This window comes from Erinaceus europaeus, chromosome 16 (genome assembly GCF_950295315.1).
Source record: "Erinaceus europaeus chromosome 16, mEriEur2.1, whole genome shotgun sequence".
NCBI lineage: Eukaryota > Metazoa > Chordata > Mammalia > Eulipotyphla > Erinaceidae > Erinaceus > Erinaceus europaeus.
In genome coordinates, this window is record NC_080177.1 from 70706656 (window position 1) to 70778744 (window position 72089).

Genomic DNA, 72089 nt, shown 5'->3' on the forward strand with positions numbered 1-72089 from the left:
AGAAAGTTTATGGTTTTGGTTGTGTTTACAGTAAGAGAAAAATATGTTCACCTGCTCTTATTCTTCAATGCATGAGAAAGTGTCAGCATAACTCTAACATGTAGCATTTGCATAGATGTGGACCTGGGTTTTGTGGTGGTGGTGGTCTGGTGTCGGGCTGCACTGCGGAGAAGAGAGTGGACGTCCAGCGCAAAGGGGTACACAAATCTTTATTATAGGATGGGGGGGTTGGTTCAGACCATGTGGAGCCAGCCGGCAATGGCCGTCCCCACTACCTGACCACGGGTCCCCACTACCTGACCACGGGGAGAGAGAAGGGGGCGAGGTCTGAAAGAGGGGGAGCTGAGAGCCCAGAGGGGGGGGGTGAGGGGGCTTTTTATTGAGCGACAACCAGGGGTGATGTGTGGGGCCAGGATCGGTTGAAGGGGGCACTGCTAGGATTTTGCAGGGCGTAGTAAAACCTGGGGGCGGAGACTGCATCAGAATAACTCCTCAGCAACAGGGTTTGACCCCCAGAACAAATATGCCAGAGCAGATTGATGACCTGGTCTTTCTCTCACTCTCAAAAGATAAACAGAAACTTTTGAATGTGATTTTAGTGGAGTTGAGTGGTGGCACACCCAGTTGAAGACACATGCTGATATGCACAGTGACCCAGATTCAAGCTCCTATTCCCCACTCAAAGGAGGGAAATTTCACAACTGGTAAAGCCTTGCTGGAGTCTTCTCTCTTTCTCTCTTTCTCTCTCCCTCTCTCCTCTCAATTTTTCTCTATCTTATCAAATAAAAGGAGCGGGGAGAGAGAAAAAACATTAGTTGCCAGGAGTGGTGGGTTCATCATGCAGGCACTAAGTCCCATCAATAACACAGTGTAAACAAGTAGGTAAATGAATTGAATAAACGTGATTTTAGTTTAGTCAACTGGGCTCTTTTGTACGATATATGAAAGCCTAGAGCATGAGGATAACTACTATTTGTTTGCACACACCATTCTACACTGAATTTTACAATGACCAGTTGGTAAGGTAATGAATATAATTGCTCTCTACACGGAGCTCTGGTGGTAGGAACTGACCCCTCTTATCCTATGGTCTTGTCAGTGTTTCCATTTCATAAATAAATAATTTTTTAAAAAATCTTTCTTGCTTTTTGTCCTTGTATACAAAAATAGGTTTGAGTGAATTAGGAAATGACTGGGGGGGAGGCAAAAAGTTAGAACTACTGGAATAGTCACAGAATGTGATGAAGAAGGAAAAAAAGAGGGGAAGAAAGAAAGAGCTCTAGCACCCTGGAAAGACTTTAGATGCTGGGGGCAGGGGCGGAGGGAGATTTAGTATTCTCTTTTGTATGCTACACCCAGCACCACAGTCTAGGAAAACTCATACAGTCTTCTAGAATAAAGCAACAACAGCAGATACCTAGCAGTTTGAGTTGCTCTGGTTTGACTTCTCTTCCAGTCAATGAAAGCAGAAAAATAATGATATGAGGAGACTTAGCCTGAAAGTTTCTGCAAAGTCTGACACCACCAATAGAAGCAGTTCAGCATGGAGAACTATCGCAAAGCATCTACAAATACATAAATAAATACAACTTTGTTTCATTCTGGACCCCTGTATGACTAGAGTTTGCAGACACCAACACTGCTCATATAACTGAGAGTGAAATGATCCTGATTCCAATAAAGTTAAACAGTATATCCCAAACTGGATCAGTCTTTATTTCTTTGGGTTACACATTTAGGTCTACAAAGAAAGGGGCTATAGGATACTTCTCCACGGGGAATTATGGTTGCTTTTAAATCCCTTTTTGGCAATTCAGTATGTCACTCTAAACTCCCTTACATAAATCATAATGAATACTCTCTGTCCTGGTTGTCTACTTCTGGGATTTATTCATAATTTATTGAACCTGGGGTCACAGGCCTGATTGAGGTTAATGCCACAAATTGGTCTAGTTCTCCCAACAAGAATTCTGCTGACAGTAACCTTAATTAAATGTTTTTTAGATTAATCAAATGGATTTAGCTAGCCTTGGTATCTTTCAGACAGATTAATCACAATGGCTGGCAGAGCAGAATACTCAAGAGAAAAATTCTAGAAACTAAAACCATACAGGGCTGTTGGAGAACCCCTGGTTTCTTTTTTCTTTTCTTTTCTTTTTTTTTTTCCTCCAGGGTTATCGCTAGGGCTCGATGCCTGCACTACAAATCCACTGCTCCTGGTGGCCATCTTTTTTCCATTTTTGTTGTTGCTATTATTGTTGTTGTTGCTGGATAGGACAGAGAGAAATTAAGGGAGGTGGGGAATACAGAGAGGGGGAGAGAAAAATAGACAGCTGCAGACCTGCTTCACCACTTGTAAATCACCTAGTTAAGCGCACAGAGGCCTTATCTGATATCCCTGAATTATGCCCATATTCTTGGGGTAAGGTCAAGATTTGTAAATTAAACACAGACTATAATACAATAACTAAAATTGGAGATAAAAAGTCTGATACAGAGTGGTCTACATACTAGAAGAGAGATCTTTCAACTATGTATGCTTTTAAGATCTTTATACCCCTAAGAAATGTATGTTTACTTAGGCCTTTAATGTATTTATACTTGACATAACTGCATGCACACACACCCAATAAATAGAGGAATAGGATGGCCCATGGGAAAGATTCTGTGCGACACATTTGGCAGAGACTGAGGGGACGTTCAGCATAACCTCATTGTGAGATGTATCCTGTGTGTCCACCACTCCGTGTCCCCTCTTTTCTCTCACTACTAGTGGTGTGATGAAGTTTCTTTTTCAACCCTGAGATGCAAATGAAATTCTGTTCCCTGACACCCAGAAAATCCCAGTGCAGTTTTTTGTACAGGACCACAGAGTGGATAATGTTGAGATGCGGTCCACTCTGAGTCTCTCTTGCTCACACACCACCTGCTGGGTATTTTAACATTACAAGATTATGAGCATTGAGCTTGAATCTTTTCCTCGGGGTGTGTTTGCCACAGAACAACCTTGAGGGATAAAGTAATGTCTCTGAGACAAGGGTCAAGATTCCTTATTAGTTGCTAAAAAAATGGGGGGGGGGAGGAAGAGCAGAGCAGTGAATACCACCCCTCAAGCTCAATGATGATGCAATGCTGTTGCATGCTCAGCGTCCTTCTGGTCCCTCATTTAATTCCGTGGGACCTAAGGGAAAGGACACAGAGGCACACCCACCAACTACTATATTGCTTACTGTGTCAAAAATATAAATAATAAAGTCCTTTGTCTATCACCTAGGAAGTTTGAGTGACACTGGTGTCATCAAGAAACAGCAAGTTTATTGGCATATAATAAGATGAGACCCAAAGTCTGAGAAATCACCCTCTTTGCCAACTTTTATTTTTACTGCCACCAACGTTAAGGGTGGGGTTTCGAGCCTGCAGGAGAAATCCGATGCTCCTGGTGGCCATTTTTCTTTCTTTTTGTTTTTCTGTTTTGTTGGTTAGGACAGAGAGAACTGGAGAGGGGAGGAGGAAATGGAGAGGGAGAGAGAGAGACACCTGCATAACTGCTTCACCACTCCTGAAGCATCCCCCTGCAGGTGGAGTGTGGTGGCCCGAATCTGAGGCCTCGAATATAGTATGTGCACTAAACTTGGTGCACCGTCACCCAGCCCCCTTCTGCCACCTTTGTAAACAATACACTTAGTTTGAGTTACTTCTGAGAAAGATATGTTTCTCAAACCTGGTCAAAATTTGACGTAATACATATGTAATTTATACCCCCATTGGGACATAGCTATCATTTATAATAAAATGTTTCAGTGACTGTCTAATAAACTTTAATGAAATAAAGACTCTTTCAGGGAAATTAGTGTTGACTACTAATCATATGAAGAAACTAATACCCAATATACCATCCAAAGGAGAATAATTATGGTTCATCCCTCTGATTACAATATAGATTTTAATCAGACTTTTACAAAAACCTTGTCTTTAATAAAATGTCTCCTCCATGGATAATTATTTGGGTTTTTTCCTGTATAGTTTTTTCTTGCAGTGATTTGGAATAAAATTTGACATCTGTTCATAGTTATCTAGCTAGAAATGACTGGTATGGGGGCCCAGGAGGTGGTACATCCAGTTAAAAGCACATATTACCAAGAACAAAGACTCAGATTTGAGCCCCCACTCCCCACCTATAGGAGATCTGCTTCACAAGCAGTGAGGCAGGTCTGCAGGTGCCGATTTTTCTTTTCCTATCTCTAGCTCCCCTCCCATCCTCACTCAATTTCTCTCCATCCTATCTAATTAAAAAAAAAAATTGGGGGAAAAAAGGAAAAATAGAATGGTGGGTTCACAGTGCTGGCACCAAACCCCAGCAATAACCCTGGTGGCAATTTAAAAAGTCTTTTTTTTTATTAAAGATATTTCGCCAGGGGCTTAATAGATTTAGAATTGACTGAGTTGATTCACCCATACCTGGTAAACTGATAAAATGAGGCCATTTAAAGGAAATGAAACCTAACATGAGTAAAATAACCTCACTTCCTTGTTCATTCCCACATTATTCACAAGATCTGTGATATCAAAACAACCTACAATTCAACAGTTGAAAAATAAAATCTTTCTATTTGTTACAACGTGGATGGACATGAAGAACAATAGTCAATGAAAAACCATGCACAGAAATACAAACATTGCAAGAAATCAGAAGGATCTTTAAGAAGTCAAACTTACAAACAGAAATTGAATTGGTATTTATCCATCAGTTCATCCATCCAGTTTTCTGCTGAAGTGGAAAATGATCTTTGCTTGTTACATGGGCATTGGCACTGATCTACCATTTGCATATTTTCTCATTCCATTCTCCTATACCTGAAGCTTTCAAGGCATGTGCAGGCATTTACACACACGCATGTTCACATACACACGCAGGCACACACACACACACACACACACACACACACACACACACACACGCACTCACACTACTATTTTCTTCATTGAAATTTGTGCTTCTGTTTCTTCTATCTTTTCACATTTTTGTTGCTTTCTCATACTATACCCAAAACATTTGTCACTTAGTCTGCTATGGAAGTTTTCATTCCCCCATACATTGGTCCCCTCTGAAATTTTGTTCACAATATAACTGCATCTAAATTTCTTTTTTTCCTTTTATTTATACTGATATATATATACATATATATATTTGTCAATATTCATTTTGTCACTGGGATACTGCTCCCAGTGGCCATGTTTTCTTAAAAAATATATAAGAAAAAGCAAAAAAAAAATTTTTAAAGGATAGAAACAGAGAGAAATAAGGTGAGAGAGGGTAGGAGAGAGAGAAAGAGAGGTGTCAGCAGCACTACTCATGAAGCTTTACCCCCGCAGGTGGGGACTGGGGGCTGAAACGCAGGTTCTAAAGAATGGTAACTTGTGCATTATACTGGCTGCACTGCTGCCCAATCCCTTGCACCTGTTCTGCCCTTTTGCATCTATTTTTCTGTCTTTTTTGGTCAGTGATTTACTCTTTTTTAATAATTTCAGGGGAAAGTCAGATTACTATGCATGTTGATCTTTTATTGTTACTGTAATAGTACCTTACTTGAGATCTTGTACAGAAGCCTACACACCCATGTGGTAGCCAGGACTAAGAGGAGAAAAAAAACATTCATGATTTGACATGTCATTCTATTATATCTCACTTTCCTGCCCCCTTCCCTTAGAAGTATCATCAGCCTGTGTCTACCTTATATTACTTTTTTTAAAAAACCTAGATAAAGTAATCTTCTTCTTTCCTTTCATTTTGTTTCAGAGACTTATTCAGTTCCAGCTCAGATGGTGCTGGGAACAGAAACTTGGACCTCAGAGCCTCAGACGTGAGAGTTTTTTGTTTGCTTGCTTGTTACTATTTCCCTGTTTTCCATTATTTTTTTACAATCATTTTTCAGTCTCCCCACCCCTCTTCTCTTTCCATTCCCAGCTATGTGTGAAAGTCTGATCTTCCCACTGTATCCTCCATATTTCACTAAGAAGCAAGGTTTTTGAGTGTGTCCTATCATTTCTCCTGCCATATTCTATGAGGAAGCCATTATACTAATCACACTTTTTCTGGCTTCTCTTGAAGTAGGATAAGCAACAATGTCTACCAGAGTGACTAAAGAAGCTTATGGGAATAGACCTTTAACTGGGAAAAACAAGAGGACGCCTCACCATTTATGTTATTTTACCTAGAAATTACATTGATGATTGATAAGGAACTGTTGGTGTCAGAATCCAATTTTAATTTCACTGTTGAAGAATTGAATATGGGAAATGCTTATTCCTGTTCTTAAGCTCTAGCCATTTGAATGATTCTTAAATCAGTTTGACACTGAGGGGCAAACAGTCACAGACTGTGCAGGAACCAGAGTGAATCACACAGTCAGAGACAGTCAGCAGTCATGTTCTGCTCAGAGTTTGAGTTCAGCTTCCCCTGCAGTTCCTGTCACCGTGTCACTCATAGCACAGTAGTACACAGCTGAATCCGACTCTTGGACCGAGACTTTCTTCAAGTGGAAGGAGGTGGTTTCTTTATCATATGTAGCTTCAAAACCTTTGTTTGTTCCTGTTGCTTTGTCTGCCTGGGCTTTCAGGAGTAACTGCAGACCTTCTCCAGGATACTGAATGTACCAGAAAAGTGCAGGGTATCCCGAGGCTGAATAAGTACAGTTCACAGTCAAGGAAGCTTTTTCTGAGACGGTCAGTTGGCCTCCCATCTGGGTCACTGAGTCACCATGTACTTGTCCTGTTGAAACATAAGAGTCACGCCATCGGGAACATAAAGATCTCAGATGAAATTTAGGTTCCAGATTCTGCTGCCAGAACAAAAGAATTCAAATTTTAAGAGGCATTTTACTTACCAAGCACTAAAAGTATCACAGCCACTAAGCCTGGAGAAGAGTTCATCTCTAGAGTGTCACCTAAACAATGCTCTCAATTCTTAAGATGAAAAAATGTTGGAGCTTCGGTGAATTGAACCAAGCCTACATGCCATACAGAAAATATATTTGTTAGGAAACTCCACCCCCTGGTGGACAGTGTCTGAAATGGAATGCATATCTCCAGATTTCTCCTAGTCAACAATAATTTAATTTTCAGGTGGTGCTTAGAAATCTGAATAATAGGACCACAGTGATAGTTCACCTGGGAGGTTGCCTGCTTTATCATACACATAACTCATCTTTGAGTCCAGACCCTACCATACCATGGGAAGCTTTGGTGTCTTCCCTTCTCTCTCTCTCTCTCTCTCTCTCTCTCTGTTTCTTCCTATCTGAAAAAAACTCAGCCCAGGGTGATGACATCTCTGCAAAAAAAAAAACAAGAAAAAGAAATCTGAATCCTCTAAACTCTACTGTGTTCTTAGTAGACTGCCTGATATAGAAATTATTTTTTAGAGCATGGTATTTTTGTAACTGAGACATTGAGCACTTCAATACAATCTTGTACATTCTCATGTTATTCGTTAAGAGGCAGCCTGTCATCCAATCGAATGTCTGAAAAAAAATGGAATTGATTGCTAAGAAAGTAATGAGAAGTCAAGTCATTCTTGTGTGATTCTGTGTTTTTTAGCTCTGTATGCCAATACTTAGAATCATGACTGAAATTTATTATATTCTCAATAAGTACTGTGTGATGACTAATTTATTTACAAGATAGGTGGAAAGAGAGAGAATCAGAGCCTCAGTCTGGTATATGCAATGCCAGGAACTGAGCTCTGGGCAAGTCTGATGTTCTTCCCAATGCACAGAAAATTGTGGGCTGCCTTCCTGGGCTGCCTTCTCTAAATATTTGTAACATGTGTTCAGCCAGGGCTGCCTTCTCTAAATACCTGTAACGTGTGCTCAGCCAGGTGCCTGATCATGGAGTAACTAACAGTTGATATACAATATTTCCTCAGTCCTACAACAGTAACAATTGTAAAGAACACATTTTTTTTTTTTAGATACAGACAATGAAGTTAAGAAGTTCAGTTAAAGAGACCACAGTCCTGCAGCTTCCTGTAATACAGTTAGAGCTGGGCTCAAATCTGAGTTGCACTCAGGCCAAAACAGTACACTACACAAATGATCTATTTCACCAGCCTGAAGTCTATCTCTTCAATAAAGTATTTTCCTTAGAGGGACTGGAAGATGGCTTATCTGGCAAGGCGTGTGCCTTGTCATGTGCACGGTGTAGGTTTGAGAACCAGTCACATATGAAAATGCCACTGCTCTGAGGAAAACTTCATCTTCCTCTCTGTCTCTCTCTGAAATAAAAAAAAGATAAATTGATCCAGAAGCTGTGAAATCAGATACTTGCAATGTCTTAGCAGTGGAAAAAATTCACATTATCTTTGTTTATTCTTTTCTTTTTTAAAAGTTAGTCACATTTTTGAAACTTTATTTTTTATTTTTTCCCTTTTGTTGCTCTTGTTATTTATCGTTGTTGTTGTTATTGCTGCCATTGTTGTAGGATACAACAGAGAGAAATCCAGAGAGGAAGGGAAGACAGAGAGGGGAAGAGAAAGATAGACACCTACAGACCTGCTTCACCGCCTGTGAAGAGACTCCCCTGCAGGTGGGGAGCCGGGGACTCAAACCGGGATCCTTATGCTAGTCCTTGTGCTTAGCGCCATGTACGCTTAACCCGCTGTGCCACGGCCCAGCTCTCATCTTTATTTATTCTAATATAGAGACTTTTTTTTTCAATTGTTCTAAGAACAAACTCTTCCCCAAATTCAGAATTCAATCAAGGATTGGTGATTGTATTTGTTTTACAGTGCTCTTACTGTCAAATATAAACACCTCTTGCCCTTTTTGGGCTTTCCCAATAATGATATTTTCAACATTTTAAAATTTGTTTTATTATTTATTTATTTTGAAGAGACAAAGAAAAATTGAAATGGAAGGGGAAATGGGGGTGAAAAAGAGAGAGAGAAAGAGAGAGCTATAACACTATTTCACTACTTGTGAAGGTTCTCTTCCCTCCCCACCCCCCAGTGATGACCAGGGGCTTGAACCCAGATTCTTGCACAGTATAATGTGTATGGTCAACCCAGCATACCACCACCTGACTCCGTATTTTCAACCTTTTTTTTTAAACTTTTTTAAAATATTTATTTATTTATTCCCTTTTGTTGACCTTGTTTTTATTGTTGTAGTTATTGTTGTCATCTTTGTTAGATAGGACAGAGAGAAATGGAGAGAGGAAGGGAAGACAGAGAGGGGGAGAGACAGATAGACACCTGCAGACCTGCTTCACCGCTTGTGAAGTGACTCCCCTTCAGGTGGGGAGCCGGGGGCTCGAACCGGGATCCTTATGCCAGTCCTTGCGCTTTGCGCCACCTGCGCCTAACCCGCTGCGCTACCGCCTGACTCCCATTTTCAACATTTTAAGACAGGTAATGCATAGAAGTTTCCAATTTGAAAATAAATAAATAAATAAATAATTTTATCAGGGCCAGATGGGGATGCACCTTGTTAAGTGCACACATCACAGTGCACAAAGACCCAGGTTCAAGGCCCTGGTCCCCACCTGCAAGAGGAAAGCTTCAGGAGTGGTGAAGCAGGGCTGCAGGTGTCTTTCTGTCTCTCTCCCTCTCTATCTCCTCCTCCCCTCTCAATTTCTGTCTGTCTCTAATCAGTAATAAGCAAATAAAATTCAAAGAGAGAGAGAGAATTTTATCATTCCCTCCAAGTTCAATATTTGAAGAGATGTATTTCAGGACTCCATAAAATGATTTGAGAGCAAACAGGGGAAGGGATCTTTGAGTAAAGGTGAGGGACAGGGGGTTAGAAATAGCCAAAATAGTCCTGACCCAGATTTCTAGTCCTATTTCCAACTCTGACAACATATCCCCAAACAATAACTTAGGTCACCTGCATGTTAGTTGTCAGTCTCAGGCAAAAGTTAGTAAGTCATGGACCCCTTGGAATACCTAAATATAGATCAAATAGACCTACTAGCATTTTCCAAAATGAAACCCCCAGATCTCATCTGTTATATTCTTGCCTTTAGTTTCCTGACTATTAAATAATTCGTTCTGCTTTATATCTTAACTCTTTTTCAGCCACCAGGTTCCAGGTGCTACCATGGTGCCAACCTGACTTCCTCAGACAGAGGACCTCAGTGTGCCCTGGACCCCTACCTCTCCAGAGCCTTACCCCACCAGGAAAGATAGGGACAAGCTGGGAGTATGGATCGACCTGACAATGCCCATGATCAACAGGGAAGCAATTACAGAAGCCAGGCCTTCCACCTTCTGCACCCCATAATGACCGTGGGTCCATGCTCCCAAAGAGATAAAGAATAGGGAAGCTGGGAGTCAGGCAATAGTACAGTGGGTTAAGCGCACGTGGCACAAAGCGCAAGAACCAGCATAAGGATCCTGGTTTGAGCCCCTCATTCCCCACCTGCAGGGGAGTCGCTTCACAGGAGGTGAAGCAGGTCTGCAGGTGTCTGTCTTTCTCTCCCCCTCTCTGTCTTCCCCTCTTCTCTCCATTTCTCCTATCCAACAACAACGACAACAACAATAAAACAAGAGCAAAAAAAGGGAATAAATAAGTAAATAATTAAAAAATCTTTAAAAAAAGAAGAATAGGAAAGTTTTCAAGGGAAGGGATGGGATACAGAACTCTGGTGGTAGAAACTATGTAGAATTGTACTCCCTTATCCTATGGTATTGTTGATATTTTTTATTTTATAAATAAATTAATAACAATAAAAAAGAAGTTGAAAGAGATTTTTAAAAAGAAAGAAAAGAAAAGAAATAGCCAAAATAAAGGAGAACTTTGGAGTCAATACATTGAAATAATGTGCAGCCCTCAAAAATTAAGAAAAATATAAATTCTAGCAATGCAAAAAAAAAAAAACCTCTTTTTCTATAACAATGCTGTTATCTTCAACTCTCTGTGGGGGAAATAAAGTCAAAGAGTTTTATCCTTCAAAAAAAAAAAAGAACTCCATACAATTTCAGAAGACATAACCTTAAGTATATATTCCATAAACATTCATCTGTCTCATTTCTTTTGCCAAAATTTAATCAAATATTTTTTCTCTCTAGGGTGAGAAAACCTAAAGGTGAAGGTGTAGATTTTCATGAAATGCTTGGACATTAAATTATCCTCTTAAAGGAACTGGGTAATGATGTACCTGGTTGAGTGCACATTGCCATGGGGCCAAGCATTCAGTACCCTTCTGTGGGGGAGAAGCTTCAGGAGCAGTAAGGCAGGTCAGCAAGTGTCCCTCTTTATCTCCTCATTTCTATCTCCCCTTTTTATTACAGTTTCTCTCTAACTCTATCCAACTAATAAATATTTTAAAAAGAATCACCTTCTTCCCAACTTTTCTAATAGTTAAATACATGTCAACTGATATTAAGCAACAGTGGATAGTAGAACCAAGATGTGAATGACTTAAAATTATAGCCTCTATTATAACACCACTAAGTTTACATGTTATATTTTCAGGATTGAAACCCACAAAGTTATAATTAAAAAAAAAAAACTTTCCCAGGGGCTTGGAAATAGCCTTCCCAGTAGCATATATGGCTCCAAGTTCTGATCCTGGATCCAATCTGTAGGGCATTTGGGAAACAGAGATGAGGTATCTCTCTTTTTTCATCCTCTCCTTCTTTCTCTCCAGATAAAAGCAGTAAAATTAAAAAGTTCTACCCAAGAGACTGCTCATCAGTGTTATACATGAGTGAGTTCCTGAGTTCATTTCTCGGAATCACACTAAAAACTAAATGTTCCGATCAGCAACAAGATGGTCCATTAGCAAAGTCTATTGCCCTTTTCAGCAACAATAGTAAAGTCACAGCACACGTGGAAAACTTTACATAGAAACAGTCCTTTTCCACAGCAAAAGGCAGATGCTCAAAATTAGACAGCAAGAGCCAGACACAAAAAAAGTGGAGAAAAAAATTTTCATGCAGCTGTACAGACGAAATTTGCATAAAGTCACAAACTAATGTTACTTAAATAAGATTTATTTTTTAATTATTTGCACCCTGTGTATCTCTTTTACAAACACAAATGTAAGAGAAGTTTCTAAGATCATCTGTCAACCAGCACTTATAATTAAAATACTAACAAAAAAGGCCAATTTCTAACTTTTCTTAAATAAATTCTAACTTTTAAAAATGTTTTTATTTCATTTATTTATTTGACAGAGACAGAGAAAAATCAAAAGGGGGGGCTGGCAGTGGCACACTTAGTTAAGCGCACATATCACAGTGCATAATGACCCGGGTTCAAGGCCCTGGTCCCCACCTACAAGAGGAAGGCTTAACAAACGGTGAAGCAGAGCTGCAGGTTTCTCTCAATCTCTTTCTCTCTTTATATTTCCTCCTCCCCTCTCAATTTCTGTGGTTATTCAATAACAAAAATAAATATTTTTTTAAAAAACTTAATTTTTTAAAAAATAGGAGAGAGAGAGAGACTTGCACCACTTATGAAGCTTTCCCCCTCCACTGCAGATGGCGACCAGGGTTTTGAACCAGAGTCTGCATATTGTAACATGTGCACTCACCCACAGGCATGACCACCTACCCCATCTAAAATCTAACTTTAGAGTGGGATGGGCTACTATAGGGCATCATAATCGCAAGCTCCTGACTAATGCCATGGTGTTGAGGCTTAGCCAACCTGGGCAGTGACCACAAGTTTGAATTTGAACCTGAATAGCAGTTGGGTTGGGAACAGACAATAGGAGGCTGTAGCTTTGGAGAAAATTGGGGCTTGAGGTAACTGTGAGAAACTGGCGTATTTTGTCCTGGAAGTGTACAAAATGGTGAAGTGAAGGGCTGAGCAGAGAAAGAATATAATTCACAATCTGTTCCTTCATAATGGCATTCTGAGAAACACCATTATTGATCATTTTGCGAATAAGCCAAGTTAGAGACAGGTAAATCCACATTGTGGAGAAGGACCTTTTCCGGGCTAGAGGTGTTAATAAGATGAAGTAAACATTAGCACAAAATTTGTCACTCAGAAAATAAAATAAGAGTACCATTAACTCAGCTAACAAGCTGAAATTAAACTAATTCATTAAAGTGTGAAACACGTGATACACAAAAGAGGAAAACCTCAGAGACCTAATGATCTTCCATATACAGAGTAATGCATAGAACAAATACAAGCTCAATAAAAATATACTGAAAAAAGTGATCTGAAAATCCAGCAAGTCATATATGATTTTATTTCAGTGTTTTTCTTCAGGTGTTTCTGAGTTTCCTTAGTCAATTTTTCTCAGTTGAATCCCCAAACAGCAAATTGCTTACTGTAACTGTTATTTGTCTTCAATAAGTCACTTCAGGCCAACATATTAGGGATTCAAGGGTTGGTCCATGATGCACCACGGAGACCATACATGTAACCATAAGCAAAGGCCCAGGTTCATGTCTCCAGTCCCTACCTGCGAGGGGAAGCTGGCCAGGAGTGAAGCAGTACTCTGTTGTCTCTTTGTCTCTCTTCCCATCTATCCCTCATTCCTTCTTAATTTAATCTGTCTCTATTAAAAAAAAAAAAAAAGGAAGAGAAGGACTGCCAGGAATAGTGGATTTATCATGCAGGCATTGAACCCAGCAATAATTCTGGTAGTTCAATAAATAAATATTTAAAAAACAATCAGGGATAAGATGTTTTTGACAGAAGATGAACCTCGTGAGAGATATTCTTAGTAAACACTCTCCCTTTAACCTAGCACCTGTGCAGCCACAGTCCTTGCTACTTCCTCTCTACCATGGCAATTCCTTGGCTACTCACTACAGCAGGTGTGTATGTCAAGCAGCGTTCTGGCATTTTGGTCCACCTCCCTCCCACATGCCTCTCATTGTGTGTCTCTCAGCGCACAGAAATACAATACTGAGTCCTCCAGCTGTGAAGCTGAGATGACAAGGTTGATGGACTTGCTTGCCTTCTGGAAGTCCACTGTGTAACGACCTTCAGTTGCATTTTCCTGGCTGTAAGAGTCCTGGCGAATGAGAAAAATCATCTCCTGACTACTAGGCTGCTTGTACCAGAACACACTGTAGCTATCAATGTTATTGCTGATATCATATGTGCAGTTCAGGACCACATCCTCCTTCTCCTGTGCTGAGGTTGTTGGTAGGGCTTGAGTGACCTTCTGAGCAACACTGATTCCTGGAAGAAAATATCATCAGATGGCCTTGGAATAAGTGGCATAGCACAAAGCAGTTCCATTTTCCTATCCATCCCTTCCAGAATACCCATAAGTAATACCTGTACTCATAGTCCTTAGTCCATGAAGGAAGATCATTCCCACTAAGACCATACGTACCTAGCCACATAGAAGCTAAGACCATCTTCAGAAGGACAGAGACAAGCATGTTTCAGTTCTTCCAATAGACAGAAACTATCTTCTTGACTGTCAGGACTCTCCACTATAAGGCAAGTCTGACAGGGTGAAGGTAGAATCAGAGTAGCCGTGCTGCTGCTGCCCTCAAACAGGAAACATATTTTGTGGTATAGCAGGTTGGTGTAGATTATGCCTGGTCGCTCTATGTGCTGCCAGTGCCTCTCCTAACCCAAACTTCTTTTTTTGCATAAACCAGTTTTTATTTTGAGAAGACTGAACATACACATGGCCATACTTTCATATGAAAAGGAAATCTGATGACTCTATATGCTGCTACATTCAGTTGTTGCATTTCTGATGAAACTGGGTGGGTAGTTTTTATTTAAAAATACTTATGGCTGGGAAGGTGAGTCAACAGTAGAGCATGGGACTTGGATGCATGAGACCCAGCATGGGACTTGGGTGCGTGAGACCCTGGTTTCGGCCCCTGACACCATATATACCAGAGCAGTGCTTGGGTCCTCTCTTTTATTAAATGAATATACAAATAACCAGATAGATAACTTAAAAAAAATGTTTAAATATTTATTTCCCCTTTTTGTTGCCCTTGTCGTTTTTTTTTTGTTGTAGTTAGTATTGTTGTCGTTGTTGCTGGATAGGACAGAGAGAAAATGGAGAGAAGAGGGGAAGACAGAGAGGGGAAGAGAAAGATAGACACCTGCAGACCTGCTTCACTGCCTGTGAAGCGACTCCCCTGCAGGTGGGGAGCCGGGGGCTGGAACCGGGATCCTTCACTGGTCCTTGTGCTTTGCGCCACGTGCTACCGCTGAACTCCCAAGATAGATAAATATTTTAAATACTGTGTGAAACGAATGGAAAAGAGATACAATACAGTGATTGATTATATATCCTCACACATATGTGTGCCAGTGTTTCCTACAAAGCTGAAATAAATAACCTAATTTAGAAGGCAAAGTGTTTAAACTAGTTACTGAGATCATTTTAACCAACGTGCTGATGTTGCAATTTGCTCTTCAGTCTCAGCGTTTATTCATTGTTGGAAATAAGCAACAGGAAAAAATTCAGCTCCCTTTGCTGAGGATTAAAATGAGGTCCTCAGAGGACCAGGCGAACCTGGGTAAGCACACATGTTACAATGTGCAACGATGCAGCTTCAAGCCCCTGGTCCCCACTTGTAAGGGGGAGCTTCATGAGTGGTGAAGCAGTGCTGCATGTGTCTCTCTGTCTCTCTCCTCCTCTATCTCTCCTTCCCTCTTAATTTCTGTCTAAATCCAATAAATAAATAAATAAATATATTTTTTAAAAGAATGAGATCTTCCAATACGAAGTAGAGTTTTATCACAGATGTCCCCTTCTCTTCTCTAATCAGTTTTGACATCATTTCTCTGCTCAGAAAGGGTAAGATAGATTCCAAATTTTGGCATTAAGTTACTAATCCTTTGAATTTACACTTTCCCCATCATCCCACTTAGAACCATAGATGAGTCACAAAAGGTCTCTGTACTCTCTATATGTTCAATATCTGTGGCCCAAGAGATACTGAAGTAGGCAGAGTGCTTAACTTAGAAGTTTAATCTCCAACACTGCATATGCCAGAGAGATGCTCTGGTTCTTTTTCCCTCTGATGTATGCAAATATATATTAAAAGTATATGACCACCTTAGTTTTTAGTAAATTTTCCAGAAAGTAGGAAACTAATACATCAAATGTGACAAATGTTTACAGATCAGATGTGTCTGAAGCTGAGCTATGTATGATCAACAGAAAACAATCACCTTGGTAAGCATTCTCCGTTTCTGGGTCACAAGCTGTTAACAGTGTGGATTTACCTAATTCTTCTATGAATCTGTCCCAATCACTCAAATAAGTAAAGACAGTTCCTCCTTATACACCATCTTGACCTCCTCCCCTGTGTCTTTCATTTATCATTTTATTTAGCATAATCGACTCCAATTTCATCAATATTGTTCTGAAAGATATGATTATCTATTTTAATGCTACTGTAGTATTTCATTGAGTTAAGTAGCCCACAGCTTTTTATCCAGTCCTCTGTGTAAGGGCATTTAGAATTATTCTATATTTTGGAATTGTAAATAGTAAAAATTGTAAATAGCTACTATTAATATGAACACTGTAGTGCACGTATCTTTTTGAATTAGTGAATTCATGCCCCGTGGATAAATGCCTAGGATTGACAATGCAGGATTATAAATTGTTTTCATTTTTATTTAAGAAAAATGTCTATTTCAATTTTCATGGAAATACCAGTTTCCATAGACGCTGCACCAGTTTATATTCCTAACAACAGTGTACCAAAGCTTATTTTTCTTTTTTATTCTCTTTTAATTTTACATTATTTATTATTAGATTGAGACATAGATAAATTGAGAGAGAAGGTAGAAAGGGAGAGATATGGAGAAACATCTGCATGCTACCAAAATAGCCCAGGGGTGTGGATCGACTTGTCAACACCCATGTCTAGAGGTGAAGCAATTAAAGAAACCGGACCTCTCATCTTCTGCACTCCATAAAGATCTTTGGTCCATACACCCAGAGGCATAAGCTTCTCTTTTATCCTGAATTTATTACTATTTAAAATTATTGAAGACTTTGAGAACAATAACTTGACGTAAAACCTTGTCTGAGATATAACTTCATAAATAAATTTGGCTACACAGCCCCTCCAAAAGAAAAGAGTAAGCCAAATATTGAAAATATTTTTGATAAAAATTGTAGATTTACCACTTTTATAATTTATGTATTTCCTACATTAGTATGTAGTGTTTTCTATTCATAAAAATAACGATTGATATTTTTGAAATACTATTTCTTTATAATAATAAAGATGTTGTTAGTAAGAAATAATTAATATGAAAGCCTTATGAGTAGCTAATGTCAAGTCATCTTTAAAGCCAAACTTTCAAAATAGTATAAAACTAAATCCCCTCAAGAAAGTCAATGAGAGAAATGTTTTAACCCTGGTTGGATCATATACCTTACTATGCATCTTCAGTCTCTAAATATTAGTTTCAATTATAGACAAATAATACAGTGAGTGCTAGAGTTGGAGAAGGAGGACATCCCTGTCACACATTTCAGTACAGGGTTCAGATGGCTGAGAAGCAATGTGTGCTTGCTGCACAAAAGTAGACAGCTGAGTCCCCAGGCTGGGTGGCTGCAATGCACAGGGAAAGATCTTTGGTCTCCTTATTCAGTAGAACAGTGAGTCGTCCTGCTTCATTTCTGTTACTATTTGAACGAATGTCTATAATGAGCTGGGGTCCTCTTCCAGGTTCTTGCTTATACCAAAGGAAATAATATGAGGCACTGTCTGAATAAGAACAGTTGATAACAGCATCATCCCCCTCCTGGATATTCAGGACAGAAGAGTGTTGCTTCACATTCTCTGCTAGACTCAACCCTAAAAAGGAAGAAACAACAAACAAACAAACAAAAAGTCAGATAAAGAAAAATGTTTGTCAGTCCACTTCACTCTATATTTTGTTTTTTTTATATAACTAGAGGAGATTTTAATAAAATCTGTCTCTTTCTTTTTTTCCTAAAGAATATCCTATCCGGATTGACCTGACAACACCCATGTCCAGCAAAGAAGCAATTCCAGAAGCTAGACCTCACCTTCTGTACTCCATAAAGATCTTTGGTCCATATTCCCAGAAGAATAAAGAATAGGGGGGGTGGGATATGGAACTCTGGTGGTGGGCAGTGTGTGCAACTGTACTCTTATCCCACAATCTTGTCAATCATTATTAAATCTCTAAAAATAAAAAAATAAAAATTTCCTATCCTATCATCTTCTAAGATACTATGGTCCCAAATTCCTTAACTTACAGTCCAATTGCAGCCACCAGAACACAGTCAACACTTCAATGGTTGTCTTCATTGTTCTTCCCATATAAGGCCAATCATGAATGTGCAACCTCCAGCCAGCAGAACTGTTTCTATATCAGTCAATCCATTCTTTTCCTAGCATCTTGGTGTTTTCTCACATTATATACCTAGCCAATAAGAAAAATACTTTTCTTTTTGTCATAGCACATAATCTTTTTGAATCTACTAAAATAAACCCTTCAATATCCTGCAACAACAGAAGTTCACTGCCATCTTGTGGTCACAGGTTTAACTCCTGAACTCTTCGTTAAGTATTCTAACCTACGCCTCTGAAGAAAACAAAGATAGCAAGAGTATCTTGCTATCTTGTGTTCTTATAAATGGGGTATTGAGATCTGAGATTAAATTGACAACAAGAATGTAAATATCAAGATGAACATCTCTGCACACTACTTGGTCATTGTAAATAAGTTAGAAAGTGACTAGTGCATTGGTATTTATTCAATTATAGATTAATTTACATGTTTAAGATCTTTAAAAAGAATCATGACTCACTCTCTTAATAATAAAAAAAGAACAATACCTTCCTTTTCAGACAATTCTATAATCCTCATTTTCATATTGTAAGTAAAAAATCTAATAAGATCACAAAAGTCAAAGATCAGAGTAAGTTGATGTATTACACCAAAGTAAAAGACTCTACTGAGATCATGTCAGACACCATTCATACTCCAGGTTTGGTTGTCAGAAGTGTCAGTCTAACCTTACAGCAGATGATGGTTTCTTTTAAAGGTAATTTGGAGAGTTTGCTCCTCCTTTCCCATGTTGTACATTGGTATTGGATTTATTCAAAATTCAAAGAATTATGAATTTTAATGGAACAGAGTGAAAATCTGAAAGAGCTATTTAGACATGAGCAATGTGGAAGTTGTTTCAGCAAAGCAAATTAACACACCCCAAAAAAACCTTAAGTAAAAAATCATTTGCATTTTGTGATGCTAAAGATTCTTCTAGATTACATAGCTCAAGTATAAACAAAGTACACAAGAGCCACAGAGTAGACTAAGTGCCCCCCGCAGCAGGGGGGGGGGCTGCAGCCCCAGCTGCAGTTGGTGTACAGGCTGCCGGTCCCCTGGGAGCACTGTGCCTCCACAGCACAGAGGTAGGTGGCTGCGTCCTCCAGCTGAGAGGCCTCAATGTGCAGGCTGCTAGACAGCTCCTTTGAATTCAGCCTGGCACTTAACCTTCCCGCCTGCTTCAACTCTGCAGCTGTGTAAAATAGACTGGTGAGGCCGCCTCCGGGATTCTGCCGGAACCACTGCACACTCCTTGCTGTTGTAGAAAAATTGCACCTCAGAGTAGGGCTGTCTCCTTCCTGAAGACTCAGGTGTGAAGGGCTCTGCTCCACCTTCATTCCTCTCACCCCTGCTTGGAAAGAGATGAAAAAAACAAAAATATATAGTATCTCTGGGGAATCACAGATGAAGTTTCTAAAGCTTTAAAATTCATGGGAATAGGGAACCCTCTCTCTGTCTCTCTCCCTCTCTAGAAGATTCCACTCCTTTCATCCTACTGTCACTCTGAAATATTCCACAGTCCCCTATCTGGGGCATCTGTAACTCACAGCAAGCCTGGGCCCACAGAAGCCCCAGGAGAGTGCCCCAGTGTCTCATGATGCTTGTCCTCCTGCTACAGTGCCTAGCCTTGCTCTGTAAAGTGCCAGCAAGTTCCACTGGCGTCACATCTGAACCCAGCTTTCAGTCACCTAGGCAAGAAGCTCCACCCACAGAGTCTCCATGAGACCACACTGTAGTATCTACAAAACTGTGGTGCAAACCATGTAGGAGGGGACCAGGTATTATTGTCAATTTATCAAATGATAAGGCTTTCTTGTTCCTTAGAATAACTTATTTAAGAGAAGTTTGTGTTTTACTATCTGAAGAACTGGGGATGATATTTCGGAGAAGAATCAGTATCTAAACTGGGTCAAGTAGAACCTTCAAATATTATGAAGCCCAGAAGGCAAGCCAAGGCCCAGTATTCTTGTTTCTCAAATGGAAATTTTGTAACACGGAATTTAAGGATTCAGGCACTTGAAAATTTCTGGAAGAGGAAAACTCCCTCATAAATTGTTCTGTGTTAAGCAGAGGTAAATATATTTTCTTGAAGTCAGGAATTTTAGAAACTCCAGTTCATGAAATTGGAATAGAAAATGATTCCCTTGTCCTTTTTCCTTTAGTTCTACCTATCAGTGAGATCATTCTGTATTGGTGCTTCTCTTTGAGGCTTATCTCACTCAACTTGATTTTTTTTTTTTGTTCTAACCAATGGAGATAACCTCATCATCTTCAGCAACTGCAAAGTATTCCGTTGTGTACATGTACTACAAATTTCTTAGCCATTCATCTGGTGTTGAGCATCTTGGTTTCTTCTAAGTTTGGGCAACCACAAACTGAGCTACTATGAACATAGATGAGTTTAGGTCTCTTTGGATAAGTGTCTTTGTTTTCCCTGGGTAGATCTCCAGGAGAGGAATTGCCTGTTAAATTTGGATTGAGTGTGGTGTAATGCACTAAAGCAAAGGACTCTGGAGAAGGAGGAAAAGGACTGGGATCAAGGGACATTGGGGGTCCTGCTGTGTGATGGGCGAGGGTGTCCTAGGTTGGGGGAGCAAGTGCCTACCAGGAACCTAAACATGAATCATGTAGCCATGTGTCATTGACTATGTTGTAAACCGTTACCTGCCCCATACAACAAAAACAATCAGAAAAGCCCCATCCTCCTAAATAAAAAAGAAAAATGATTCCAACTGGATTTTCAAAAGAAAAGAAGACCAGGTGATGTGTATAATAGCCATTCTGACTTGCTTTTCCTTTCTCCCCTACTCGTGTCTAAACCTACAAAGCTGATTCTCCCTAGGCCCCCTGTTGTTGACCAAATTAAATGTGGTATTTTTCCCTTACTCCCCTCTATTAGTATTTTGAGTTTTTCCATGTCTTCTTCCATTTCTTGCTTTTTTTATTTATTTAGTCTTAGGAGAGATATATGAGAAGGTAGAGCATCAATGGTAGTATAATGCTTTCTAGTTTCATGGATTTCAGGGATTTTAATCACAAAAGCTGAAAAAAATGGAAATGTACTCAGCTGGCCTCTCATGCTCATAGTGCCTATATTTGATATTTGGATCCCCATTCTGCTGCTCGGGAATCATCCTCATCATGGATTTGTAGATAGATAGGGTCCAGCTGTCTGAAATTTAAAGAGTAACAAAAACTGTAAAAATGTGAGCTTTCTACAAGTATTGCACTCACTCCAGCCCAAGCCCTGAGCCCCCAGCTCCCTTTCTTGTCCATACTGTGAGCTCACATGCAGTCTTCTCTCTTCTATGCTTCAACTCTCTAGGATTGTGGGGGGGGGGGGGAGCCTTATTTTCTTATGAGGTCTAGAGTGCCCCCTGGTGGGCTGAAATCATCCATAAACTCACTCAGACTAACAGGCCATACAGCCTCAGACCCCTGTCGTACCCACCCCCACTGTGTTTCCTGAAGGAAATGCAGGTGGTCAGAAAGTAAATCCCTCCATAGAGTGGTGATTTAAAGTAAACTAGTTCCTGCACAAAGCAAGGTTTTACCACAAGTGATCTACATGATCAGGTTTCAAGAATATAAAAGAAGTAACAAAACCCTTGCAGTTATTTTGTGTCTTCTTTAGCTGGTGCTTGTAAGCAGTGGGAAAGTATCTACAAAGGACTCAGGATTATTTGATGCCTAAGAGCTGTGTTGATTCCTCCCTATTAGAAGAATGCAAAAGAATTCTCTAGGCTTCTATTGTAGAAAGAGCAGCTTCTCCAAGTTGAATCAGGACAATATCATAAGTAGAATATTCTCCTTCAGGTCAAACTCTCCTCTATGAAAACTGAAAATCCAATTTAAAAAAAAAATCTGTGCTTCCAAGTTTAGTAATGATTTAAATAGATTGATCTTTTTCACCTGCAGAATTCAGATCAGAGGAATTCCTCTTTGTAAACGTGATATTTAACTGGTGGGAGCAATTGTTGCTTATTGTTTTTGTCATTATCAGAGCTTCCTCATTCCAGAACGATTTCTTACAGCACCAAAGCTTTCTCCAGTGCAGTGAAGGCTGGGCTTGAACTTGAGTGTTGTGCACAGCAAAGCAGTGGCACTATCCAAGTGAGCCATCTTGCATGTCCATAGCTTGTTTTTTAAGTTTATATAAAATGGTCATAACAATTTTTACTCCTCCCAGAAGTGTGTGACTAGCCACTTATTGTATGCTTACTTACATTCAGCATCCCTTTTTTAAATTTTTAATATTTATTTATTTATTCCCTTTTGTTGTCCTTGTTGTTTTATTGTTGTAGTTATTATTGACATCGTCGTCGTTGGATAGGACAGAGAAATGGAGAGAGGAGGGGAAGACAGAGAAGGGGAGAGAAAGACAGACACCTGCAGACCTGCTTTACCACCTGTGAAGCTACTCCCCTGCAGGTGGGGAGCCGGGGGCTCGAACTGGGATCTTTACGCCGGTCCCTGTGCTTTGCGCCACGTGAACTTCAGCATCGCATATTTTTTAATTTATTTTTTTATTTAAGAAAGGATAAATTAACAAAATCATAGGGTAGGAGGGGTACAACTCCACACAATTCCCACCACCCAATCTCCATATCCCATCCCCTCCCCTGATAGCTTTCCCATTCTCTATCCCTCTGGGAGCATGGATCCAGGGTCATTGTGGGTTGCAGAAGGTAGAAGGTCTGGCTTCTGTAATTGCTTCCCTGCTGAACATGGACGTTGACTGGTTGGTCCATACTCCCAGTCTGCCTCTCTCTTTCCCTAGTAGGGTGGGTCTCTGGGGAAGCGGAGCTCCAGGGCACATTGGTGGGGTCTTCAATCCAGGGAAGCCTGGCCGGCATCCTGATGGCATCTGGAACCTGCTGGATGAAAAGAGAGTTAACATACAAAGCCAAACAAATTGTTGAGCTATCATGGACCCAAAGGTTGGAATAGTGGAGAAGAAGTTGTTAGGGGGTACTCAATGCAAACTCTAGTGTACTTCTGCTTTCAGGTATATATTTTGCACTAGTTTATGGATAAGTGTCGGTGGGGGGTGGAGGTGGGTGGTTGGGATGGGACACAGTCTTTTGGTGGTAGGAATGGTGTTTATGTACACTCCTAGTAAAATGTAGTCATATAAATCACTAGTTAATTAATATGAGAGGGGGAAAATTAATTGTATGTCTTAAAGTTTTTAAAACACAGAGTCTTTTTAATATATAGGCTGTGTATTTGATATGCAGACTCTCTCAAAAGCTTAGACCAAGTAGATCAGAAGCAACTAGTGGCACAGCTATATACAAGATACTGGGTACTATACAGCAAACTCTTAACAAAAGGACTTTTCAAAGTTAACCCAATTACCAAACAATGTGATGATAACATTAACTATCCATTGTCTTTTTGAACCCTAAGACAGCAGGAACCTCACATCTCCACTAGAGAGCCTATATTTCCCACAGTCCTGGAACCTTAGGATAGGGCCCACTTTCCCGCATGCCTCTCCCAATCCATATCAAATAATATTGCATCTGCCGATCACAACCTAATCAACACAACGATTGCCACCTCAACATGCTTCAGCTCAGACTGTGTCCAGAGACTTCAGGTGTGGAATGACAACCCTTCAGCTTCATTACTCAGGTGAGACCTTTCCTTTCATAGTATTCTCTAATTCCATCCCAGGTGGCTCACTTTCTAACAAAGTCCCAAAACCTAGATATAGACCAGGTTCTGTGAGAGAGAGCATATGTTCACACTTATCCATAAACTAGTGCAAAATATGTACCTGAAAGCATCCCATTTTTAAGAAAGTCAATACATGGGGTTTTTTTTGGTACTCTGGTAGGTCAAAATGTTTCCACTGCTGTTTCACTTTTCTGTTGTTATAAACTTTTATTCCTCTGAGAAAATTTATTGTGCACAGCATAAGGTCGTAAGTGAATGAGTACTATTGAGGCATCAATCAAAGAAACAGGTTTGAGTGAAATGTCTTATAACAGTGTGATTAATGACAGTAATTATTTAAGCTAAATATCAAGTAATAACATTTTATTCAGATGTTCTGACTTAAAAGTTCAGAAATAACAATTCAGAAACACAGATTTAGTTAGATTTATTGGTTAAATATCAGTTAGGAGAACAGAAACAAGTCCAAATATTTTAACAGAAAATGATTTAATATCAGGAATGAGACAAAAGGGGGAGAAAGGCACGCTGAAAAAGCAAAGGAAGCAATGAAAAGAGTAAGGTCTGGGGCAGTGGTGGCTCACCCAATGGAGTGCACTTGTTACCATGCACAAGGACCTGAGTTCAAGTCCTTGTTCCCCACCTACAGGGGGGAAAGCTTTAATAATAATGAAGAGTTGCTACAGGTGGCTCTCTCTCTCTCTCTCTCTCTCTCTCTCTCTCTCTCTCCTATCAGGGTTATTGCTGAGGCTCAATGCCAACAGTATGAATCCACTGTTCCCAGTGGCCATTTTTTCCTTTTTTTTTTGTTTTTCTAATTTTTGTTGCTGTTATTAAGACAGAGAGAAATTGATAAAGGACAGGGAGATAGAGGGAGAAAAAGAAAAACACCTGTAGACCTACTTCACCACTCATGAAGTGGACCCTCTGTAGCTGGGGGGCAGGGGGCTCAGGCACTGGTAGTTGCTCTTGGTAGTATGTTTGCTTTTAAAATTTTTTAAATATTTTTATTATTTTTTAAAATTTATTTTAATGAGAAATAAATAGAGAGAAAGACACAGTGAGAGACCAGAGCATTTCTCAGCTCTAGCTTATGGTAGTGCTGGGGATTGAACCTGGGACTTAGGAGCCTCAAGTATGAAAGTCTTTTGCATAATCATTATGTTCTCTCCCCAGCCCCTTTTTTAATTTTTATGATTTTTATTTATAAAATGGAAACATTGACAAGACAATAGGATAAGAGGGGTATAATTCCACAAAATTCCCACCACTAGAACTCCGTATCCCATCCCCTCCATTGGAAGCTTCCCTATTCTTTATCCCTCTGGGACTATAAACCCAGGATCATTATTGGGGTACAGAAAGTGGGAAGTCTGGCTTCTGTAATTGCTTCCCCACTGAAGATGGGCATTGGCAGATTGATCCATACTCCCAGACTGTCTCTCATTCCCTAGTGGATCAGAGCTCTGGGGAGGCAGGGCTCCAAGACACATTGGTGGGATCTTCAGGGAGGTCTGGTTGGCATCATGGCAGCATCTGCAACTTAGTGGATGAGAAAGAATTATGATATAAAGCCATACAAATTGTTGACTAATCATGAACCTAAAGGTAGGAACATTGCAGATGAGATTTGGGGTCTCCGTTTTGGAAAAATAGTAGGTCTATTTTAGGTATATTCCAAGGGGCTCATAGCTTTGCTAGTTTTTGCCTGAACCTGCCATCTGATATGCAGATGGACCCCAGTTATTGTCTGTGGAGATGGTGTCATATTTGGGGGGAAAAGGACTAGAAATCTGTATCAGGGAAGAGAGTAGCACCCAAATATGGAACAAGTGTAAAATATTGTGAACTTAAACCCCCTCGATTTGATCTGGTGTTCATATTCAGCACAGAAACTTATGTGACCTCTGCATCCCTGTAGATCCAAGCTCACATTCTGTTGTCACAGTTAGGAGCCTTCCAGGCTGCACTAATTTCAGGACACATCTTCTTTGGGTGGTAGGTAGACTATGTTATCCAACTTCCCTTCAGAGAATGGAAAGCTCCCTACCATTGTTGATCTGCATTGTAGGGCCACATCATCCCTACAAGGGGCCCACAAAGGGGTCCATTATGTTGTTCCTGATGGAGATGACCAGTCATGGTGGTGAGACTCTCATGCTTGAGGCTCCAAAGTCCCAGTTTTCAATCCCCCACACACCATAAACCAGAGCTATGACCTTGGGTCCATACTCCCAGAGGGATAAAGAATAGGAAAGCTATCAGGGGAGAGGATGGGATATGGAGATTTGGTGGTGGGAACTGTGTGGCTTTGTACCCCTCTTGTCCTATGGTTTTGTTAATGTCTCCTTTTTAAAATAAATAAATAATCCCCCTCTCTATTGGTACTGGTCATCTCTATCAGGAACAACAAAATAGACCCCTTTGTGGACCCCCCCAAAAGACCTTGCCCTCAGCTTGGATCAACAATGGTAGAGAACGTTCGTTCCATCCTCTGAAGGGAGGCTGGATAGCATACTCTATGCTACACCTGAGGAAGATGGGTCGATATTGGGGCAGCTTGGAATGTTCCTACTCATGACCACAGAATGTGAGCTCAGATCTACAGGGATGCAGAGGTCACATAGGCTCCTAAGCTGAATATGGGCTGCAGACCACATCAAATCAATAGGGTTTATAATCAACAATATTGATACCCCTTTCCCATATTACTCTCTTCCTGATCCAGCTTTCTGTCCCTTTTCCAACTATGACATCACTTCCCCAGACAATAACCTGAATCTGCCTGCATATCAGATTTCAGGCTCAAGGGAAAAAAAACTAGTATAGCTACAGACCCTTTGGAATATAACTAAAACATGCCTACTATCTATCTACACAATGGAGGATCCCCCCCACCAACTCTTCATGGCACTATTCCAGCCTTTAGATCCATGATTGGTCAATAATTTGTTTGGCTTTGTATGTTAACTCTCTTTTTAGCCACCAGGTCCCAGATGCTAACATGATGCCAATCATGACTTCCCAGGACAAATGACCCCACCAATATGTCCTGGAGTTCCACTTCCCCAGAGCCCCACCCAACTAGGGAAAGAGAGAGGCAGGCTGGGAGTATGGATTGACCAGTCAGCGCCTATGTTCAGCAAGGAAACAATTACAAAAGCCAGACCTTCCACCTTCTGCATCCCACAATGACCCTGGGTCCATACTCCCAGAGGGTTAAAGAATAGGAAAGTTATCAGCAGAGGGGATGGGATACGGAGATCTGGTGGTGGGAATTGTGTGGAGTTATACCCCTCTTATCCTATGCTTTTGTTAATGTCTCCTTTTTAAATAAATAAATACTGGGAGGAGAAGACTTGAATACTCGAGAGTTTGTAGTCATGACAAGCCAGGGAGCACAGGGTGTGTAAATGACACATTTGTTGCCCAAAGGAGCAGGACTGGGGCAGCACAGTGACTGGGCTTTGCTGCAGGTTTGCGTGCAGGCTGCAGGTGCCTGGGGAGCACTGTGCTTCCCTGCACAGAAGTAGGTGCCTGAGTCTTCAAGCTCTGCAGCTGAAATGCTCAGAGAGCTGTCCTTTCTTGCTTCACCAAGTTTAGCAATCAGGTTCCCATTTGTGGTCGTAGCTGAATCTCCAGGCTTATACAAGGAAAACAGGAGGACTGGGCCTTTCCCAGCAACCTGTTTGTACCACAGCAACTGGGTCACTGTGCTGGAGGAATTGCAGTTCACGGAGATGCTGACTCCTTCTTTGATGGACACAGATGGAGGACTCTGACTCAACTGTTGACCACTCACCCCTGATTAGAAAGACAGGAGGTAGTCAAGATCATTGGTTATATAACCTTTCTCAGAACCATAACAAATATTATTCCCTAGTTTCTAGTCTTGCCTCTGTACAGTTTGTCCTCCCTGCCCCCAACTTCTCTTCCTGTTCTCCCTCTTTTCCATATTTCTGGATGAAACATCACCTTCTGCCCTCACAGAATTCCCACCCTCTTCAAATTCTCTGTGCAAGAATCAGAAACCCCTGAGACTCACATGCCAACTGGATCCATGAGATTATAAGTAAACCTTCCAGGAGCATCCCCATCACAATCCCTTCAATGAAGAATTGTTTCCTATGTGTATCCTTGCTTCACTGGACATCAAGCACACTGTAAATGCTTCTGTGAAGGTATCTGTTCTTTATATCACCTGACCTGATCCCTAATTGGAGGCTTGTCTCAGTATTTTGAACTTAACTTAAAGATTAACTGTGAACAGAGATACTGCCCTCTTATGGCAGTCATAATATAGCTTTAAGACTAATGCCATTTCTCAACACTATTCCTCTTACTCTCTTATTGAACTCTTACTGAGTACATGCCACCTCCTAGGGAAATGTAAATATCTAACTAAGACACAGGAACTCAGTCCATGGGTACCATATAAGCTTTCTGTTGAAAACTGGCAGAATAGATTTATGAATAAGCATAGTGTATTGAAGAATTTATTTCTCTATTTCTTCCAGAGAATCCAAAAAATGAAAGTAAAGCATTGTTTTAATGTAGCCTATGAGTTGGAGCAGCAGATAAAGAGTTGGGAGTCTAGAGCATGGAGGTTCAGAGTTCAAATCTCTCCTTCCCTTTCCTAAACGAATAAATACATCTTTAAAAAAGAACTTAAGAATCATGTTAGTTATGGACCCCAAAGTCATATAAACATTTGGGGCGTAATAGTATGTGGGATCTTTTGGGAAGTGAGAGTGAAATAGATAGGATGTCATTGGGTTAGCCAACTCAGGGAAGTTGCATTTTAAGGATGCAGAGAAAAATGCATACAAGGGGGCTAGGTGATAGGACACCTGGCTAAGTGCACATAGTACTAAGCACAAGTATCCAGATTTGAATCCTTGGCTTCCCCCACCCCTGCCACAGGGACACAGGGAGAATGCTTCATAAGTGATGAAGCAGGTCTGAAAGGCCCCCTTTCTCTCTCTCTCTCTCTCTCTCTCTCTCTCTCTCTCTCTCTCTCAATTTCCTTCTGTTCTATCCTATACAATAGAAAAAAAAAGCAGTAGATTCATAGTACTGGCACCAAGCTCTATAAACCTGGAAGCAAATAAAAAAGTGAAGAAAATACATGCATACAAAATTCAAATGCCCTGAAAATCTCAATTACCAATGCATGTGGTACCACTGAAGAACAAAGGAAGGGGTCAAGGTAAAGCAACTTTAAACAGATTGTATAAACCACACTTATACAGTAATACTCACCAATGATCCAACTTGACCTAGATATTTATTATTTCCCAACCATTTGAGGGGTTGAAAATAGTCTTTTATTTTCTGAAAAATTTGAAGAGGCAATATTCAGTTAAAACACACACACACACACACACACACACAAGTAGTCTGGGCTCCCAGGCTCAGTTGAGAGTGAAGAGAAATAAATGTGCAAATCCAGGAACTACTATTACCGTCTTTCACTCAGATCCCAGATTTATACCCCCACTAAGTGTGAATAAACACTGAGGATCATTTTTTTAAAAATATATCTCAACAGGAAAGGCTGAGATAGAAACAAAGGAGCAAAGAACCTAAATAGAGATATAGCAGGAGTGCCATCATAAGCCCTCTTGTGAAACTTCCCAGGACCTGGCCCTCACCATAAAGCAGCCAAGGTAGGGACTGCCCCAGTCTCAAAGAGAGGCTGAGGTGTCCTGCCCTACTCCTCAAGGAAGAATGATCCTGAAATGAGTGTGGCCTGCACTGTTCCCAGCTGTGCAGCTCAGACCAGCAGGGACTCAGAGGTTGCACAGGCTCTAGTGCTAAATATAAATATGTATATTTGGCCCTGGGTAAGGTGGATGGAGTTAATGTGTATCATTCATTCTATACACAGAATATTTTCAGGGATAGGAGCTACTCACTGCCCTAATCCAACTTTCTAGTTCTTTTCTCTGCTCTGACACCATTTTCTCAGACAATGATTTTATCCAACTTCATGCTAGCTATCAAACTCAAGAAAAAACTGTCATAGTCATGGGCCCCTAGCAACATGCCTAAAATGGACTTCCTAGTTTTTTTCTGCCCTAAGATCCCTAACCTCATCTACTCTGTTCCTACTTTTTGATTCCAGTTCATTAATCATTTTGTCTCACTTTATGTCCTGCCACCTTCCAGACACCAAGCTGCAGATGCTACCATGATTCCATCCTGACTTCTCCTGGCAGAAAACCTCACCGATGTGTCCTGGAACCTCACTTCTCTAGGGCTCTATCCCAGTAGGGAAAGATAGAAACAGGCTGGGGTTATAGATCGAACTGCCAACACCCTTGTCCAGCAGAGAAGTAATTACAGAAGTCAGAATTTCCACTTTCTGCATCCCAAAACTATTTTGATCCATACTCTCAGTGAGAGAGAAGCTATAGGAGGAAAAGGATAAGAGGACTCTGAACTCCAGCTCCATCAGGACCCACCAGGAGAGGAGGAAAAAAGGGAGGAGACCTTGGATGTAGTAACGGGATCATGAGTGGCCCGGAGGGGAAGACAGGACTGGACTTGGGAGAAAAAGCAGGCACACACATAATAAATATCCTTTCTTTCTTCACCCACACCGACTCCAGTCATCTTGATTAATAAATTCCCTTAACATTACCACATGTTTTCTCATGTAGCACCAGGAGATGGTAAGATAGTGTTTGGAAAGCACAAAAGGAAACAGCTTACACACTTTGGGAGGAGTTTTAGGAAAGTAACTGCACCTGAGAAGCTGATGCACAAGAGGAAAGGCGGGTGATTTCAGTAAACCAATGAGAGACTCTTCCCAGGTGTGGCAAAGATGGGGATTTAAAAGAAGGAAAGGCACATGGGTGAACCTTGCCTTTTTCTCTCTCCCCAAGGCACTCCTAGGTCTGACTCCATGAGCTTACTTTGCATGTAGTATTCTTTTGCATGACCTCTACCTCACACCTTTCTAATAAAGAATTTACTCTCTAGAGGGCTGGGTGGTGGTACACCTAGTTAAGTACACGTTACAATGCACAAGGACCTGGGTTCAAGCCCCTAGTCCCCACCTACAGGGAGAAAGCTTTGCAAGTGGTGAAGCAGTGCTGCAGGTCTCTCTCTCTCTCTCCACCTCTCTCTCTTTCTCTCTCTCTCATCTATCTATCTCTATCTCTGAGGCTCAGAGATCATTTCCTCAGCAGCACCATAAACCAGAGCTGAGCAATGTTCTGGTTTTTTTTTTTTTTTTAAAGTGTGGTTTGTAGATAGTCAACTATAGATAGAGAAATGTTGGCATCATTCTCCTGTGAGAGAAGAAAGGAATGAAAGTGGGGAGATAGCATCTTATCTTGCCCTCTATCTTCTAAAGCACCTCTACTGGTCTTCAGCCAGCTGTGAGCACAGCAAGCCGGAGCCCAGTTAGAGAGAGACAGTACCAGACAATGTGAGGGCTTTTATTTGCCCTCAATTCAAGCACCCACCCTATAGGTTTTCTCTTTTTTCTTTCTATATGCTGTTCGCTGATTCATCAATGTACCAAAAACTGATCTCAGTTTTCTATAGAAATCATAGAATATAATCCCCTCTCAGGATCAGGGAAAGATTGGGAGCAGGGACTCTGTATCATGTAGGTGAACATCTTTTTTTTCCTTTTTAAAGAGGAGACATTAACAAAAACCACAGGATAAGAGGGGTACAACTCCACACAATTCCCACCACCAGAATTCCGTATCCCATCCCCTTCCCTGATAGCTTTCCTATTCTTTATCCCTCTGGGAGTATGAACCCAAGGTCACTGTGGGTTGCAGAAGGTGGAAGGTCTGGCTTCTGTAATTGCTTCCCCACTGAACATGGGTGTTGTCTGGTTGATCCATACTCCCAGCCTGCCTTTCTCTGCCTAGTAGGGTGGGGCTCTGGGGAAGGTGAGCTCCAGGACACATTGGTGGGGTCATCTGTCCAGGGAAGTCTGGTCGGCATCATGCTAGCATCTGGAACCTGGTGGCTGAGAGATGTTAACATACAAAGCCAAACAAATCATTGAACAATCATGGACCTAAAGGCTGGAATAATGCAGATGAAGTGTTGGGGGGGGGGGTCCTCCACTTTTGAAGATAGCTAGTAGGCATATTTTAGTTATATTCCAACTAGTATAGCCTGTGTGGCTATACTAGTTTTTTTTTTCTCTGAGCCTGAAATCTTTTTCTAGGAAATGACATAGACTTTGTGCTGCAAACTGAGTGGTTGAGTTTCATCCTCCCTGCAAATTCACGTGCTGAAACCCTATCCTTCAATGTGATGGTACTCATGTGGGATCTTTGGGAGGTAACAGGTTAGATGAGTCATAAGGATGGGGCTTTCATGAGTGAATTAGTGCCTTTGTAGGGGTCATGAGCGAGCGCATTTTCTCTCTCTGGCCTTTTGCCATGTGAGGACACTGCAAGGATACGACTGTCTATGAACAGGGAAGCCTGCACTCACCTGAGAGCAAATCTACTAGAGCCTTGACTTTGAACTCTTAGTTCCCCAAACTGTGAGAAATAAATTTTTGTTGTTTATAAGCCTCTTGTGTCATGGTATTCTGTCCTTTTTTTCTACTAGTGATTTAATAATGATTGACAAGATTGTGGGATAAGGGGTACAATTCCATACAATTCCCACCACCAGAGTTCCATAGCCCATCCCCCTCCAATGGAGGTTTCCTTATTCTTTATCCTTCTGGAAGTATAGACCAACATTCTTTATGAGGTACAGAAGGTGGGAGTTCTGGCTTCTGTAATTGCTTCTCTGCTGGCCATGGGTACTGACAGGTCGATCATACCCCCAGCCTGTTTCTATCTTTCCCTAGTGGGGTAGGGCTCTGGGGAGGTGGGGTTCCGACTAATTGGTGAGGTTTCTGCCCAGGAAAGTTAGGCTGGCATCATAGTAGCATCTGCAACTTGGAGGCGGAAAAACGTTAAGATATAGAGCAGAACAAACTGTTTAAAAATAAGGAACCTAAAGGTAAGAATATAACAGAGGAGATTTGAGGTCTTCATGTTGCAAGAAGCTAGCAAGTTTATTTTAGGTATATTCCAAGGGGCCCATGACTTTACTAATTTTTTCCTGAGCCTGACAGCTAACATACAGGTGGCCAAAAAGAAGTTTGATCTAAGAAGATGGTATCTGAATTGGGAAAAGTACTAGAAAGCTGGATTAGGGCAGAGAGTAGCTCCAAAAGTATATAAATACCATTAACTGTACACCCCACTGATCTGACCTAGGGTCCACGTCTATTCAAATTTAGCACAGGAGTCTGTGTAACTTCTGCATCCCTGTCAATCTGGGCTTGCATTCCATAGTCATATCTAGGAACATTCTAGGGATTTTTGAAGGAAATCAAGTTCCCAAATAACTTAATATTCTGTTCTAGTTGCCCGGACTAAGACAACTTAAAAGTTCCACTAGGGAAGAGGCAATGACTCTCACGTCCCCCATATATGTAGGGCCTACACTGTCATACAAGTGTTCAATTAAATATTGCCAACGGACAAATCCTACGAGCCATGAAAAGAAGCAGTTTTCTGGGAAGGAGTGTAGAAAGGTGGGATGTTATGGCTATAGTAACTGGAGAGAATTTCTTGAGCAGTGGATTTGAATGAGATACTTATTCTGTGTGCTTTGATGTCTGGCATAGAGATTTAGAGGCATGTCTGCATGAGAGACCTCCAGATGTCTAAAATGCTATCAATAAAAGTGACTCAGCATTTATAACATTTTAAATTATGTATTTATAGTACAGTATTTTGTGTAATACAATTTTAAACAAAACAAAACTTTAAAAGGTGCAATAAAAATAAATATTAAAAAGGAATTATAAGTTCACCTGCATTTTAATGGATGGTTTTTATGTCTCTCCTGGGTTAAAACTCTTCTTTTTTTCTTTTTCTATTGTTCTTGCTTTTTTAAAAAAAATTATTATTTATTTATTTATTTTTATTTAAGAAAGGATAAATCAACAAAACCATAGGTTAGGAAGGGTACAACTCCACACAATTCCCACCACCCAATCTCCATATCCCACCCTCTCCCCTGATAGCTTTCCCATTCTCCATCCCTCTGGGAGCATGGATCCAGGGTCATTGTGGGTTGCAGAAGGTGGAAGGTCTGGCTTCTGTAATTGCTTCCCCGCTGAACATGGGCATTGACTGGTCAGTCCATACTCCCAGTCTGCCTCTCTCTTTCCCTAGTAGGGTGGGTCTCTGGGGAAGCGGGGCTCCAGGACACACTGGTGGAGTCTTCAGTCCAGGGAAGCCTGGCCGGCATCCTGATGGCATCTGGAACTTGGTGACTGAAAAGAGAGTTAACATACAAAGCCAAACAAATTGTTGAGCAATCATGGACCCAAAGCTTGGAATAGTGCATATGAAGAGTTGGGGGGTTACTCACTTCAAACTCTAGTGTACTTCTGCTTTCAGGTATATATTTTGCAGTAGTTTATGGATACATGTGAACATATGCTCTCTCTCACAGAAACTGGTGTATATCTAGGTTTTGGGACTTTGTTAGAAAGTGAACCACCTGAGATGGAATTAGAGTATACTATGAAAGGAAAGGTCTCACCCGAGTAATGAAGCTGAAGGGTTGTCATTCCACACGTGAAGTCTCTGGACACAGTTTGAGCTGAAGCATGTTGAGGTGGCAATCGTTGTGTTGATTAGGTTGCGATCAGCAGATGCAATATTATTTTATATGGATTGGGAGAGGCATACGGGAAAGTGGGCCCTATCCAAAGGTTTCAGAACTGAGGGAAGTAGAGGCTCTATAGTGGAGATGTGAGGTTCCTGCTGTCTTGGGGTTCAAAAAGACAATGGATAGTTAATGTTATCATCACATTATTTGGTAATTGGGTTAACTTTGAAAAGTCCTTTTGTTAGGGTTTGCTGTACAGTACCCAGTATCTTGTATATAGCTGTGCTATTGGTTGCTTCTGATCTACTTGGTCTAGGCTTTTGAGAGTCCGCATATCAAATACACAGCCTATATATTAAAAAGACTGAGTCTGTGTTTTAAAAACTTCAAGACATACAATTAATTTTCCCCCTCTCATATTAACTAGTGATTTATATGACTACATTTTATTAGGAGTGTACATAAACACCATTCCCACCACCAAAAGACTGTGACCCATCCCTCCCACCCACTCCCACCCCCCACTGGCCCAGGAAGCTGCATGTCTACCCCTCACCACAGGGTTTTTACTTTGGTGCCCTACTTACAATTTGGTCAGGTCTTGCTTTTAGTTTCCCTTTCAGATCTTCTTACTCAACTTCTGTTGGTGAATGGGATCATCCCATACTCATCTTTATCTTTCTGACTTAGCTCACTTAACGTAATTCCTTCTAGCTCTGTCCAAGATGGGTCAGAGAAGCTGGGTTCATTGTTCTTTATAGCTGCATAGTATTCCATTGTGTATATATACCACAGCTTTCTCAGCCACTCATTTGTTGTTGGGCACCTGGGTTGCTTCCAGGTTTTAGCTATTATGAATTGCTGCTATGAACATAGGAGTACATACCTCTTTTTGGTTGAGTGTTATGAAGTCCTTGGGGTATAATCCCAGGAGAGGAATTACTGGATCATATGGAAGGTCCATGTCTAGCCTTGTGAGAGTTTTCCAGACTGCTCTCCACAGGGGCTGGACCAATTTACATTCCCACCAGCAATGCAAAAGGGTTCCTCTGTCCCCACAGCCTCTCCAGCATTTGTTGCTGCTGTCCTTTTTGATGTATGCCATTCTTACAGGAGTGAGGTGGTATCTTAGTGTTGTCTTAATTTGCATTTCCCTGACAATCAGTGACCTAGAGCAGTTTTTCGTATGTTTGTTAGCCTTTTGGATCTCCTCTGAGGTGAATGTTTTGTTCATATCCTCTGCCCATTTTTGGATGGGGTCATTTGCTTTTTTGGTGCTAAGTTTGCTGAGCTCTGTATATATTTTGGTGATTAGTTTCTTGTCTGATGTATGGCATGTGAAGATCTTCTCCCATTCTGTGAGGGGTCTCTTTGTTTGTTTAATAGTTTCTTTGGATGTGCAGAAGCTTTTCAATCTGATGTAGTCCCATTGGTTTGTTTCTGCTTTAGTCTTACTTGCAATTGGGTTTGATTCATCAAAGATGTCCTTGAGGTGTAGGTGGGAAAGTGTTTTACCAATGTTTTCCTCTAAGTATTTGATTGTTTCTGGTCTGACATCCAGGTCTTTGATCCATTTGGAGTTTATTTTTGTTTCTGGTGAGATAAAGTGGTTCAATTTCATTCTTCTGCATGTTACAACCCAGTTTTCCCAGCACCATTTATTAAAGAGAGCCTCCTTCTTCCATTTAATCCTTTGGGCCCCCTTATCAAAGATTAGATGTCCATAGGTGTGGGCATTTATTTCTGGGCTTTCAATTCTGTTCCACTGGTCTGTGTGCCTATTTTTGTTCCAGTACTATGCTGTTTTGATTTTGATGGCTTTATAATATAGTTTAAGATCTGGGAGTATGATGCCTCCATTTCTGTTTCTTTTCCTCAAGATGGTTTTGACAATTCTAGGTGTTTTCAGGTTCCAGATAAATGATTGTAGTGTTTTTTCTATTCTCTTAAAGAAGCTTGGTGGAACTTTGATGGGTATTGCATTAAATTTGTATATGGATCTGGGGAGAATATTCATTTTGATGATATTTATTCTTCCAATCCATGAGCATGGGATATGTTCCCATTTCTTGGTATCAGTTTCTATTTCCTTGAGTAGCGACTCATAGTTTTCAGTATACAAGTCTTTCACTTCTTAGGTCAACTTCATTTCTAGGTATTTGATTGATTTTGCTGAAACAGTAAATGGGAGTGATTTCTGGATGTCTTCTTCAGATTTAGTGTTTGCATAAAGAAATGCCATCTGATCACGAAGTCTCTTATAATTCTTTCTAAGAAGGTACAATGACCAAATCCTTCCACAAGTAGACTGGCATTCCTGGCCAGTCTCCTCCTCCATAGTTCTATGTTAAAATGATGAAGTTTATTTTCAATTTAAAGTTGTAAGAGAAATAAGATACCTGTCTGGAGCCACACTGAAACAAAATGAAATAACAGGAGCATCACTTCTAAGTGCAAGAAACTCACCAGCTCTAGGGGGGGAATGCATAGCCCCAAGAAAGGGATTCAGGAGTTCCAAGGGGTTTAGCTCAATTACCTATGGGGAGTGTTAGGGATGCTGAAATTCAAAGAGACTGGAGACAAAATTAGGTGAATGAGAAAGGAAGCATATTCTCACATAGACCAAGAGCCCAGATGACCCTGTAGATTGTCGGCCTGGAATAGACATTGCTTTATTATTTTATACCAGATGTGGAAGCAAGCTAAGTTAGCCTCAGGTTACAGAGCAGTACAAGTGGTTATTGCAGTTACATACTCATTAGGGTCAGGGTACAGGGAATCTTGTCTCTCAGGACCAGGAATGAGGGGATGGGTGGGAGTCTTGTCTTTCAGGACCAGGAATTAGGGAGTGAGTAGGCTTACTGGAATTCCCTTCAGCTAAAATTTTCTGAATTCTCTCTGATTCTTTCTCAGAAGTGTCCCTAGCAGAAGGACCAGGTTTTCATTGCTTTCTGATATGCACTGTACACAACATAACCTGCTTGTTAAGCATGGCTTGTTTGTAGGCACCAGGTCAGGGGGCAGTGACCAAGAGAAAACTTATCTTTAGCACCTACAAATAGGACATGTGCAAGTGAGAACTTGCCCTCTGATAGGTAAGTGGCCCCTGTCATGAATGGACCCTAGAAATCACTACGTACAGAGAATGGCCCTAATGCATGCCAGAGAGACATGCAGTTATGAAGGTGTGAGCTGTAAACTCCCCTATTTCTTATGGCCTAATGCAAATTAGTGTTTATTGTTTATCACAGAAAGAAAGGTCTGAAGAAAAAGCTTCCCAAAAGATGAAAATCTGACCTTTAACTTCTGATAATAACCATACCTAACTAAACAAAGGGCTTCTGGTGACTATGGTGGATGATAAGTATGAAGAGTTGATGGCATAATGTCTATAAACTAAGGTCCTGAGGTACAGGGTAGGAGTCACATTCAAAATATGAACCAAATGTGGGGGAGTTGGGGGGCGACACTTGTTTCCTCAACATTTTAAAAGTTCGTCACACATTATCTCAACAAAAAACTGAGGAGAGGAAGTTGGGCAGTAGTGCAGTGGGTTAAGCATGTGGCACAAAGCACAAGGACTGGAGTAAGGATCCCAGTTCAAGGCCCCGGCTCCCCACATGCAGGGGAATTGCTTCACAGGTGGTGAAAAAGGTCTGCAGGTGTCTATCTCTCTCTCCCCCTCTCTGTCTTCTCCTCCTCTCTCCATTTCTCTCTGTCCTATTTAACAATGACAATAATAGTAATAACTACAACAACAATAATAACTACAACAACAATAAAACCAAGGGCAACAAAAGGGAAAGTAAATAAATAAATAAATAATTTTTTTAAAAAACTGAGGAGAGAGCAGGATTTTCAGAAATTTTAAATTTTATTCAGGAAAATTGAAAATATATTTATGAATAGGACATAAAAGAGAGGGGAGAGAGAGAGAGGAGAGAGAAATGCATAGAGAGGGAGAGAGGGGGAGAAAGAAGCAGAGTTAATATTCACACAATGACCTGGACAGAGAGAGCTAGAAGAAGCCCACAGTCTAGCTTTTAACAACCTAGCCCTGCCTCTACCTTTCTAAGCCACACCTGTCACCCCTCCAGTTTTTGGGCTACGCCTTCCAGGTACCTCCTGTCCCTCAACAACCTCATGCAATTTTGTTTTAAATTAATTAAGAAAATAAAAGAAAAATACATCTATACTTTCTTTTATCTTTGTCATATAATTACTTTTACTTGTGATTTTCATTTTTATATGCACCAGTTAACATTTGGTATCATTTTCTTTCATCCTGAAGAAGCTGTAGTATTTATTTTATTTATACTTGTGTATCCTACCTACAAGACAAAATAAACAAGAAACTCTTCAGGCTTTTTCTCAAAGGAATCAGTTACTGAAATACAGTTCATCTTTGAGAGACTGTATGGACAAACACCATGCAACATTCAGAGCTGGAACAACTATTGAGAACTGGAGCATTTTCTTGATCCAAAGGAAGCAAGTTTTTTGAAACAAATAGATGGTCATCCTCACCACATGCACTGCAAACTACATAAAGAGCATCAATTGCTTATAACAAAGAGTCACAAGAAATCCCTCTTCTCTCCCCACTTGACTGCAGGATTATAATTGTGATACTCAGTTTTCTTGGGGACTTTTTAGTCCTTTCAATAGTGTAGGCTCCACTTCCTCATCCTGTTTCTTCTTTTTTCATTCTCCTTGAGTTTCTCACAGTCTTCTTTTTACTTGCACTGTCCTTTATCCCTTCTCTTCTTCTTCCACTGGAGGTGAGTTCCTCTTCTACTGTGACGTCTGTAGATAGCAGAAGCTATTTATGTTTCTCCTCGGGGAGATACTGCACAGGTGCAGCCCCATCTGTTTCACTGTGCATCTGCCACCATGCAGTAGTACACAGCAGAGTCTCTCATGGCGACCTGAGGAAGGATCAAGGTGCTGGATTTTCTGTCTGTTGTAATGGCCAGAAAAACCATGTCATTGGACCCATTGGTTTTTAAACCACGAATCAGGTACTCTGGACCCTTGTGGTGCATCTGTCGATACCAGTAGATGTACTCATTCCCACCGATAGTGGAGTGTTCACAAGGCAAGTGCACACGTTCTCCCTCAGTACTCTGCAATGAGCTTTGCTGTGTGGTCTTAGCATCATTCATCATACCTGAGGGATTGGAAAACAACAGATTACCTCTGGATTGTGAAGCCTGTGTGCACTAGAGGTCAGTTTCACAAACATTTCCAGGATGCTCCTTTAAGCCTTACTCCCCAGTAGTAAAAATGTTTATCTATGTTTTACTCTACAAGAAAACTAATTCGGGAGTCGGGCGGTAGTGCAGGGGGTTAAGCGCCCTTGGCATTAAGCACAAGGATGAGCTTAAGGTCCTGGTTGGAGCACCCGCGAGGGAGTCACTTCACAGGCTGTGAAGCAGGTCTGCAGGTGTCTATATTTCTCTCCCCCTCTCTGTCTTCCCCTCCTCTCTCCATTTCTCTCTGTCCTATGTAACAATGACGACATCAATAACTACAACAATAATTAAAAAAGAAATAAAACTAATTCTGGTACATATTAATGAGTTTTTCAGTAGCCCATTTTAAAGATAAAATGTTGTCTTCCGGGAGTCGGGCTGTAGCCAGCAGCGGGTTAAGCACAGGTGGCGCAAAGCACAAGGACCGGCATAAGGATCCCGGTTCCCGGATCCCCACCTGCAGGGGAGTCGCTTCACAGGCGGTGAAGCACGTCTGCAGGTGTCTATCTTTCTCTCCTCCTCTCTGTCTTCCCCTCCTCTCTCCATTTCTCTCTGTCCTATCCAACAACGACAACAACAATAATAACTACAACAATAAAAAACAAGGGCAACAAAAGGGAATAAATAAATTAAATAAATATTTTTTTTAAAATGTTGTCTTCCGCTATCTTCAAACATAGTGAACCCAAAACTCCTTACATTCTGAAAGCTGTGAGACTTGGGTGATCTTCAGTGAGGAGCAGATCTAATCATTCTTTCACAATGATGCTCAGGCTCTCTATAGAAAGGCACAGACTTAGGCAAACATGGATACCAGTCCTTCCCAGAACGTTGCTGAAGCCCACTTTGTCTTTAGAAACAATATTCATTCTTTCCTAGATCCAGATCACTTACCCCATGTTAGGAGAATAGCAAGAACTGCCAGTAATTTCATAATTCTGGTGTAACCTGGGGTCCAGAGTCAGACAGCAGACTGTGTGCCTACCCCAGCTAGGAAGGTCCCTAGCAGCCTAACAGCACCCAGTAACTCCACCCCATCACACACACACATACACACACACACACACACACACACACACACAAACGCACACCAAGAAGCTGTCAACTGGGTGTTTCCCAGTCAGACATCAGCAAAGACAGAAGTCTTGTGAATAATTCTACTTCTACCTCCAGGGTGAAGCATACATTCAAATAGAAAGTAAGAGTTGTTTCCCAAAGTCTAACTCCTATTGAAATGTTCTACATTGACCTCATTTTTAAGGTACTAATTCAAATAGGCTGCACATGAATGAATATATTTATTTATTGACACAAGGGTGTTATCAATCCTTTATTTGTGGCACAAAGCAAAACTCACTCCTAACTGATGTTTTGATATTCCTCTGAGGTAGTATAAAATGTCCTTTTCCCAAGATATTTGCACTGAGTCCTGGGCTGTATTAAGAACATGCTCATCCTTATTCTCAGTCAGACCATGTGAATATCATGAGCTATAAATATAATTTAACTTCAAATTAGAAATTTATTCTGATAAAATAAATAAAAAATCACCATAAGAGAAATTAAAATATAATGGCATTATGGAACAACTTGCAGTTATTATTACAAAAATATCTTTATGACTGCAAAGTATTACTGTACTTAGACTTAGGGAAATACAAGATCATAATCATGTCTAAATGTCAAATATCCTGGTCTCCAGGTCTTGATTCAAGAATAAAACCTTTTACTGTTGAATGTAAAATATTAATTCCCCAATAAAGAAATTTATAAAAAAAAGAAAGAAAAAAAAGTATCAAACCTTCAATAATATTTATTTATATTCCACTTGATACCCTCTTTACCATGTAATTTCCTTTCTCTGTGACATAGGTGGGCATTCCATGCATTGAGATTGAGATGATGACACTAAAAGTAAAAGAAAAAAAAAGTAGAAAGAGAATATTTGCTAAAAGAAATGAAATTATCTTATAAGAAATTTAGAACTACACTCTCCAGCTATGAGTTCCCAAGCTTCTACATACTTTAACAGTTGTAAATGAGTATATACATATATATTAATTTAATGAATTTCTTGGTTATCTTAAAAATGGTTATAAAACAGAACTTAATCAATTTTTTGCTATTAACTAAGCCTATTATTGCACTAGAGGGACAACTATTTTGATCATTTAAATTAGAATCCTAAACAAATCTCTTTTTTTTTTCTCCCTATGTAGGATGAGATCTTTGTTCTGAATTTGGGAAGAGACGATTTCCCATGACTTTGGAGATGTCCATGCATTCAGTATGGTTATGATACACATGATGAAACAGATGAAAGTAAGTTCTTTGCTTAACCCAGTGATGACTTGTTATCACTGAGAGATTCTATTTGCCCCCTCTTGTGACTGTATGTGTGAAGGTCTTACTTAGAACTAGGAACCAGTCAGTATGTTTATATTTCACATGTGAAGACAGTTTTCTCAGATATGCTACCCCCACCTAGTGGCAACTGACAGGACTTTCCTATCATGATACTGCATAAGGATGGAATTATTATTATTTTTTAAATTTTATTTATTTTCCTTTTTGTTGCCCTTGTTGTTTTTATTGTTGTTGTAGTTATTTTGTTGTCGTCATTGTTAGATAGGACAGAGAGAAATGGAGACAGGAGGGGAAGACAAAGAGGGGAAGAGAAAGATAGACACACCTGCAGACTTGCTTCACCGCCTGTGAAGTGACTCCCCTGCAGGTGGGGAGCTGGGGGCTCGAACCGGGAGACTTACACCAGTCCTTGCACAAGGAAGAAACTGTTTTTAGTCACATGGGGGTATTATAGCTCTTTCTTAACATTATCACAATCATTGCATCCCTTTTTATTTTAATCAGTCTTTTGTTCTTTCCATATTTGAAGTATGTCCCTTTCACTTGTTTCCCATCCAAGTACTAACCAGGCCCGACCCTGCTTAGCTTCCGAGATCAGACGAGATCGGGTGTGTTCAGGGTGGTATGGCCGTAGACCCTTTCACTTGTTTAACATGGAATTTACCACTGGCTATTAAATTTGGGATGAATTTATTAATTGATATTTACTGAGAAGATGTATGCAGAGCAAATATAAACAATATACTTAGTAAAACCTTTTAGTTTCAGATAAAATTTTATCAGATGTATACGGCAATACAAGCTAGTTCCGGTGGCGGGAACCATGTGGAATTGTGCCCCTCTTTTCTCTGGTCTTGTCAGTGTTTCCACTTTATAAATAAAAACTTTTTTTAAAAAAAGCTAATGCAAGATTAAACAGACAAGCAAATTTCATATAGAGAGCATAAAAACTTATTCACCAGCCTCCAGAAGCCATGATAAAGAAACACTGGTTATGTAGCCCAGGAGATGGTGCAGTGGATAAAGCACTGTACTCTCAAGAATGAGGTCCTGAATTCAATCCCCAGCAGCACATGTACAGAGTGATGTCTGGTTCTCTCCCTCTCTCTTCTCCTATCTTTCTCATTAACAAATAAATAAAATCTTAAAAAAAAAAAAAAAAAGAGCCACTGGTATCAGCTGGGGCCCTAATTGGGGAGTCCTGGGATTCCCAAACAGACTTGATGGGCCTAGAACTAAAATAAATCCCTCTCTCCATTGTTACTGGTCATTTCTATTAGGAACAACAAAATAGACCCTTTTGTGGTCCCCCAAAAGACCTTGCCCTCAATGTGGATCAACAATGGTAGAGAATGTTCCATCCTCTGAAGGGAGGATGGACAACAAACATACTGTATGCTACACCTGATGAAGATGGGTCGATATTGGGGCAGCATGGAATGGGCCTACTCATGACCACAGAATGAGAGCTCAGATCTATAGGGATGCAGAAGTCACACAGGCTCCTAAGCTAATTATGGGCCCCAGCTCACATCAAATCGATGGGGTTTACAGTCAACAATATTGATACCCCTTCCCCATATTAGGAAGCTACTCTCTTCCCTGATCCCGCTTTCTGGTCCTTTTTCCAGCCATGACATCATCTCCCCAGACAATAACTTGGATCCACTGGTATATCAGATGTCAGGCTCAGGGGCAATAAGAAAAAAGGGGAAAAAAAAAAGCTAGTATAACCCTTTGGAATTTAACTAAAATATGGAGGACCCCCAAACTCTTCATCTGCACTATTCCAGCCTTTGGGTTCATGATTGGTCAACAAGTTGTTTCGCTTTGTATGTTAACTCTCTTTTCAACCTCTAGGTTCCAGATGCTAGGCTAGCATGATGCCAACCAGACTTCCCTGGACAGACAACCCCATCAATGTGCCTTGGAGCTCCACTCCCCCAGAGCCCTTCCCCATTGGGGAGGGAGAGAGACAGGCTGGGAGTATGGATCGACCTATAACCACCCATGTTCAATGGGGAAGCAATTACAGAAGCCAGACCTTCCACCTTCTGCATCTCACAATGACCTTGGGTCCATACTCCCAGAGGGTTAAAGAATGGAGAGGCTACCAGAGGAGAGGAAGGGATACGGAGTTCTGGTGGTGGGAACTGTGTGAAGTTGTACCCCTCTTATCCTATGGTTTTGTCAATGTTTTCTTTTTATAAATAAAAATTTTAAAAAACACTGGTTATGAAAATGTGAAAGTCAATGATACAGTGGCCATGTAGTCAAAATTAATTTCATACATATTCATTTGCAACTGTTAGAGACTGCCAAGGTTCAGGCACTCATAGATGGAGAGCCAATATTTGATAGACAAAAGTTGATGCTGGAAAGTCATTTATTTAAGTGATGGAAACATGAGAAGATGGCAGATTTGTGTCTCAAGAAGCATTCTCAGGTCAGGATCTGGAACTTACATAAAAGGAGAAAAAAGTTGTGAGTTAGTGAGAAAAAGAAATGTGTCTTACCTCACCAATGTGTCCCGGAACCTCACCTCTCCAGAACCCTAGCCCACTAGGGAGAGGTATAAACTTGCTGGGGGTATACCTGCATCCCACAAAGAATTTTGATCCATACTCCCAGAGGAATAAATGTTAGGGGGAAATGACCAGAGGACCCTGAACTCCAGTTCCATCAGGACCCAGAGAAAGAATAAGAAAAGGGGAGTGGGAGGGAAGGACACTCAGAAGTTGTGGGTGTGACTTAGAAAGGAAGAGAAGGCAGAACAATAGAAAAATATGTGCAAATATATATAAATATAGAAAGATAGTTACAGAAGTAATAGTCAACCCACATCTGCGATCTTGGAAGAATTAATTCAGTTTCCAGTGGAGGGGATGGTGACATAGAACTCTGGTGTTGGGAAAGGTGTGGAATTATACCCCTGTTATAACTTTGTAAATCAACATTAAATCACTAATAAACAAAGAGAAAAAATGGGTCTTAGTCACATGATTGTACAACTGGCCTCAGCGATCTGTCTGCTTAACAAGGCATAATCGCCAGGGCAGAACAGTCTTTTCTTTGCAAAAACATTGAGACAAATTGCTAAGTAGCCTTTCTAGGACAGCCTCCAACATCTTTCCAGTAGGCTTAGTATTTTACATGCATTTGTTTTGTCTTATCTATCCATGATAGGCTCTTAGCTAGATAACACACAATACATGAGAAAAGTTTTAACTTTAATTTACAGGTAAGATAGGGTCCAACAGGGAAAGTGAGAGATCATGGGGATAAGTAATGGCATTTCTAATGCCTGCACACTTATTCTACTATGTGCCAGATTTTCAAAGTAAGAATAGGAGTCAAAAAGATTACACAGTGATTGATGCAAGAGACTTTCATGCCCGAGGCTCAGAGGTCCCTGGTTAAATCTCCGGCCTGAGCAATCTTGTAAAAGGAAGTAACAATATTAATTTAAAACTTATATATATATCTAGTATATCTAAGATCTATCTATCTATATATCATTGTGGCTTACAAAAATTGTGATAGCAAGGAGTCATTATGTCATCTAGTTATATAATACAAAAAAGGTCAGGTTAGCATTATGATATTTCATTTCATGTTCTTTACCGCAATGATCAGATAACATGAAAAAACAGGTGAAGAACTAAGAACACAAATATTGGGGAAGCTTTGGGTTTCATTTTTTTAATTTATTATCTTTATTTATTTATTGAATAGAGACAGCCAAAAACTGAGAGGAACAGGGAAGATCGGGAAAGACACCTGCAGGCAGCCCTGCTTCACCACTAGTGAAGCTTCTCACCTTCAGGGAGGGACCAGGAGCTCAAACCAGGGTCCTTATGAATTGTTAAAATGCACTGAGCCAGGTGTGCCAACACCTGACCCCAGGGTTTCATTTGTTTTTAATAAACACTACATTGAAATATAATCTGTATCGGGAGTCAAGCAGTAGCACAGCGGGCTAAGCGCACGAGGTGCAAAGTGCAAGGACCCGCTAAGGATCCCAGTTCGAGCCCCCTGCTCCCCACCTGCAGGGGAGTCGCTTCACAGTGAAGAAAGTCTGCATGTGTGTCTATCTTTCTCTCCCCTCTCTCTCTTCCTCTCCTCTCTCCATTTCTCTCTGTCCTATCTAACAACGACGACATCAACAACAATAAAAAATAAATTTAAAACTAAGGGAAAAATATATACCTAAAAGCTGAAGTACACAAGAGCCTGCAGGGAATACCTCCCAACACTTCATCTGCACTATTCCAGCCTTTAGGTCCATGGTCATTCAACAATTTGTTTGGCTTTGTATATTAACTCTCTTTTCAGCCACCAGGTTCCGGATGCCAGCACGATGCCAACCAGACTTCTCTGGATAGACAACCCCACCAATGTGTACTGGAGCTCCACTTTCCCAGAGACCCACCCTACTAGGGAAAGAGAGAGGCAGACTGGGAGTATGGATCGACCAGTCAACACCCATGTTCAGCCGGGAAGCAATTACAGAAGCCAGACCTTCCACCTTCTGCAACCCACAGTGACCCTGGGTCCATGCTCCCAGAGGGGTAGAGAATGGGAAAGCTATCAGGGGAGGAGATGGGATATGGAGATCGGGTGTTGGGAATTGTGTGGAACTGTACCCCTCTTATCCTATGGTTTTGTTAATATATCCTTTATTAAATAAAAAAATATATATAATCTTTATCATGTAATCAGTCATTAAAAGTCAAGGTTTGTAACATATTTACAGAATTGAACAACCATCACCAAAATCAATTTCAGAATACTTAATAATCCCCTAGAAGAACCAGTACCCATTAGTGGTCACTCACCATTTACCCATGAAACTCCTTTGAGAAAACAATACTTTGTCTCAGTCTATTCAGACTGCTATAACAAATTACCAGAAACTATGACCCACATAGTCAACAACTGCCACCTCTCCAGATTCAAAGGAGGTCTCGAAACTTTACATCAGGCTCAACCTGACGTTGTTGACTGGCTACGGAAGAAGGGCAAACGCTAGAAGAAGAAGAACCAGAAACTAGTTGTCTTTGAAATAGCAGACATTGGGGCTAGGTAGTGGCGTGTCGGGTTCACCCCGACAGGTAGTCGCAAGGAGGGAGATCTGGACCAGCTGTACCCCCCTTCTGGGGCTGAGCGGGAGGGGGAGTGTCGGCGACTTGAGGAAAGAAAAGACACCAAGTTGGGAGTTCTGTTAAGGCAGTGACTCACTTTATTGAGGAAAAGGTCATTCTTTATAGGCAGGGGGGAAGAGGCAGGGATGGAAAGGTAGGGTGAGATGATGTTAGAGGTGGTGTGAGGCGCTGTCGGTGGGGCCTATGCTCTTTACACATCATCAGCTGGAGGGCAGAGGTGAATTCAGGCATGGCCTACAGGAAATGCAGTGTCACTCTGAGGAAGTCAGTGACCGTCAGCAAAACTCGAGCCAGGCTTAGGGAGTTTCTGCTGGGCCTAGATTGAGGCCAAGCAGGTCCCAACAGTGGTGTATCTGATTGAGTACACAGCTTATAATGCACAGGACTAGGGTTCAAGTCCCCAGTCCCTATCTGCAGAGGGGACACTTCACTTGTGGTGAAGCAAGTCTGTAGGTGTCTTTCTGACTCTGTTCCTCTCTATCTCCTCCATCCATCTTGATATTTGTCTGTCTCTATCAAATAAAGATAATAATAAAAAAGAAATTTCAGAATTTGTTTATTATTTTTATTTATTTACATTATTTATTACTTTTTGACACCAAGTAGAGCTCAGTGCCTGTACAATGACTCCACCTCTCCTGGTGGCCTTTTTTTTTTCTTATAGAGACAGAGTGGAATTAGAAGAAAGAGGGAAAGAGAAAGAGAAACATGTGCAACAGTATTCCACCAGTTGTGAAGCTTCTCCCCACTTGTGGGGACCAGGGTTTCAAACCTGGATCATCACACATATTAACATGTGTGCTTTATCAGATATGCCAAGCCACAGAATTTTATTTCTCATAGTTTTAGAGGCTGGCAAACTCAATATCTAGGGACTGGCAGATACAGTGTCTAGTGAGGACTTTTTCGTGATTCACAGATTACCGGATCCTTGTCACTGTATCTATCCTCTTACTGGAAAAGGAATGGGGGATCTCTGTAGAACCTCTTCTATAAGAGCACTAACCCAGGAGTCAGGCAGGAGTGCAGCGGATTAAGCACACTTGGCACAAAGTGCAAGGACCGGCTTAAGGATCCTGTTTCAAGCCCCCGGCTCCCCAACCGCAGGAGAGTCACTTCACAAGCAGTTCTTCTAGCGTTTGCCCTTCTTCCGTAGCCAGTCAACAGCATCAGGTTGAGCCTGATGTAAAGTTTCGAGACCTCCTTTGAATCTGGAGAGGTGGCAGTCGTTAACTATGTGGGTCATAGTCTGTCTGGAGCCGCAGGGGCAGTTCGGGTCGTCTCTGGCTCCCCAGCGATGGAACATAGCGGCGCACCGGCCATGGCCTGTTTGATAGCGATTGAGGAGGGCCCAATCATACGTGCTAGGTCAAAGCCGGGTTGACGCTTGCAGGGGTCTGTGATGAGGTGTTTGTTCTTTACCTCAGCTGACTGCCAACTCTGTTTCCAAGAGTCTGGAACAGAGAAGTTCAGTGTAGGCGTAGGGGACCAGATTGGGTGACGAGACGTCAAGCGTTGGACAGGGTGGGCGAAGATATCCGCGTATATTGGCAGGTCCGGTCGAGCGTAGACGTGGGAAACGAACTCAGATGATGCCGCATCCTGATGAATATCTGGCGGGGCGATGTTGCTAAGAGCTGGCAGCCATGGAACCGGGGTGGAATGGATGGTTCCAGAAATTATTCTCATGGAGGAATATAATTTGGAATGGACCAAGTGGACATGGGGGCTACAGAACCATACTGGGGCACAGTATTCTGCAGTGGAATAGCATAATGCCAGAGATGATGATCATAGTGTGGAAGCGCTTACGCCCCATGAGGAGCTGGCCAGTCTTGCAATGATGTTATTCCTCGCACCCGCCTTTGCTGCAGTTTTTATGAGATGTTTGTGAAATGACAGAGTGCCATCGAGAGTAACGCCAAGATAGACTGGCTGGGCTTCATGCCGGATTCTCGTATCGCCAAGCTGCACATTAAGCTCACGTGAGGCCGAGGCATGGTGTAGATGGAAAACAGATGATACCATTTTTGCAGTGCTAGGGATTAGTCGCCATTTTTTACAGTAATCAGATATCAGAGACATGTCTTTCGTGAGTGTTTCCTCGAGGATGTCGAACTTGGATGCCTGAGTTGCACAGCAGATGTCATCGGCATAGATGAACTTCCTTGAAGAAGTTTCTGGGAGGTCATTGATGTGAATATTAAATAGCGTAGGAGCCAGAACAGAGCCCTGGGGAAGGCCACTTGAGACAAGTCTCCATCTGCTATACTTGTCACCCAGATGTACCCGGAATCTTCTGTTGTCAGTGAAGCAGATCTTCAGGTGTCTATCTTTCTCTCCCCCTCTGTCTCCCCTCCTCTTTCCATTTCTCTCTGTCCTATCTAACAACAACTACAACAATAAAACAAAAGGGAACAAATAAATAAATATTTTTAAAAGAATCTTTTAAAAAAAAAAGAAATGAAATGAATTTTTAAAAAATGCACTAACCCAATGCCCTCACATTTAATGCTAATAACTTTGAGTTAGGCTTCAATTTGTGAACTGAGGGGGACAAAAATGTTCAGGCTACAGCATTCTTTATAGATTTCATTATCATACTTAGCCCAGATATGGAACATTTTAAAAAGAAAGAAGTTGGCATAAGAATGATCTCAACACTGGCTGCCTTCTTGTCTGGGATTCATTGTGTTTCTCTTTAAATTTTATTTATTTATTTTAGATAGAGACAGATAAATTGAGGGGGAAGGAGAGTATCGAGAGGGAGAGAGACAGAGAGACACCTGCAGCCATGCTTCGCCACTTGTGAAGCTTTCCCCCTGCAGGTGAGGACCAGAGTCTTGAACCCGGGTCCTTATACAACTGTAGTGTGTGCGCTTAAACTGGTGCACAACCACCTGGCCCCTGGTTCATGGTTTTCCTACGCTTCTGAGCAAGTTGGTGACTTCATGGAGCTCTAGAATTTTTCTTTGTCTTCCACTACAATTTCTAACACTGTGGCTCCATAGAGCACAAAAGAATATTGCAGAGTCTTTATGTGTTAAGAAAGAGATGGTTTCGGGTCTCTGCCAGCTTTTAAGTTCATGATTAATCAACAATTTGTATGGCTTTATATGTTAACTCTTTTTCAGCCACAAGGTTCCAGGTGCTACCATGATGCCAACTGGACTTCTCTAGACAGATGGCCTCACTAATGTGTCCTGGAGCTCCACTTCCTCAGAGCCCTGCCTTGCTAGGGAAAGAGAGAGACAGGCTGAGAGTATGGGTCGACCTGTCAATGCCCATGTTTAGCAGGGAGGCAATTACAGAAGCCAGACCTCCCACCTTCTGCATCCCATAATGACCTTGGGTCCATGCTCCCAGAGGGATAGAGAATGGGAAAGCTGTCAGGGAGGGCATGGGATACGGAGCTCTGGTGGTAGAAATTGTACCTCTCTTATCCTATGGTCTTGTCAGTATTTCCATTGTATAAATAAATAAATAAAAATTTTATAAAAAGAGATGGTACATCTGATGGATCTCTTTTTTTTTCCTTTTCAAGGTTCAGAGAGTAGTGAACCTGATTTCAATTTTAGTTTATTATAATCCTTATAACCAAGTAACATCTCTCTGGTAGTAGTTTTTCATACCAGTACAAGGTATAAGCACTCCAGCTGCTTTCATAGATGCAGTGAAGGGTCATAGCTGCTCCTTCTGGTACTGTGATTTGGCTCTGCCTTGGGAGCCATGACTGAGCCTGAATTACAAGCATGACAAAACAGAACTTTATCTAAGTGGGCTATGCCCCCCCTAGCCCTTTATCTTGTATGATCTAATCTTTTAAATTAAGAAGACTTGCTTTAAGATCCAGGAGACAGTAACTTTGTTAAGTGTTCTGTGTCCTTGGAAGAATATGTGTGCTCTTGTATGACACATACAGTGATCCAGGTGTATAAAATAAGCAGAGGGCTCTAATTGTATTGGGAAGATTTTTGCTGTTTCTTTCACTAGACGTGTGGTAGAATGATGCTCTGGTTCTTTCTCTCCCCCTATCTCTTGCTAATAAATAAATATATTTTTTAATTTATTTTATTTTAAGAGAAATGCAGAGAGAGAGAAACAGACAGAGAGACACACCAGAGCACTGCTCAGCTCTGGCTTATGGTGGTGTGGGGGGTTGAACCTGGGATTTAGGAGCCTCAGGCATCAGAGTCTGTTTGCATAACCATTATGCTGTCTCCCCAGTCCAATAAATAAATATTTTAAGAAAGCAACACTTGATTAAAACAATGTGTCATGGATTGGGGAAACAGCATAATAGTCATGCAAATGACTCTCATGCTTGAGGATCTGAGTTCCCAGATTCAATCTACAATACCACCATAAACCAGAGTTGAGCAGTGCTCTGGTACAAAAAAAAAGAAAAGAAAAGAAAAGCAATGAAAACAAAAACAAATAAATAAAAACAAAGAGTCATGGAAAATTCCCATTTTCTTCCCTTTTTATTGTCAGATTATACTGAAGACGATTGATTTTCCTTCAAGCTTCTCTTTATCCTCATCCCCTTTATCCCTCTCATCCTCTTCTCCTTGATTTCCTCACATCTTTCTGTTTAGTTCCATTCCCCCTTCTCTCCTTCCACTGGAGGTCTGCTCACTCTTCTGCAGTGTCCTTGACAGGAGGCAGCTGCTGCTTCCCAGCCCCAGCGGGGAGATATTGCACAGGTGCGGCCCCGGCTGTGTCAGTGTGCCTCTCTCACGGTGCAGTAGTACACAGCAGAGTCTCTCACGGTGACCTGGGGCAGGACCAAGGTGCTGGACTTTCTGTCTGGTGCCATGATCAAAGAAACTCTTCCTCTGGTCTCATTGGTTCTCAGACTGTGAATCAGGTACTCTGGACTGTTGTGAGGAATCTGTCGATACCAATGGATGTAGTCAGCTGTACTGATGGTAGAGTGCTCACAGGGCAATCGCACAAGGTCTCCTTCATTGCTCTGCACTGAACTTGGCTGTGTGACCTCGGCGTCAGCCATCACACCTGAGGGATGGAGAAACAGTAGATTCGCTGTGATTGTCAAATCTAGGTGTACTGAAGGTCAGTTTCATATACATACCCAGGACTCTCCTCTTACTCCTCAATATTGAAAATGTTCATCTGTGCGATGCAACACAAGAGAACTAATACTAATGTTTATTATTGAGCTTTCCAGAACCTCAAGGTCAATAATAAGTTGTTGTGTCTCCCAAAACATTTGAAATCAATTAACTCAAAAACTCTTCACACCCTGAGAGCTGTTGGACTCAAGAGATCTGTGATGAATGGCTCTGAGCCTGTCAGACTCTTTAGAGAAAGTCCTGGACACACAGAAACATATGTAAACAGATGCAAAGTCCAGCAATGCGGTGAAGCACTAAGGCAGGAGTGAGAGTGGGAATACCTACCTTTGTCTTTGATCACAGAACCCTTTCTTGGACTCAAATCACTTACCCAACATTAGGAGGATGGTTATTCCTGTCAGCATTTTCATAGTTCAGTTGTAATGTGTGGCTCTGGACCCAGGACTCAAACTCAGTGTGGCACTTATTTGGAGGCAGCTCCTAGCAGCCAAACAGTCACAGTAAGCTCTGTGATATAAACTCTGCACCACCACCCAGTGACGATCTGTTCTTCACCCTAGAAGTAGCTTCAACTCACCTCCTCTTGGGATTGTCTATAGTAACTCTTAGAGCTAGGAACCAAGTCAGCAGTCTTGTTTTTAGTATAGGTCTATAGATATCTCTGATATGCAACCTCCCCCTAGTGGCAAGGCTCAGAAAAAGCTTCCTAACACAATACTTGCAAGATTATAGATAAAAGTATTTCCCAGTCGCTCAGGTATTTTAAAACTATTTCTGTGCTATTTTCTCAATCATGTGTTCTTTTGTTTATCTGGTCACCACTGGGGCTTCAGCACTCCAGGATGACTTTCCATACAGAGACAGACAGAAGAAAGCAGAAAGAAGAGGGGAGAAGAGATCACAGTACAAAAACTTTCTCCAGTGTTATGGGGTATTGCCTGAAGTTGCACTCGTAGGAAAGCAGCACACTACCCAAATGAGCTATTTTGTAGACCCTCCTTTTACTTTTCTTGTTATTTCCATGTTTAAAGGCTTCACATTCTTCTTTTTTTTTTTTTTTTTTGCCTCCAGGGTTATTTCTGGGGCTCGGTACCTGCACTACGAATCCACTGCTCCTGGAGGCTATTTTTCCCATTTTGTTGCCCTTGTTGTGCTTGTTGTAGTTGTTATTGTTGTCATAGCTGTTGATGTTGTTGGATAGGACATAGAGAAATGGAGAGAGGAGGGTAAGACAGAGAGGAGGAGAGAAAGACGCCTATAGACCTGCTTCACTGCTTGCGAAGCGACCTCCTGCAGGTGGGGAGTAGGGGCCTTGAACCGGGATCCTTACACCAGCCCTTGCACTTTGGGCCATGTGCGCTTAACCTGCTGTGCTACTGCCCGACTCCCAGCTTCACATTATTCTTTACCATTAGATTTGACAAACTCTATGCGCTGAGTACTAGTTTTATGTCAGTACATTAATTATTATTTATTGGGAGAAGCTATGTGGAATGATTCTCAAAATTATTTGAAATAAATTATTTTGATTTTTGGTGGGGAGATAGCATATGGTTACGCAAAAAAGACACATGCCTGAGGCTTCCAAGTCCCAAATCCAATCCCCAGCACCACCACAAGCCAGAGCTGAGCAGTGATCTGGTAAATTAATAATATTAATAAATAAATGAATAAACGGGCCTGGTGATGGCACACCTGGTTGAGAGCACATGTTAAAAATGTGCAAGGACCAAGGTTCGAGTCCCTGGTCCCCACCTGCAGGGGGAAAGGTCCTCAAGTGGTAAAGCAGTGTTGCAGGTATCTCTCTGTCTCTCTTCCTCTCTATCCTCCCCCTTCCTTCTCAATTTCTGGCTGTCACTATCCAATAAATAAAGATAATAACAAATCTAAATAATAAATAAGTATATTAAAAATGTTTAAAATTGTGGTCCAGGAGATGGCGCAGTGGCTAAGGCACTAGACTCTCAAGCATGAGGTCCTGAGTTCAATCCCTGGCAGCACATGTACCAGAGTGATGTCTGGTTCTTTCTCTCTCTCCCCTATCTTTCTCAGAAATAAATAAATAAAATCTTTTTTTTAAATGTTAAAAATAAATTATTTTTATGTTCTGGAAAGTAAGTTAAGTGTATCTAGCATTTAATAAAATGTCAGATTAGAACAGTGGCAATCTTCCTTCCTGTTCTTTACAGATCTAAGCTACGGAAAGTCTGTTTGTGGACCATGACAGTTTAGAGCTTGTGGTTAGACATCACTATTTCATAAATATTCACTGTACATATAAAAATATCTAATATTCATTATAACTTTTCTGGCAACAAAGTACCAGATTGTTCACAATAATACCCAAGGCTGGCATAAATATGTCATTATGCCAACTAATTATAGAATGCAAAAGTCAGAACATTACAGCTTTTTATCTAGTGTTCATTACTATAGTGACAGGTGGTGTGGAGAAATCAAACTAAAAATAAAGAACTATACCTACTATGGAACTACTTTTTGTTTGTTTGCTTGTTCTGTTTATATAACACCAGCTTCATTGAGATATAACTCACATCATGAAGTCACCCATTTCAAGCACACAACTCAATGATCTTAGTATATTAATAGTTTTACCACCATCACCACAATGAAGGTTAGAGCTTTTCATGACCCCCAACATAAAAGACTATTAGAAGTCATCTACCATTAAAGTAGCTATACAAATGGATATTGAACATATGAATAGATACTCAGCTTTATTAGTCATCATAGAAATGCAAATTAAACCACAGGGAGATACAGATTTTCAATATTAAGATGATCAGAATAAAGACTGGTAAAGATAATAGAGGAGGTGGAGAAATTAGACTCTTCTTACACTGCTAACAGGAATGCAAACTTTATTAAAGAAAGTTCATTAGTCTTGAAAATTCTCAATATAAAGTCGCTATATGGTAACTCAATAATTTTACCTGTATGTATTATCTCTAAAACAAAAGCAAGTCTACACAAAAACTTGGGCATACGTGTTCAGCCTTGAAACTATCTGCTAAATGAAGAAAGTCATCATAACTAAAAGGTTACATCCATAAAAACAGAATAGATTAGTGGGGGGCTTTTGGGGGGGAGGCTGTTGGTGGGGGAGATTAGACTCCCAGTGCATACTTGGTTACTTTCTGACTGTGATAAGAAATGTTCTGAGTTAGTGCAGCAAAAGTATTGTTTAGTGGAGATATTAAAAATGACCGACCAAATCAAACAGTGAATATTGGCCTGGGAAGGAAGCATAATAGTCATGCAAATGATGACTTTCATGCCTGAGGCTCAGAACTCCCAAATTCAATCCCCAGCACTAACATAAACCTGAGCTGAGCAGTGTTCTGGTTAGAGTAAATAAATTAATTAATTAAGCTATGTGAAATTCCACCTCAATCATCAAAAAGGGACAGGCTTCTAGAGAGCTGTATGAAGAGGAACAATGTTTGAATAACTGAGGATAGTGAATGGGAGGAATCATGAAAAATTTTTTTCAGGGACATAGAAAATATTTTACTTAGTTTTGATGATGAGTATGTAAATATAATCATTTTTCATGACATTGAACTATACTCTTAAGATTTGTGCAACTTACTTTATATAAAATATACCCCAATACAAACAAAATGAGTAATTTTTAGCGCAATATATATCAATAGAACAACTAAATGAAATTTTGTATGTTCACATAATGGAGAACTGTACTTTGGAAAGTATGAGACAACTAGCTCATGACTGCTGATGCTGAATGGTATTATTATTGTTGTTGTTGTTATTTAGTTTATGTGTTTGAAATTGTAATAAAATTGGTAGGTAGCTCTATTTACTGATAATAACAATTTTCCCTAGTTCAGGATTTATTCTTCCTACTTATGAAACATCTTGAATCTTTACACAATAGAAAGCCATATGTATATGTGTGTATTAATAATAATAATATTTCAAAATAATTTCTTCTTTTTTTATTACCAGAGTACTGCTCAGCCCTGGCTAGTGGTGATACTGGGGACTGAACCTGGGACCTTTGATGCCCAAGGCATGAAAGTCTTTTGCAGAACCACTATGCTGTTTCCCTTGCCCTCAAATAATTTTTAAAATAAAAATAATATCCACATACTGTCCCTTTTCAATGTCCACCATCAAATTATGCACATTCAGTATATTTATAACGGATAAACAGCAATGGACGTTTTAGTTTTTTCTCAAAGAGAAATTTATTTCAGAAATTTTTTTTTAATTTTGAGCAGTGCAAAAGACAAATATAAACATGAAAACCTGGATACTTTCCACATTCAAAGGAAGACAGTCTTTGAGACACTCACATTTTTGTGAGACCATTCACATTATTTTGTGAGACCAAAATAGAAACAAAATTTAATTAGAGTATTATAGGGGCTGTGCTCTGACACACACCATTAATTGCACATATGACCACGCTCAGGCACGCAAGTCTAAGCCACCATTCCACATCTGCCGTGGAGGAAGATTCCCAAGTGGTGAAGCAGGTCTGCAGGTGTCTGTCTCTCTCCCTCCTTGTCTCCCATTTCCTCTAAATTTCTCTATGTCCTATCAAGTATAATAGAAAGGAAACAAAATAGCTATAGGGAGCAATGGATTTGTAGTGCTGACACCATAACCCTGATGGCAAAAAATAAATAAATAAATAAAAGAGTGCTATAGGAAATCCTCACTTCCTTTCCCCTTTACTGCAGGATTACAACCATGATAATCAGTTTTCTTCAAGTTTATTAGTCCTTTCAGTAATATAGGCTCTTGTTGCTCATTCTCTCTGTCTCTATCATTCTCTGCTTAATTTCCTCATAACCTTTACTTCCATTCCTTCTTCCCTCCTTTGCTCTTCATCTGCTCACTCTTCTGCAGTGGCCTTGACAGGAGGCAGCTGCTGCTTCCCAGCCCCAGCGGGAAGATACTGCACAGGTGCAGCCCCATCTGTGTCAGTGTGTGTCTCGCAGGATGCAGTAGTACACAGCAGAGTCTCTCACGGTGACCTGGGGCAGGACCAAGGTGCTGGACTTTCTGTCTGGTGCCATGATCAAAGAAACTCTTCCTTTGGTCTCATTTGTTCTCAGACTATGAATCAGATACTCTGGACCCTTGTGGAGAATCTGTCGATACCAATAGATGTATTCAGCTCCACTGATAGTAGAGTGTTCACAGTGAAGAAACACAGTTTCTCCTTCAATATTCTGCATTGTACTGGGCTGTGTGGTCTTAGCATCACACATAGTACCTGAAAGATTAAAAAACAGCAAATTACCTCTGAACAGCACAAGAGCTAAGAAATATAAGTAGTATTTATAATGAAGCAATCCAGATTTCGGTGTTCAGTGAACCTTTACTTAAAGAGCCAAAAACTTGTTATATCTTGAGAGCTGTGAGACTTAGTGAAATCTGTAAGGAATAGATAATATCAGCTCCTCACAATGATGTTCAGACTCGCTGCACAAAGTCATATAAGATACAAACACATTAATGCAATTTGTTTCCAGCAAGAATCCCAGAGAAAGAAATAACTTTCTTAGACCCAAATCACTCACCCAAAGTAAGGAAAATAGCTATTCCTGACAGCAACTTCATAGTTCAGTTGCTCAGAGCTCTTGTCTGATACTAGGTTAGGGGTGGTTCCAAGTAGCACACAGGAGCCACTAACAACTCCACAGCTAGAAGATTTGAGTTTAGGTTTTGCCCAGTCAAACCTCAGCCAAAACAGAGAAGTTTCTTGGTTGGGTGTACTGCCATCCACATGACTGGACAGAAATTCAAAGAGAGGATAAGAGTGTTTCCTCACTGCCTAGCCCTAGTTCAGAAAATTTATACTTACATAATCGTTAAGTTTCAACTCAGATAGTCTGTATCTAATGGAGTAAGTTCATCCACAAGCAGATGATCTATCTCTTACTTGTGGGGCAAGGCACAATCTATCAATTACTAGTGTTTTGGTGCTCACTGAACTGGTGTGGGTTGTCCTTTATTTATGGCAGATATGCTGAACCATGGATTGTAAAAAGGAAAAAATCCCTGCCCATATTCCCAGTTAAAGTGCTTTTTATGACTTATGATTTAACTCCCAAAGTCAGACACATTTTTCTGACATAAAAGGGCTGAGTGCACAGGAGGTGGCATACCTTGTTAAGCACACACATTACAGTGTGAAAAACCTGGGTTCAAACCCACAGTCCCCACTGCCAGGGGAAAGATTCAAGAGGGTGAAGCAGGGATGCAGGTGTCTCTCTGTCTCTTTCCTTCTCTATCTCCCTCATTTCTCTCAATTTATCTCTGTCTCTATCCAATAAAAATATATAAATAAAATATGACTGTAAATTTCCAACTTTTCAAGCAAGTAAACTACCTCTCTGGGCCAGATCGTGGCACATCTGGTTATGCACATACAATTACATTGTGCATGAACTCAAGGTTCAAGCCCCTAGTCCCCACGTGCAGAGGGAAAGCTTCATGAGTGGTGACGCAGGGCTACAGGTGTCTGTCGCTCTCTCTCTCTCTCTCTCTCTCTCCCTCCCTCCCTCTTCTCTCAATTTCTTTCTGTCTCTATCCAATAATAAATAAATAATTTTGTTTAAAAAAAACCTGTCTCTCTAGGACTTTGTGGAGCTATGATGGTTATTGTTGGGATCTTAGGGGCACAGGACTTTGGTGATGGGTGTGGTGTGCAACTATACGCTGTAATCTTACAATCTTGTAAACCATCATTGATCACAAATGAAAAATATATCCCCAGGTGGGCAATTGGGAATAAATCCTAAAGAAAACAAATACATCCATCTAAAGATATCTGTGTATACCTATGTTTACAGCAGCTCAGTTTGTAATACCCCAAACCTGGAGGTAACCTAGGTGTCTAACAACAAATGAGTGGCTAAGGAAGTTGTGACATATATCAGCTATTAAGAAAGAATACCTTCACCTTCATCACTTCATCTTGGATGGAGCTTGAAAAAGTCATGCTAAGTGAGATAATCCAGAAAATAATGATAGTTATGGCGTGATTTCACTCATAGGGAGAATTTAAGAATAAGAACAGAATGGGATACAAAGTAAAACTTGTGGGTTTGGTGTATTGCACCGCAGTAAAGCACCCTGGGGAAGGAGGGGGACTGAGGGGAGGCTTTAGAGTTCTGGTACACGATGGAGGAAAGGGACTTAAGTTTGGGCTAAATATATTTTGTAGATACCTGTCTTGATGAAATGAGAAATTTTGCTGATGTGTCAGCATGTTACCCCCTTCCAAATGAAAAAAAAATTTAAAAGACCATAAACTAACTGTAAAATTCAGTGACACCATGGAAGAAATATTTTCACAATTTATAACATCGTGGTACTCACTCTGATCAGAAAAGGCAAAAATATAATCAAGTCATACGGTTTCCAGGTTTCCCACAGTGGTTGATGCGTGATACCTTAAGTACTACTGGATCCTTTAGTTTTGATGCAGAAATTAAAAACCTGAATGGGGTTTTCTCATATTCCAACTGGTCCCCATTTCTATCACAATTTTCCTTATGGTCATACCTACATCTGGGAGTAGCATGCCTGAGGGTACTAAGAAGAGATGGGGGAGATAGAAGAATGGACTAGGATTTACAAAGATAAATGAAACAAAGCCATTTTTCAAGAAAGGCGGAAATAACTATATACCTTTTTCCGATTATATTTCAAAATGACGATTGAAGAAATAGAAAGAGAAGAGTGAGTGACTTGGGAGGTGGCACAGTGAACTAACTGTTGAGCTATGTGATGGTAGAAAAAGACAAGTTTGAGATGTGAGTTTTTGTAGATACCCATCACAGAGTGATGAGAAATTATATCTATTTCTCAACAACTGGACTGTAAACCACTAACCTCTCAATAAAATGATTGAAAAAAGAAAGTATTAGACTCTCAAGTATAAGGTCCTGAGTTCAATTCCCAGCATTGTATATGCCACAGTTATACTCTGGTTCTCTCTTTGTCTTTCTCCCATTTTCTCTCTCCCACTTATTAATAAAGACATCTTAATTAAAAAAAAAAAAGTAGAATGAAGTAAAATTAAAGTCACTCTTATTCTGTCATAACATCTAAGCTTATTACTCTTCTACAAACAAATATTGACAATTTAAAATAAATTATTAATCATTTCTTTCTTTTCTGCTCAGCAAGGTGAGCTCTTTGCACTGCATTTTGAAGGGGACCACACTCTACAGGAGATTGCAACAAGGTAACAAAAGAGAGGAAGTTCTTGGCCAAACTCATTGAGAATATGTCCCTCAACCTGGAGAAAGCTTTTTTTTTTTTTCAGCAGTAACAGCCCCATCTTGTGTCTGTGTGTATGAACTCTTCTTCTAACTACTGAAGTCAACTGTCTTTAATGGTTTTATATTTTAGGTCTAAGGACAGATGTCTCAGATACCTCCCTCTAGTGGCAAAACTAAGTGAAAAGCTGCCACTACAATAAAGATGAAATTGTTTTATTCACTTTAGGATTTTTGAACTATTTCTATGGTGTATTCTTATTATTGAATTCCTATTCTTTTCTTTATTATCTTTTTGCTCTTATGCTTGAAGGTAATGTTGTGGGTTTTAGGATCATATTATTATTCTTCATTGTCTAACACAAATGCCAGCTTACACCAAGCATTTCATAACAGTCTTCAAACGTTTATTTATTGAGAGAGGGGAAAGAAGTCAGAATGCACTCTAGTGTATGCATAATCTCAACTAGAACCCAGGATTTTGTGTATCCAACTTCATCCACTCTATAGCTGAATCATGTTCCTGGCCACAGTTCTCTTCTAAGTATTACAAAATGTCTCCCTTCTTGATATTTGGGAAGAAATTTAAGGAAATAATAATGTGGAGGTTAATTACTGAATGTCCTTAATATTTATAATTCTATCTTCAAGACCCATTTCTAAATGTTCCAGAAAGAGGCCATCTGGATCAGAATAAATCATAACTATTAATATCCTCAATCTTTTTATTATTGTTATTTTATTGGGATGGTTTATAGTACAGTTGTTGACAGATGGGTACAGCTTCCCATACTGCCATGATAGGAGTCTACAACAAAACACTATCACCCCTATCCTGGGTCATTTTCTATCATTATGTAGCAAAACCTGGGAGCTATCCCCACCCCTCCACATCTCTCTCTGACTTCCTTCCCCAGAGTCCTTTATCTTGGTACAATACATCAAACCAGCCCAAGTTTTACTTTATTTCCCCTTTTTGTTCTTGCTTAAGTTCTGCCCATGAGTGTGATTATCACATATTATTCATCCTTCTCTTTTTGGTTTATCTCACTTAACAAGATTCCTTTAAGCTTCATTCAAGAGGAGTTGAAGAAGGTAACTTAATCATTCTTAACAGTTGAGTAGTATTTCGTTATGTGTATATACCACAACTTTTCAATCTTACACCATCCTATTGGGATTGTTCCACATTGAGTCTAAATCTACTCTCATGAGTCACAAACTCACAGTAACCACAGAATCAGGACTGATACCCTCAGGAATTTATTCATTCCTCCATCAGCAAAGACATACTGAGATCAAAAACAAAATTTAAAAGCAGCTCAACTTAAAAAGAGAGAAGTTTAGCAACAATAGAAGTCAGGATAAAGTCTGCAAGAACTATAACAGTGTCCCCTTTTCTGAAGCAAATTACTCCCTTCATTTCAGAGACTGTGCAGATAAATGCCCTGCATTCCTGATATTATAATTACTATCTTTTTAAATATAATATTGTCTTTACTAGAAAGATAGGAGGAGAGAGAGAAAGAACCAGACATCACTCTGGTACATGAGCTACGGGGGATTGAACTCAGGACCTCATGCTTGAGAGCCCAATGCTTTATCCACTGTGCCACCTCCTGGACAACTATTATTTCTATCTTATATGCTACAGAAGATGGAAAGGATTCCTGGTCATAATGACAGTTTTGGTGTCTGCATTTATTACCATTTACTGAAAGATACCATATAGAGTGACTCTCAAAAATACTTAAATGAAAGCTAATGTTGTGAAAAGTAAATTAGAAAAAGTATCCAGCAGTAAAAGTAAATAGAAAATGGGACTGAGCAAGATTCAGGCAGACAGCATATCAATTCTTACACTTTATCCTTTAAAAATTGAAAGTTGAAAAATTAGATCAGAAGAGAAAACACAAGTAGAACATGAACTGGAATTGGCATATTACACCAAAGTAAAAGACTTTGGGGTGGGTGGGGTGAAGAATATAGGTCCAAAAAGGATGACAGAGGACCTAGTAGGGGCTGTATTGTTATATGGAAAACTGGGAAGTGTTGTGCATGTACAAACTATTGTATTTACTGTTGGATATAAAACGTTAATTCCCCAATAAAGAAATTTAAAAAATTAAAAAATTGAATAAAAAAATGAAAACTGTACCTGTGACAATGAAGAAAGACACAAAGCTTTCTCTCCGTGCACATAGACACAAAAGAAAGTAAGCCACAATTATGACAAGTGTAATTAACTGTGAATTACCATTGGTATAACCACCTAAGATAAGGACTGATTTCTAGTAAAGTTAATAAGTTTTTAATGTTCTAACTTGATATTTGGGCCACACTGTATTTATAAAACTCACCAGGGAGACAAGGATCATCTCAAAGTAATTCTGCCATCCTTCAAAGCAAGTGTATATCAGTATAACCCAGTAAATCTTGTCATACTTTAGAAAACCTGCTAGGAAGAGAACATCAATGGTTGCTTCTATATCCAAAGTCACAAAGACTGAGTTGTAAATAGTGACTGGCAATTGATCTGCTTCTTTTTTTAAAATTTTTTATTTAAGAAAGGATTAATGAACAAAAACATAAGGTAGGATCTGCTTCTTTTTCACACATGGGCAACTTACATTTACCCAAGAACAAGTAGCTATAGAGATTTAGTGATTTAAGCATAACTGAAGATTCTCTGGGGAAAAAAAATGCCAACTGTCTTTCTAAAGCTCATATGAGAATAGTCAGAAGACCTAAATACAATTCCTAAGTGATATAAGAAATAATACATCATAACTATTAAATATCACAATTATGCCTCCAAATAAATTGCAACTACAAGTATTATTAAAAGGGAAAATAACTAAAGCGTTAAAAATGTAACTAAAATTTTAGTTAAAAATAACTAAAGCGTTAAAAATGTTGGTTCAGATCTAAGAACCAGTCCTGAAACAATCTAAATTTGTAGAGATATTTTTCATAGAAGTGCTTACTATAGTTCTAATAAAAATGTAAATTAAATGCCACACTATAATTGTCATGACTTTATTATTACTGAAGCAATTAAGTGTTTAAGTTAAAATAAAATTAAAATTAAAATTTATGGGGGTCGGGCTGTAGCAAAGCGGGTTAAGCTCAAGTGGCACAAAGCACAAGGACTGGCATAAGGATCCTGGTTCGAGCCCCTGGCTCCCCACCTACAGGGGAATCGCTTCACAAGCAGTGAAGCAAGTCTACAGGTGTCTTATCTTTCTCTTCCCCTCTCTGCCTTCTCCTCCTCTCTCCATTTCTCTCTGTCCTATCCAACAATGGTGACATTAATAACAACAATAATATCTACAACAATTAAAAAAATCAAAGGCAACAAAAGGGAATAAATAAATAAATTTAAAAATATATTTTAAAAATTAAAATTTATTTAAAATCTTACATATGAATAACATGACAATTTAAATTATTCCTAATAGTACTACATGTACACACATTTTTCATATCCTTAAAATTTATTATAAATGGATATAAGGAAAATTCTTTAATAAAAAATGTATCCCTATTGGTGGTAAGCAGATTCCTTACTAACATAGTTGATTATAATTGAATCTAAGAGCTCAATAGCTACGGATATGAAAGACAAATACCAGTTCTAGTTCATAAAACTCCTTTCAATAAGAAAACAGTTCAATTCAGCAAAATATGGATTTGCCATTTTGGGGTTTACTGCAATATATTCTACATAGTAAGGGGGAAATCTTCCTACTGTGTATAAAGGTTCAGAATAATGTGGTTTGATATGTGGATAGATGATCATGTCAGCTGGAAGGTCTAAGGAGAGAATGGGATGAATAAGAATAAGTAATAAATAAATTTTGGCTCTTTAAAGGTCAAAAAAAATAAAAGATTGTAGAACTAGTAATGGGTGGACCTAGACTCACTACCCTCTAATGTAAGAGAATATGCCACTTCTTACTACTTCTCTCCTTTCATTTTTTTTAAATTTTATTTATTCCCTTTTGTTGTCCTTGTTTTATTGTTGTTGTTGTTGTTGATGTCATTGTTATTGGATAAGACAGAGAGAAATGGAAAGAGGAGAGGAAGACAGAGAGGAAGAGAGAAAGATAGACACCTGCAGACCTGCTTCACCTCTTGTGAAGTGATTCCCCTGCAGGTGGGGAGCCAGGGGGCTCCAACCAGGATCCTTTTGCTGTTTCTTCCCCCCCCCACTTTTGTTGCCCTTGTTGTTGTAGCCTCGTTGTGGTTATTATTATTGCCATTGTTGATGTTGTTCGTTGTTGGATAGGACAGAGAGAAATGGAGAGAGGAGGGGAAGACAGAGAGGGGGAGAGAAAGACAGACACCTGCAGACCTGCTCCAACGCCTGTGAAGCAACGCCCCTGCAGGTGGGGAGCTGGGGGCTCGAACCGGGATTCTTACGCTGGTCCCTGCGCTTTGCGCCACATGCGCTTAACCTGCTGCGCTACCGCCTGACTCCTTCTCCTTTCATTTTTAATATAGACTAATACCAAAGAGGCAGCCCTACTTCTTGCCCACCCTTCCTTGGTTGAAGATGGAGAGTCCCTTTTAACAAATGTTTTAACTCAAACCCTTACTACTACTATTTTTGGTAATATTTTTCTTTTTCTTCACAACCCCTTTGCAGACTAGGGAGACAAGCTTTTTCTCACTACCTAAGATCAAGCCCACACCTGTAACAGGTGTCTTTTCTAAGTAAATCTATGTTCCTTGCCAAAAAACAAAAAATAAAAAATAAAAAAATAAGTGCTTAACTGCTGAATTCAGAGATTAACAGATTATCAAAAGCTCTAAAGCCTACATTTATTTATCATATTTTTCCTTCATCCGGGCTACCCGTCTTTAAATGTAAGGCATACACCATGAATAATGGTCAAGGAACCAGAATTTTTTTTCCCTTTTTGTTGCCCTTGTTGTTTATCATCATTGTTGTTATTGTTGTTGTTGTTGGATAGGACAGAGAAAAGTAGAGAGAGGAGGAGGAGACTGAGAGGGGGAGAGAAAGATAGACACCTGCAGACCTGCTTCACTGCCTGTGAAGTGAACCCCCTGCAGGTGGGGAGACTGGGGCTTCAACTGGGATCCTTACAATGGTCCTTGTGCTTAGCGCCATGTGAGCTTAACCTGCTGCGCCACAGCCGGGCTCCCAAAACCATAATTCTTTTTAAGTCATCAAAAAGTTTCACCACACCTCATCACCTTTTTTTCAGATTGAGAGGTAGGGAGAGAGGGAAAGATATCAGAACACTGAAGCTATTTCTAACTCTATGAGGGGTCCAGGCTCGAACCTGGGTCTTTACAAAGCAAAGCAGGGGTTCACCCAGGTGAGCTATCCGGTCTGACACTTTACCTTCTAAAATAATTCATATTTCAACTGTAACACTTAAAGTATTTTGACAAATGTAGGAATTGTAGCCACTGTTCGGATCAGTCTGTATCATATTTGAATCACCTGCTAAGTATCCTATGATCCACTATAATCAATGCCTTTCTTCCGTCTGTGAGCCCTACCAATGCTGATGTTGTTTTTGTTACCACAGTTTAGAGCTTCCTTTTTCTAGACTGTCTAAAATATAAATGATATAGTAGGTACACTTTAGTGTCTTTTTCCTTTCAGAATTAAAAAAAAAAAAATCACCCAGAGTGAAGGATAAACCAGTCGGTTGCATTGTTGCTGAATAGTTTTCATTTTTATGACTAGACCATTTTCTTTATTCATTTATGGTTTACTTCTGCCATGTTCAATCTGCTATTGAGCCATCCAATGAATTTTTTATTTATTATACTCCAGTTCTAAGTTTTTTCTTCTGTTCCTTTTTCTATGGTTACCTTTTCTGGTTGCATTTCTCTACTGAAAGTATCTCAATTCACTTATTAAGAGGATGTATTTCTGAAATTTGTAACAGTTTCTCTAGTTCCATGCACATACTTATTATAACAATTTTTTAAAATATTTATTTATTTATTCCCTTTTGTTGCCCTTGTTGTTTTTATTGTTATATTTATTATTGTTATTGTTATTGATGTCGTTGTTGGATAGGACAGAGAGAAATGGAGAGAGGAGGGGAAGACAGAGAGGGTGAGAGAAAGACAGATGCCTACAGCCCTACTTCACCGCCTGTGAAGCAACTCTCCTGCAGGGGGCAGGGCGGGGGCCTGAACCGGGATCCTTACACTAGTCCTTACACTGGTCCTTGGGCTTTTTGCCACCTGTGCTTAACCCACTGTGCTACTCCCGACATGCTTATTAAAACAATTTTTAAATATCTGTTTGCTAGATCCATTCTGAGCCCTGAGATTATTATCTCCACCAGGATTATTGCTTGGATTCTAGTTTTATACCTACATGAGAAATTCACTGCTCTTGGGGGCTACTTTTTCCTTTTTATTATTATTATGATAGAAACAGAGAAAAAAATAGGGACAGAGGGGGAGAAAAGGGAGAGAGAAAGAGAAATATCTGCAGCCTACCGCACTGCCTGTGATCTTCCAACCAGCAGGTAGAAACTGGACCCTAGAGCCCTGGTCCTCATACATGGCAACTTGTGCTTTTTACAGGCCATGTCGCTGCCCAGCGTTTTAGAACCAATTTCTACTCGCTTTTTTTGTGACTATGAACTTTATCTTCCTGTAATTTTTTATTGTGAAATGAAGATTAGTAGCTGTGCTTCCATTTGTGCATATTAGCTTCTCTAGTAAGAAAAAAATAATAATAATTACACATTTTCCTCTTTGTCATCCTAAATAATTATGAATAAATTAACTAATCAAACCTTGTTGGCCATGTACAACATAAAGACCATGTGGAGCTGGGTTTGACACAAGGGAACAACTGAGGAAGGGTCTGGCCACTATATATTTGGGTCCACTGGCCTAGAAGGTGTGTGGTGAGAATTCAGAGCAGCCCGGGAACAGGTAAACATTGCTCGGAATAAGAGAAGTAGATTCCATTCTAAAGTGGAGGTACTTCCAGTGACATTTCCCCAACACAGATATTTAAAATCTAGGAAAATATTTCTAGTGGATCTCCACGTAAATGATGATGTAACTGTATAATTTTGGCTTAATACGACCTCAAAGGAACCAGACAAAATATTAAAGACTCCCCTATTTTTTTTTCTTTGCTTCTAGGGTTACCACTGGGGCCCAGTGGCAGCAATATGAATCCATTGCTCCTGGCGGCCATTTTTTTCTATTTGGATAGATCAGAGAGAAATTGAGAAAGGAGGCAGAGATAGAGAGGGAGGGAGAAAGGTAGACATCTGCAAACCTGCTTCACCACTTGTGAAGTATCCCCTGTGCAGGTGGTGAGCTGGGGGCTTGAACCCAGACCCTTGAGCAGGTCCTTGCACTTGGTACTATGTACATTTAACCAGGTATGCCACTGCCCTACCCCCACTCTCACCCCTATTTGTTTTCCACTCTATATTTTAAGTTGCAAATACCTTGTAGAAGAAAATAGGTTACTGTTTATTGTTTGGCAGGACTAGAGACATGAAAGCTGTTCACACATAGCCATCCACTCTGGCTCTGGAAATTGAAATTTATGAGACTCTCTTTTTAATCTAAATTGCCTGCCCAGAAGTTGTCAAAAAAAAAAAAAACAATGTTCAACTAAATGTGATCTAGTGTGTGGTCTACCTATATTGAAGCAACTGTCCTTCCCCCCCACCCCCGGACCGCAATCTCTATTTTCATAGATGAGCCTCTGGCAACTGCACCATTTAAGCTCTATGTCAGGAGAACATCTGTGGCCCAGACTGAAATGTAGGCACAGCTTTTGCATGCCTGGGTTTCTCTGTGCCTCCACTCCACAGAAGTAGAAGCCTGAATGACTGCTCGGGGGAGGGGGGCATGATGTGCAGAGAACTCTGCTGTTTTTTTTTTTTGCATTAATTGTGGCAACTATGTTTCCTTGATTGTTCTTGTCTCCACCTTTCCAGAGCATTATCAGAAAGACAGGGCTTTGCCCATGCTTCTGCCTGTACCAGTGTAAGGAATACAGGGTCTTTGAGGAATTGCAGTAGATGGTAACATCTTCCCCCTCTCCGACTGAGGACTCTGCTCCACTTCTTGAGTCCTCACACCGGGTCAGAGAGAGAATTGAAGGACATAAACACCTTGAATGAGATGCTCGATTTCATCAAAATAATGGTCATTTTATCCTCTTCTTTCTTATGCCAAACACACATCACCATATAGTTACAAAGTATTCCCTATACTTGCTGACACAAAAGAGCCCTCCCCAGGACTGAAAGGTTACCTGGCTCCAGCCCAAGGGATACTGTCACCCTTCTAAATCTTTTTTAGACTGAACCACGATACTCACTCACAAGCCAAATGCCACCATAGCAGGGTACCCAAAAGCACTTTCAGAAGAGTCTCCATCCCTTGGCTCCTCAGGAAATCCAGTGCAATAGGTCAACTTCTGAATGTGGGTAAGCTTGTTTCACAGGAGTTACTATGGGCTCAGAGTTAGAGCTACAGATGTTGTTTTGAAAATATTGAAATAGGGCGGGAGAGGAATCAGAGACATCATTCTCACTGCTAGCACAGAATTGTAAAACACCTAGAATTTCTTTAAAACACCCCTTCTCCCCATGATCAAGCTGAGAAATGCAGAAAACAATGTGGATTTGACTTTTCAGGGAAAAGTTTATGTTCAAGCTGTCTTTTTCTTGCTTTTTCTTTCTCATAAAAGAGTATTATGAGATAATTACTCGGGGGCCAGGTGGTGGTGCACCTGGTTGAGCACAAGTTACAATACACAAGGGCCCACTTTCGAGCCCCCTGGTCCCTATCTGCAGGGAGAAAGCTTTATGAGTGGTGAAGCAGTGTTGCAGGTGTCTCTCTTTCTCTCTCCCTATCACCCTGTCTATTTCTGGCTGTCTGTATCCAATAAATAAATAAAGATAATTTAAAAATTTAAAAAGAGAGATAATTACTCCAGGGTTAAGAAAGAAATAATATAAAATATATATATATGTGTATATATGTGTATATATGTGTATATATGTGTATATATATGTGTGTATACAAATATGCATAGGTATATACACATATACAAAAAGAGACTATTTCAATAAGTTAGATTTTACTATGCTATTTGCATGTTCAGATTCCTTTGTGTGCTCATCAATGCCTTTAAGACACAGTACAAACATTCTATGAAGGCTTACAACAAAGTAGTTTCTGCTTATTGCTTCAGTTTTAACACTGACTGTTGCACAGTTTGAGTCATATTCTTCAATCATTCTAAATTGGTTTAATGTGATTCTTCTAAACAAAATCTTGACTTTATACCTCTGCACATTCTATTACTTTTTTGTAGGGCTTTTTTTTTCCTGACTATTTTTTTTTATTGCTAGTTATTCTAAATTTTAATGTAGGTATCACCTCTCCTAGATAATCTTCTCTTGCAGAAGGTTTCCAATTTAGATTACTTTGGTAGGAAATCTTCTTTTTTTATTATTTGATAGCTTTGCTTATACAATTTTGAAATAAACTACACGATATTGTAATTTTTTCCAAAATTAGACAGTCTTTGTTTCTCTCTGGCTAAATCTCATTTTCAAGTCCAAGACAAGGACTAAGCATCACATGACTAAGTTAGTAGTGTCTCAAGAGAATGAAGAAAACATGTGATAACTTTATAAAAAGTAAACTACTCATTTGGAAAATTGAGATTATAAATACTCTCAAATATACATATATGTATATAGGTATGTGCGCATATACATATTCAGACATTGGCACAGTAATCATAATCTCAGTTGTATACAAATATCGTGGATGTTACTCATAGTATAACCTGAACTTTCAGTTCTTAAATTCACTTTGATCTTCACTGTCTCATATGTGCTACTTCTACTTTTGATAGCCTGTCCCTCCCCCTCATTTTTCTTTTTTACCCTGTTTAAGTCCCATTAAAACTTCAAGTCTCTGCTCAAGCAACACGTATTCTAGACTATCTCTGACGAAGGCTTGCATGGGGCAACTAACATGTCTTCATACTACTCTTTATGTCCCCAAGTTTAGTTCTGGTCTCACTTCACTGTTTAACCAATTACCTATGCAAACAACTAGACTATATAGTAGGTGACAGGAGATACTCCAGGACTGGGGAGATGGCATAATGGTTCTACAGAAGATTTTCATGCCTGAGGCTCTTTAGATTCCAAGTTTAATCCCTAGTACCACCAAAGGCCAGAGATGAACAGAGCAGTGCTATGATGTGAAGTGTGTTTGTCTTTAAAATTATATATATATATATATATATATATACATATATATATGTATATACATATATATATGTATAATTTCCTTATAGATTTTTTTCCATCATGTAGTATATGTATAGAATTTAGCAGAGGGAGCCGAGTGGTGGCACACCTGGTTGAGCGCACATGTTACAATGTTCAAGGACCCAGGTTCAATCCTCTGGTCCCCACCTGCAAGGGGGAAGCTTCACAAGTGGTCAAGCAAGACTGCAGGTGTCTCTCTGTCTCTCTTCCTCTCTATCTCTTCCTTCCCTCTCGATTTGCAGCTGTGTCTATCCATTATACAAATAAAGATAATTTTTGAAAGAAATTAACAAACATTCAATGAATAATTGTTGATTGATAGAATTAATAAAACCCGAGAGTAATGTTGTTTCGTAATAATCGGATTCAGGGGTATAGTTTCATGCCCACATATGATGTGTGTGAGTCACTGCACCCTCCCTCCCATCAGGGTCTTCTGTTTAAAGCAGGGCTTTGTTGGAGGGTACAGTGACTCACGTACACCATACATGGGTATGAAACTATGCCCCTGAATCCGATTATTAGGAAACAACATTAGTCTCAGGTTTTATTAATGGAACTGTATGCATATGACAATGACTACATTGTAAAACATTAACCCCCTCAATAAAAAAAAAAAAACCTGTTAACTACCATAGTTCTCATAAACCCTAAGAGATAACTTGCATGCCACTTTTATTTGCAAGTTCATCTAGTTGAGGGATGACCACTAACAGTGAAACCATCTGGTAGCAGTCCTTCACCTCTTCTATCACTTAGCATAATCACCTGCAGTTCCCTGAAGGCTGTTTCCATGGGCAAGCAATTTGTCTTGATTCAAATTTTCCTCACAAGTGATGTTCATTTTTTTCAGTTGCCCTTAGGCCACCTGTAAGTTCTCTGTGGTGAAGTGAATGTTCAGCTCTAGTTCCAATATTTTGATGAGGAAAGTGTTTATTTTGTTCCTGATGAAATTTGCAGGTTTTTTAGGAGGA

General features: G+C 40.1%; 1 protein-coding gene and 5 gene segments (V, D, J or C); all 6 read right to left on the reverse strand.

Annotated features, from left to right (window-relative positions):
- Window positions 1-6930, reverse strand: part of LOC103125982 (T cell receptor alpha chain MC.7.G5-like) — a 578475-nt gene extending 571545 nt beyond the window's left edge. Inside the window, exons 1-2 of the mRNA XM_060175347.1 lie at window positions 6885-6930; window positions 6474-6769 (exon numbers count right to left, since the gene is read on the reverse strand). Coding sequence (XP_060031330.1) covers window positions 6474-6769; window positions 6885-6930 — 342 coding nt within the window. The remainder of the gene's footprint in view (window positions 1-6473; window positions 6770-6884) is intronic.
- Window positions 6931-13833: 6903 nt separating this feature from the next.
- Window positions 13834-14353, reverse strand: LOC132533387 (T cell receptor alpha variable 14/delta variable 4-like). The segment is given in 2 exon segments: window positions 13834-14147; window positions 14305-14353. Coding segments are annotated over 2 exon segments (363 nt in total).
- A 2868-nt stretch (window positions 14354-17221) lies between these two features.
- On the reverse strand, window positions 17222-18279 carry LOC132533480 (T cell receptor alpha variable 13-2-like). The segment is given in 2 exon segments: window positions 17222-17764; window positions 18193-18279. Coding segments are annotated over 2 exon segments (378 nt in total).
- Window positions 18280-39490: 21211 nt separating this feature from the next.
- LOC132533388 (T cell receptor alpha variable 26-1-like) lies at window positions 39491-40850 on the reverse strand. The segment is given in 2 exon segments: window positions 39491-39786; window positions 40766-40850. Coding segments are annotated over 2 exon segments (336 nt in total).
- An 11276-nt stretch (window positions 40851-52126) lies between these two features.
- Window positions 52127-52912, reverse strand: LOC132533389 (T cell receptor alpha variable 26-2-like). The segment is given in 2 exon segments: window positions 52127-52422; window positions 52873-52912. Coding segments are annotated over 2 exon segments (336 nt in total).
- A 4563-nt stretch (window positions 52913-57475) lies between these two features.
- Window positions 57476-58178, reverse strand: LOC132533390 (T cell receptor alpha variable 26-1-like). The segment is given in 2 exon segments: window positions 57476-57771; window positions 58079-58178. Coding segments are annotated over 2 exon segments (336 nt in total).
- Between the last annotated feature and the right edge of the window lie 13911 nt (window positions 58179-72089).